We start from the raw sequence: 72089 nt of genomic DNA on the forward strand, positions 1-72089 counted from the left end.
CTTGATTTTCAAATTCTCCACCATGATCGATTCTAATTGAAATAATATTTGAAGATTGTTCATTTTGAATAAACTTGGCTAGTTTCTTGAATGATTTAAAAGCATCGCTTTTATATGTAAGAAATAAAGTCCAAGTATAGCGAGAATAATCATCCACAATGACCAAAGCATAATAATTGCCACCAAAGCTCATTATTCTAGTTGGTCCAAAAAGATCCATATACAAAAGTTGTAGAGGCTTTGTGGTAGAAACAATATTTTTTTGATTTAAAAGAAGCCTTTACTTGTTTTCCCATTTGACAAGCATCACAAACTTTATCTTTTTTAAATTTGAGCTTTGGTAACCCAATCACTAGGTCTAATGAAATCAATTTGCTTAATTGACTCATGCCAATGTGTGCTATTCTTCTATGCTATAACCAAGAGTCATCTTCCTTACTAATCAAACATTTATCGTCATTTGAAGGCATACCATATAAGTCTATCATATAAATGTTATCCACTCTATGACCAAGAAACTTAACTTGCCCATCAATTAGACTTTCAATTTTACAAGAGGTTGAATAAAAAATTACTCTATAATTTTCATCACATAATTGACTAATGCTGAGCAAGTTATGTCTAAGGCCCTAAAAAAAGTAAAACATTTTCTATAGAGATGGAGGAGGAGTTACCAACTTTTCCAATACTAAGTATCTTCCCTTTGTTGTTATCTCTATAGGAAACATGTCCATGCTCTTTCTTCGTGAATGATTGGAATTTTGTTATATCTCCCGTCATGTGACTTGAGCAACCACTATCCAAGTACCACTTGGAGCTTTTAGCCTTCAAACAAACCTACATCGCAAAGTCAAGACTTAATCTTTGGTACCCAAACCTTGTTGGGTCCTTGTGTGTTAGTCTTGGGCTTAGTTCCCTTAGGAACCCACATTTTCTTTTGCCCAATAATACCATTCTTTCTAATTTTACATGTGAAAGCACTATGACCTTTTCGACCACAATGAAAATATTTAATGAATGGGCTACTTTTCATGTAGGATGGAGAAATGAAAAAGTTTTTATATGAATTTTCTTGTGTACTAATGTCAAAGCCTAAGCCAGATTTGTTAAACATGCATCTTTGTTTACCAAGCAACACATTTAAATTATCTCTACCACATGTGAATTTGCTTAGAATTTCATTTAAGTCATCAATTTTATTGTTTAGATCTTTACATGATGATGAAGATGCCTGATCATTTGAAGATAGACATTTGATACAAATAGTGCTAGCATCAAGTAATTTGAGAGTTTCATTTTCATCTTTCAAATTTTTTACCTCCTTTTCTAAAGATGCAATTTGTTTTTCCAAAGAAGTAATAATTTTTCTTGAAGCTCTAAGAGTTTTAACATGTTCTAGTGTTTCATTATGCATTTCTTCAAACATTTTAGGCAACTCATCATATTAAGGGGAAACAGTAGAGCAAGATGAGTTTACCTCGTTTTCGGATTCATCCTCATTTGCCATTAGACATATATGTTGAGTTCCTTTGCTTGATTTCTCCGGTGGTCTCCCATCTTGCATGAAGCATAGGTTTGCTTCTTCCTTGGAGCCATCATCGAAAGAACTAGATTCATCATCCCAAGCAAGATAAGCCTTCTTGAAGTTCTTTCTATCCTTGCCTTGCTTATTTTCATATTTGTCTTTCTTTTGAATATTTGGACAATCCGATTTGTAGTGACCGGTTTTTCCACATTCATAGCAAGTGATGGTGAGTTGTGAGGATCCCTCATCTTTGGATCTTCTTCTAGGAGGAAATGCGAGTCTCTTCGAAAAAAATTTCTTAAATTTTTTTTCATACTTCTTCAGAAGAGACTCATCTCATCTTCATCAAGATCACTTTCGGAATCTCCATTTTCTTTTTCCTCATTCTTCTCTTTGCTTGGTGTTGAGGCTTTTTAGGCAATTCTCTTACTTTTCTTGATGGCTTGTTCCTTCAAGGTTATTTTACTTAGCTCCATTTCATACTCTTGAAGTTTGCTGAACAAGGTTGCAAGATCCATGATTTTCAAATCTTTTGATTCCGTTATAGCCGTCAACTTGGGTTGTCATTCCCTATTATGCACACTTCTCATCACCTTAGCAATTAAGTCAAGGTTAGTAAAAGATTTATCTAAAGCATTTAGATGAGTGACAAGGTGTGTGAATCTCTTTTGCATACTTTGAATGCTTTCATTTTCATGAATCTCAAACATTTCAAATTCTCTAGTAAGTGCATTTAATTTTGTAAATTTAACATCACTAGTTCCTTCGTGGGTTATTTGAAGAATGTCCCACTTTTCCTTAGCATTCTTACAATTTGAAACATGAAAATATTCATCACGACCTAAGGCATTTGTGATCAAGTTTTGAGCTTTAACATTCCAATTTCCTTTCTTAACTTCATCTTCGATGTAATCATCTATATCTTTACGAACATCTTCATTTTTCTCATTTTTTATAGTAGGTGGTGTATACCCTTTTTTAACTATGTTCCATACTCTTAAATCATTAGAGTGAAGAAATATTGTCATCTGACTCTTCCAATAAGAATAATCGACGCCATTGAAAAATGGAGGTCTAGTACTAGAAGATCCCTCAAGGGGCATACCATGGTTCAAAGAAGCCATCCCTTCTCTTGAAGCGGTTAAGCTCTTTACACAAGAGTTCAAGCTCTAATACCACTTGTTGGACAAGTGGCTTCAATACTCAAGAGGGGGAGGGTGGTGAATTGAGTTTTACAAAATCTTTTCGCAAAGTGCCTCCTTTGATATTTTAAAGACTATTTCTTCAATAAAGTGATTTAATAAGGAAAAATCTAAGTGTAAGAGCAAGTGTAGTGATCAACAAAGTAAGCAAGCGAATATATAAAGACAATCTAAAATACAATTTTAATACTTAAATAAAGAGATTAAGGTTAGAAAAATTGCAAACTAGATGTATCCTGATTCGGTCACCACCACTGTGACCTACGCCCAGACTGAAGCCGCTCGATCAATTCTTTTCACTAACTATCAAGCTTGAGGATGCTTGACAAATCACTACAACCTTTCAAGACTTAGGGCTCTTGATGCCTTACAATTTTTCACTCTAATTTTTCTTAGAAATTTGATGACCTCTCAAGTGTATAAGGTTCATTCCCCTAACAATTCAAACAATCAAAGGAAGGTGTTTAACAATGGCTAAGTACTCTCAAAGTACAAATAACACAAGTTGAGGAACAATGGTTGTTGACACTCTCACAAGAATAAAGCTCAAAGAGAATTTATGATCAAGAAGACAAGAATAATGCAAATAGAATGAGAATGAGTAATAATGATCAAGAAGTGTGTCCCATCAAGGGGAACGTTATTCTCTATTTATAGAGGGCCCCCATGGCTGTTTCCACACTCATTTTTGCAAACTAGCCGTTTTATAGCCGTTATTTTGTCTTCTGCACAGTAGGTAATCGATTACCACTGTGTGGGTAATCGATTACCATTGTTTGGTAATCGATTACCAACCTGTTGAAAGGTTGGATTTCACCCTAAAATGATTTTCTCTTGATTCAAATCAGTTTCAAATATTGTTTAAACATTTTATAAACATTGAAAACTATATTTTCATGCTAGGAATGTATTTGAATGTCAAACGATGATTTAATGCATGTATTTGAAAAATACTTTGAGCTTCGTTCACGTAAGGAATCAATTACCCTTTCAAATGATCCTAAGTCCTATAATATGTTACTTGGAGATTGCTTGGACTTAGAGACTTCTCTTGAAGCTTGAGTCTTGATCTTGTTTAGACTTCTTTTTGATGGTTGCACCTTGAAGCTTTCTTTCCATGCTTGTTTGTTATCATCAAAATCATTTAACCTTTATATTCTTTACGTAGAGTGCATTGGTTCCACAACTTATCCCTTTAAAAAAAGATAAAATATGAAGTCAAAGAAAGGCCCGTTTGGATGAGCTTTTTTCTCTCCAAAAGCTGTTTTTTCTTGAAAAAAAAACAATTCTCATTTTTAGTTCATTTCGATATTTGCTTTAAAAAAAAGCAGAAGTCACAAAAAAGCCAAAAATCTATTTTTTTTAGAAGGTAAAAATTTTAACTTATAAAAAAAGCAGAAGTCAAAAGTTAAATATTTTTTTCAAAAACTAAATATTTTTATAAAATATAAAGGGTTCGCTTTTTCTACAATTACTGTAGATAAGTTATCTGTAGTAAGCCCAATACGACGTCGTTTTGAGGGCGAAAATCATAATATTTTTGTAATTTTAATTTATTTCAGGGTTATCATAGTCTTTATAATTATAATTTTTTAATCTTTCAATCTCAAACGACGTCGTTTTGGAAGTAAATGCAGATGACTTATCTGCATTAACTGCAGACTTTTTTTTCCTGAAATATAAATAGCTTTAACTTTTGTAAAAAGTACTTCTAAAATAAGGAAGAGATAAAAGTTATTTTTTTTAGAAGGTGAAACAAATAAGCTCAAAATAAGGTACAAATGTACAATGCAATGAATAAATTTCGTTAGATACTTGTAATTTTTTTTATAAAAGCGAATTTTATTTTAAGAAATACAACGAAAGAAGAAATAAAAAATATTTCTTTAAATGTTTATGTTTTAATAGTCCAAGATTTTACATATATACTGCAAATTACCAATCTCTAATCTCATTAAAATTATGAATTTTAGATAATTATTGTTGCTGTATTTATATATAAATATAAAAATATTGACTTCTTCAACATACACTACTAAAAAAGCATGGATTAGAGACGGAATTTAGAGACGAAAAAAAATCCATCTCTAAAAGGGACGAATTCAGATAGGGAATAACAATCCCTCATAAATAAGGAGGGAATTAGAGACGATAATATTTCTGTCTCTGTTATTGACAGATTTAGAGACGAAAAATCAATCCTTCTCTAATAGGTATAGTTTCGTCTCTAAATCTGTCCCAAATAGAGACGACTAGTTTTTCATCTCTAATAGAGATAGATTTAGAGACGGAACTTAATATGTAGAAAATAATGATAGTCTTAAGTGGATACATTTGGATTTAGTGAGGGAATTTAGTGACATATTTTTTCATTTCTATCAGTGATAGATTTAGAGACGGAACATTTATTTTCATCTCTAATTCCGTCACTGATAGACACGAATATTTTTTGGTCACTATGAGTCAAGGATCGTGTTCCATGCCTAAGAGAAATAAATTATTTTTTGCTCCTATTTGAGACAAAAAGTAATGTGTCTCTGTTTGGGACAAATTTTGAGACGAAAGTAAATGACCTGTCTCAAAATCCGTCTCTAATAGAGACACGTTACTTTTCATCTCAAATAGGGACAAAAAATAATCTGACTCTCTTAGGGATGGAACAAGATCCCTCATTAATAGCGATGAAACTTTTTCCTTCTCTAGCAGTGACGGAATTAGATATGCAAATACATATTCTGTCTCCAATTCCATCATTGATAGAGATGGAATTATTTTATCTCTATCAGTGAGGGATTGTGTTCCATCTCTATTTGAGACAAAAAAATATTGTGTCTCTATTTGGTACAAATTTTGAGACTAAAGTAAATGACCCGTCTCAAAATTCATCTCTAACAGAGATAGATCACTTTCTATCTCAAATGCGGATGGAAAATAATCTGTCTCTATTAGGAATGGAACAAGATCCCTCACTAATAGAGATGGAATTTTTTATGTCTTTATTAGTGAGGAAATTAGAGACCAAAATGCACATTCCATCTCTAAATCTGTCACTGATCTATTTTAAAAAGTGTACAAGCTTGGACTCATTAAAAGGCTTCTTTAGAAATCAAATAACAAACCTATTAAAGGAGACAACCGCATCCGATTAGCCCATAAGATATAAAAAAAATAAGAGCTCGGAAGGCAGTTAATTGCATTTGAAGCAACAACTTGTGCAACCGTAGGGTAAAAAAATCCTAGTTTTGAAGCGATAACTTGTGCGAGCACGAAGCAAGAAAATTCAAGATTAGGAGTGATGACTTGTGTGGAACCATAACGAGAATATCCAAGTTTTCATGCGATAATTTGTGGAGGCACATAACATTAAAATCCAATAATATAATATAGAAGAAAGAATTGTATAATATAAAAGAATAGAATGTCCAAAGATTTCATCGTTTTTATAGAAGGGGAACGCCTCTTGGTCTTCTTCCCTAGGTTGTTCTTAATATATCTATTGGTCGTGTTCGTGTCGAATGTTTTACCCGATTTCAAAATTGTGTCGTGTTCATGTTGATTGTATTCATGTTTGTGTCGAATTCATGTCATGTTGTGTCATGTCGATTCAAATTGCCACCCTATGACAAGCCAATAGGATTCATTATCTCTGTAAGAGATAAGTTATCCACAAGAGACCAGGGGGACTCAAATGACTTTCGTAAGACTCAGGAATCCCTGCACAATAAAGAGACTACGAAGGAGATCATGGATCCACCTTTAGAGTTTATAGAAGAAGAATTCTAATTCTGTAAAAGCTAACTTCCTGTCAGTCAAGAGTTGATATGGTATCCCTGCTCTTGATTGGAAGATGGATAACGAGATGAAACAATGGATTGGCACGGTAACCCTACATGAATGGTTGATCACTTGATCGTTCATCTAGCTTTGAGGCCACAAAGTATTGCTAGTACTCTGTGTGATCATGTTAGGCCTACTAAAGGGGTTTAGTACGCCCAAGCTTATTTATGTCAGTGGCTAATTGGACCTAATAGGTCACACACATAAGAGTATAATGTAGCATATGGTTTTGGGCATATAAGAGTGTAATGTAGATTCTATGAGATATGATCATTCAAGTGCTATAGGTTAATAGCCGAAACAAATCAGAACTATGCTGTGAATAATATGAAACATATGGGCCTATATGACTTCAAATTGCTTTTATAAAGGTGTTTAGATTTTTCTTTCCCTTTCAAATGCTTTATATATATATATAATCTTTCGACATCGGTGTCAAATTTTGAAATTTGACATCAAATTTTAACCTTTAATTTATGCAAATCAATAGTTATCATTTATTAGAAATTAAACTTATTAATTAATATTAATTTCCAATAAATGATAACCATTGATTGATGAAAATCAATGGTTAAATTTTGGTATATATATATATATTGAGGAGAAATCTTTTGTCTTCGGTGTAAGACTTCTAAATCTTACTCTTCATCTTAACCGTTTATTTTCGTCCATATAACAATTATAGTTTATTGAACAATACTAATTAATTATTTATTAAGATTTAATATCTTTTTGTTTGGCACTCTTAACATTGAAGTGAATACTTTATCCCAAAAAAAAAGTGAATACCGGTGAAACCCCAATAAAGGATGAAGCTAACCACACCAAAAAAAGAAAAAAAGAAAAAAAAAAGGATGAAGCTAATACTGGTGATTAGATTCTTTATCGTGGTCACAAAATGGTTGCGTGTGATCTGCAGTACGTGATTTTTGCAGCTACCAGGTCATCGCTGAACACGAATATGTATGTTATTTTTATTATTTTTAATTTTTGGAAGATTTATTTTATAAGATTAATGTTCGGCTTTTTAAAAAATATTAAATTATATTATTTTAATTAAAATTACTGTATTTTATGATAAAAAAATTACATAATTAAAATCTTGATATAAAAAAACGAGAGTTTTTTATTTAAATATTAAATAAAAAATAATTATTTTAACTAAAATAATTGTTCAAGACAAATAATTTTTCCTTTTTGTATATATATTGCTCTAGAAATTATTTATTTATTAACAAGTTCATTATTATAAAAATTTCAACGAATCAAAATTACACAAGTGATTATTTTTTAATTTTAAGTTGTTTATTTTTTAGAAAAATTATTTTATTTCAAGGTTCTCCACTGTACTTGCTCGAGTAGGCTATACGTGTATCTCACAATGCCAAATATAAAAACTGATTTAGCCTATCATGAAGTTGAAAAATTCCCAAAAAAAAAGGGATATAGTAACAGTCCGTTCAAATATCATGTCATATGAGATATTATCTAAATTACTATTTTTTTTCATTCCCTCCAAAACTTGATTCCCACGATTTTTTTACTATTTCAGTTCATTCCCACCTCCCAACCTTGATTCCCGCGTTTTAGTTTTATTAGCCAAGAACGTGTATTTGAGCTTTGTAACCATCCTTCTCATAATTTGTTCTCTCACCATTCTCACAACCCACATCACTTTTGCATAAGCTTTGAAATTATCCCTATTCTGAAGAAATTAAAGCAAGGCTGGTAATTCGTCCTGACGACACTGAAGACAAAGTATGATAAATTATACTCTTGCTTTTTTCTTTTGTCTTTTTGCTGTATTTGTGGGTATATCACCTAGGCTGTATCATCTGAAAAATTTATGCTTTACGTGTGCTCGTTGCAACCAGGAACCGATGGACTCAACTTGAAATAATATCTTGAATACTTGTTTACATTAATGTCCTATTCATTTTGTTGCATGACAAGTTTGTTCACAATATTTATGAGAAATTAAAGATCTTAGTTGTCATATTTTAAGTTGGTATTTTAAACCGAAATGAGAAAGCATGTCGTATTGGCCTTCAATACTGCATTATAAGAATGTTGTCAATCATATGCATGAACTGTTTAATGCACGCTGCATATACTTTCAATTTTTTGAGACTCTGTTTCTTTTTCTCAATATAGCACCAAATTGGTGGGGGTAAACCATTTCCATTACCAATTTCCTTCTCTAGTAATATCTTTCATCAACTTATGTAGAAGTGTGCTCCAGATTCTCAATCTTGACATTGTATTTAATAAATCAATTTATTATTATATGTAGCTAACTACTTGCTTCTGTTATTCAGTTTTGTTATGATATAAGAGTTCACATCTTTTTCTGAATGAGATGCTGATTACATTGTAGGGTCTTTACATGGGGGTTAATATGCAATAAACTCGAATAATTCTTATTTTGTTAGTTCATTTACTAATTGCTTTTTATTCAGAAAATAGAAATCAAAGCACAATTTTTTCAACAAACTTATACAGGAAGATCACATTACCACCTTAGTGTAACTCTAGTAATAGGAAGGTATATGCATATCTATGTTAGGAAGGTATACCCATTGACGTGTTGGAGTATTTCAATTCCATTATTTTTAAAGATATTATAATATATGGTTGGATTGTAAAATTAACTTTTTTTATTAATTTTCATTACAACAAATTAATTTATTCTTACAATATATATAAAAAGATAGTTGTTTGTGTGGTTATCATTTATTGCAAATTTATAATTTTGTTGGGTTATGAGATATAATTGTGGAAGTCTTATGAATTTCTTAAGTCTTACTGTACTGTTATTGCATTTAATTAGCTAATATATTAATATTGTATGTATACAACTCTATTCTTTTTTGTATTACTAGAATCACAGGTTTTTACTATTTCATGTATGTAGATGTCGCCAAATGGACATACAGGTAGAGGTATTAATAGGCGTAAGGGCATAGCTCGAGGGGGAATGAGAGTTGAGTCCCCTTCACTGCAGTCGACTCCACACTCGCAGCCTAGTCCTTCATCATTTAGGCTTTCTACCCCGACTCCAGAGCATACTGCTGCCTCCACAGATGAGGCAAATCAGGTTTTTCCATGAACTTAAATGTTTTAAGTACTTGTCTTATGTAAATGACATATAAATTGTTTTTAAATTGAACACATAGGTAGCTAGCCCATCACCCCTCCCTACACCCGGTGTTGACTCTTTCACTGCGACAATGTCTAGTGGTGCATTGATGCTTCCCGTATGGGGGAGCAAAGATCCTGCTGATGAGTTGATATGGATACGCCCCATGGGAACGGCGTAAGCGTTGAATACTTTTTGTATTCGTGTAGTTAATTAAATTCTTCTTTGTAAATAAGTTTCTAATTGTTTGTGTCTGTGATCACAGGTTTGACCCTCCATATGTGGTGCGAGAAATAACTGACATCGTAAAAAGTAACTTTAATACAAGTTGGCTCTCATATGGAGAGGTTCGCAAGGCAGTGGGAGACAACTGGTATAAACAATTTAGGGTATGAGATAATTGTTTAATTTTGTATGTACATATTTTTTATATCAGCATACACTACTCATTAATCAATCACCTTGTTAATTGTTATATGATTTGTATATGCAGAAAATGTATAAATGTGTTCCACAGCATGAGGTTCTTATGCAAAAGACATTTCATCACAAAGCATCGTATTTATTGTCACATCATTTGCACAAGGTTCGGGTAGGTACGGAGAGAGGGACATGGATTAAATCAGATATTTTACCACAGCTGCAGGAGAAATGGGCCTTAGCAAGCTGGCAAAGAAGGTCTCAGAAAAACAAACAAAATAGATCAAAATACGAAGGACCTGCACATGTTGGAGGTTCTATCCCAGCAACGGAAATTAAGAAGAGATTGGTAAGTAATTTGAATTAAAAATTGTACAACTAAAAACTATTGTTTCTCATTTTCATTATGGATGTTTGGATAACCTTTTGTATTGTAGAGGATGGATCCTACTATAAATCCAGAGTCATTATCTTGGGAGGTATTTAAGAAGATGCACTTAGTTAAATCAGATGGCTTATGGGTTAATGAGAAGGCAAAGGGATATGCTGTAAGTTTGTGATATTTGAGAATTTTTGTTTATTTGACATTAAATCAGATTTAAGTGATAACTAATGTAATTTTTGTAATTTCAGGAGGACTTTTTGAAGCGAAGGACTGATCGTGACAATGCATTGGAGGCTGGGGCAGAGGCATCCACATGTCAATCTGATGAAGTGCTATTATTGCAGGCTGTTGGTGGTATGAACAAGAAAGGTCGAATATATGGTTTAGGTGCAGAGGCGTGGAATTATAAGTCCACAAAGATTTCTGCTAGCTTGTCAGGAGTCTCCACAGATGAGTATGATCACATGAGAGACTTGGTCACCAGCTTATCCAGCCAAAATGAGCAGCTGAAGCAGAAATATGAGAACACGCAACAACAAATGACTGTTATGAAAAAGAAAACAGACCAAGAGATGGCAATTATGAAAGAGAAAACAGACCGAGAGATGGCAATTATGAAAGAGCAACTGGCGATGTTGATGGCTCGTTTAGGAGGAGATGTGCGCACCTCCACTACTACTACTTCGGCACTAGATGCACAGAGTGATGATTATGATGATTATAGTGATGTTCAGTTGCATGATGATAATTGATAGTATGCATATTTCCTTTTCTTATCTTCATTTGTGAATATTGCTTGTTATCTCATACATTTTGTTATTTTTTATGAATTCACGTAAAAACTTATTGTATTGCAATGGTTGGATTTGATTTGATCTTTATTTTCATTTAGTATGGCTACTTTATATTTTGTGTCAGTTGAATTTCCTATAAGAATATTAGATTATAATTAATATTAGTTTTCGGTAAAAATTAAATTTTCAATGTAATTGATTTTGAAAAAAATTCAAATATTAGGGATAAAAATAACGACAGAAATATATGTCACCAATTGGGATGGAAAACATTGTCATTAATAGAGATAGAAACAATATATTACTAATAGAGAAAAAAATTTCCCTCACAAACAGAGAAAGAAACAATCCATCACTAACAGAGAGGGAAAAATATCCATCGCAAATAGAAAGGAAAAATATTCGTCACTAACAGAGATGAAAATTATCCATCACTAACAAAGACAGAAAATTGTTTGTCACTAACAGAGAGGGAAAAAATTCATTACTAATGGAGACGAACAACTTCCGTCCCTAACAACTTCCGTCTCTAATAGGAACGGATTACACATAGTTCACGTGCATAAATTAGTGACAGAAAATAATATCATAGAGACAGATTTATCCATCACTATCGGGGAGGGAAATATTTCTGTCTCTAATAGTGACATAATTTTTTCCGTCTCAGATAGAGACGGATTTGTTCCGTCCTAAAATCCGTCTCTATTAGAGACAAATTCATAATTCTGTCTCCATCTGTTAGTGACGAGCCATAATGTAACGGATTTTTGTCCGTTTCTAATTCCGTCACTAATTTACTTAGTGACGGAAATATTTCACTTAGTGAGGGAATTTTTCTGTCTCTAATCCATGCTTTTTTAGTAGTGTCTGTCCTACCGTAAAACACTGAACTTCCTTATACCCGAAACATTCCACTCACAGCAACATCTCAGTGATTCACATATGTTAGTGGGTTCATTTGAACAACAATTTTGGCGTCAAGCTTTGGATATCAAAGGAGTCTCTGGATAAATACTCTCTTCTCTAGTAGATTAGGAATTCAAATGGGAGTAACAAAAAATCTCACATAAGGAATGAACCAAAAAATCCAAGTCTTAAAGTTTTATATCGAGATATAAGTGTCGGAGCCCCTTATTATAGATTTGTTGCTTATAGTCATTAATACGTGAATAAGTGCATGCGTAAATAAGTTTTTGAAAACTTTTATGATTAAATTTTTTCAACATTTTTTCGGAAGTTATTATTTGTAGCTTTTAAGAAAAATATTAATTATTTTAAGTTTAAATTTTTTTTAAAAAAAAAGAACTTATTAAATTATTATAAAAATTTAATATATATTTTATTTAAAAAATACCTTTTCTTAATTTAAACAAAAAGCACAAACACACAGACAATTATTAATCTTTGAGCCTGTGGATTAATACCATCATAAGCATCAAAGCTTAACAGATAATTGCTGATGGGTGGAAAATGACAATAATTATTGAGAGAAAATTGCTAAATAAAAAAGTTATATTTCAAAAACAAGTATCATGGTTTTTTAGTGCCATCAGGGTGTATTCATTGTCAATCAATTTTAAATATATTTTTTTTATAAATTATTATCTAAGAAGAATTTTTCTCGTAAGTGCTTACCTAAAGTTTCAAGACTTAAATAATCAAGATGGTGAACACATCTTTATACTAACAAGCCAAGTCTCTTAGTTTAAAATTAGGGATAAATAAGAGTTATGTTGTAGGAAAATTAATTTAGTTATGTTAAGATAAGACAAAATAAAATCATTGAACAAAGTGTCTTATCATATTTTTTTATTATTATTTTTTTTTGTCTTTTAGTGTTGCATGACTTCATGTAACATGATAAGTTAAAGACCCTTAAAATTATTGTGTACATTTTATGTGCTGAATATAAAATAAAAATGGCGCGCGTGCGAGTACGGATTATCAACTTAATTGAAAGGGCTTGTTCACTAGAAAGCACAAGTGTTGACTCATTCTCAGATTTATTTATTGTAGGCGTCATTGTTGAATGTTGAGTGCAAAGTTATTCATGTATATATTAAAATACAGCTCCTTTACATGGAAAACACTGCTATATTTTTTACACAAACTTTTCCATACTCTCACTAAGATAAAAACAGCCAATTCTATTTGTTCAGGAAAGTTAATCCTTTAAGATAATGGCAGTCAAAAATGGTGTCTGAAAAGTGAACATTATTATGCAGCAGATTTGAATAATTTCATCAAGGAAAATTCTATTTGTTTAGGAAAATTTGCTTATTCTACTTTAGTAAAATTATAGTTGAATAGAATAAATATTATCCACATCTCACCCAAAGGTGAACTTGAGAGTCTTTGCGGTAACTTTAAGGGAGTGTTTGGTAGAAGAATTTTTTTTAAAATCACAGGAAGGTGATTGAGAATTCAATTTACGTACGTTTGGTACGAGGATTGCAAAAATTTTCTCAGGAAAGTCAAATTTCCAGAATTCATGCTTATGAAAAAAAATTATATCTTAAAATATCACCAAATTGATGGTATTTTTAGAATCCCATATGATGAGAATATTTGATACTTTTTTTGGGAATCCACAATCATAACAATATTTTACAATCAACCAAATATAACATCAAGAAAATTAATCCAATATTCCCATGAATATGTTGGCCTATCAAATAACTTTTTAGTAATATTCTCAGAAAATTTATTTTTTCATCGTATTCCAAAAAATCGTGATTATAAAAAAAAATTCTCCATGCCCCTAAATTCCACAACAACCCTCTATGACCCAATACAACATTTTCTATTGCAGTCATTTTGTTAACTAAGCTATTATTCAAGTGGGTAATTATGAGAAAGAAAGTTGTGCTAGAAAGAGGCACTATAGTGGCAAGTTGGTTGGTTGTCTATAATTTTAATAGAACAGATAAAGAAAGTTAGAGCATAAGTTTGTCTCATACTCTCATTCCACTCATTTTGATCGAGATAATGATATTTTTTTATGGTGATAAGGTTAAATTTTTTAAGTCCTTAATATAATGCTCGCAATGCTATGAGAAGACAGGGTCATTTGGTATTGGACGTATTAAATTTAGAAATTTTCAATACTACATAGCACCTAAACAAAGGCAAAAGGTAGGAACACTCCCACAACCATATCTAAAACATATCAACTTTCCATATCCCATTCTATGTTTGGCATCGTCAGAAGGATGATAGTACTGTTCCCTTATTCAGAGTAAGCATACGAGAATTTCAGATTTCGGTCACTGCTCATCATCCCACAGATCATCAAGAAGAGGCTTGGTTGGTCCTTTGATAAGTCTCTCTTGATAGATTTCACTTATTTTCTTGTAATCATCCTCAGTCAATGACCAATCAAAGATTTGCAAGTTTTGCTTCATCCTCTCCTTGTCGTAGCTCTTAACAGCAACAGTCACCCCTTGCTCATATATCCATCGAAGACAGATCTGTACAATTTTTATAAAAAAGTATTATTATAGATCTGCATCAAAATTAAAAAACTAAAACAAAAACAAAATGATAGATGGTATTAATTATACCTGAGCAACAGTTTTGCCATGAGCATCTGCTAATTCCTTGAGAACATCATTGTCCATCACTAGATTGGTTCCCCTACTGGCACCTTTCCTAAGAGGTGAGAAAGCAGTTAAGGTAATACCCTTTGCCTTGCAGAATTCTCTGAGCTTCTCTTGTTGCCACCCAATATTTATTTCAACCTATTTACAATTAAGGATTTGTACACACAATTAGTCATGTAAAATGGATTAATATGCAAGTAAATGGTTAGATTGAACTAATTTATGTGCTTGATTAATTAATACCTGATTCACTGCAGGAGGGATAGTAGCTAAAGGTAGCAATTTTTCAAGCTTCTTAATAGAGAAGTTGCTGACTCCAATGGCTTTGGTGAGGCCAAGTCTTTGGCATTCCTCCATTGATGCCCACACACCCTTCATGTCAAATTCCAATATCTCTGATACTTCAATTGGGTAGGTAACCTTTCCTGGTTTAGTAGTAATGGGCCAGTGGATAAGAAAGAGGTCTAAGTATTCTAGCTGAAGTGTCCTGCATGCAAAAAACACATAACCGCTTAAGTTAATACTTATCTATGGTCAAAACAAAAGAGGAAATACTCAACAACATTATTAGAACAGCTCAAAATTAAAAGGGTAAATTTAATCACCTTAGTGATTTTTGTAAAGCAGGAACAATAAGTTCAGGATGATTGTCAGTGACCCAAAGTTTGGAAGTAATGAAGAGTTCATCTCTGGAAGCAATAAGTCCAAGTTTAAGTGCTTCTGCTATGGCTTCCCCTACTGATGGCTCCACCCCATATGCAGCAGCAGCATCAAAATGCCTATAACCTTGTTTGATGGCTTCAATGACTGCATCTTTTGTGCTAACCTTACTTGCAGATTCAGGAGCTGTGCCAAGGCCAATGACTGGCATTCTCCTTTGGCCAGAGGAGGAGGAGAGAACTACTTCAGGGATTGTAGTGACTGCCATGTTGGGTAAGGTTGATGAAAATGGAGATGGGAAATGTTCTGCTAGCTGTTGATGGTGTGTGTATATGTTGGCCTTATCACCTTTTTATAGGATAGATTCCTCCAAATAAAAATTATAGTTTATTGTGGTTGGTGGGAGTGGGTAGCTACTACTAGTTTGGTATGTGACTATCCTAAGTAGTATGACTTAATTTCAGTAGTGGATTGATATTGGAAAATTATTATTATTGAACTTATTGTCCAGTAAGATTGGACTTTTCTTTTAAGATAAATTATGTGTAAAGCTACATATTATGCTTTTGGTGGACCGGACGGAAATTGAGATGGTTTTTAATAAATTTTATACTTTAATTTTTATAACATTCTTGAAAGAGGGTCTTTAGTTTTTTTTTTTTTTTAAAAAAACTTTAATTTATTTAGTATAATTTCTGTCTAGTTGAAAATGCATCCATGAGATGTTATTAAGACATTGATGGTGTGTGTATATGTTGGCCTTATCACCTTTTTATAGGATAGATTCCTCCAAATAAAAATTATAGTTTATTGTGGTTGGTGGGAGTGGGTAGCTACTACTAGTTTGGTATGTGACTATCCTAAGTAGTATGACTTAATTTCAGTAGTGGATTGATATTGGAAAATTATTATTATTGAACTTATTATCCAGTAAGATTGGACTTTTCTTTTAAGATAAATTATGTGTAAAGCTACATATTATGCTTTTGGTGGACCGGACGGAAATTGAGATGGTTTTTAATAAATTTTATACTTTAATTTTTATAACATTCTTGAAAGAGGGTCTTTAGTTTTTTTTTTTTTTTAAAAAAACTTTAATTTATTTAGTATAATTTCTGTCTAGTTGAAAATGCATCCATGAGATGTTATTAAGACATTTCTGGACTCTTTTAACACAATTCTTCCGTTCTAATTTTTTGGTACAATGTTGCGTTCTTAGCTCAGCTGGTTTAAAACTAGGGAAAGGTGAATGGCCCATTCCTCACTTGTTATTATTCTTAGTATCAAAATTTTCTACTACCAACTCACTACTCATCTAATTATCATTGGATCAACATTTTCTTTTTTTTCAAAAACTTTTTAACATTCTGTCTCTTTGATTCAATGATGATTAGATAAGTAGTAAGTTAGTAGTAAAAACCTCTATATTTACCTATTACCAAATTTATTTACTTTTTCTACGTTATTGTTTGATTTACCTTTATATATATATATGTTTGCTTTTTCTACAGTTAATGCAGATACTTATCTGCAGTAAGCCTAATATAACGTCGTTTTGAAATGGAAATCATGGTATTTTTGTAATTTTAATTTATTTCAGGATTATTATAGTCTTTATAATTATAATTTTCTAACCCCTAAAGATTTTTCAAGAATTTGCTTGAGACAGGGTTTGAACCCCTGACTCAAGCAAACCCTTAGGAGCTTAGTTGCCAACTGAGCTACTCTTAAGGGTTTTCTACTACTATTTTACAATCAACTAAACAATAACTCAGAAAACTTAATCAAATTATCTCGAAAAATTTTTGCTCAATCAAACACTTTTTTATAACTTCTCCGAAAAAAAACGTTTCCTAATTATTTTCCGGTAATAATTTTTCCCCAATAAATTTTTTTTTCTCCTGTACATGTATTTTAGTTGCAAGGCTCAAACTTTGTATCTAAGACATAATTTATGATTTGTAAGACAAATGAACAAACTCGCCATTCCTTTCAACAAAAGGGAAAGGCCCAAATTCCAAAATATCTTAGACTTTAATATTTGATTTTTTTCTCGGTGCCATTTATATACAAGGTTGAAGACATGAAGTTCAACAAATATCATGTCAGCTATGGTAAAAAATATACTTTTCTACTCTCCGTGTCAGCATATTCTTCATTTTCTTTACTTTTTATTTTCTCTCTCTTTTTTTAGTAGATTTTCTTTTATATTTAAGATAATTTTATTTCATACAATATGAAAAAAATATTTTCAATCATTTATATCTGCAATTTTATATTTTATCCGTTAATTTATTTTATTTTTTATTTAAAATAGTTAATTGAAAATCCCAGGTCGTTCTTTAAAAGTAGTACTTTTATAAAACTGCATATTCAAAGCTGGTAAGCCATAGTATCATATATAGCAGCATATGGCGTCCCACTTTTTATCTTTCCCTTGTACCGCCGGTGTTGTCAAGGCAACAGGAATTCATAACCATGCATAAGGTGGGCCAAGACCAGCCATGTTTGAATTCAAAATTCAGTTTTCTTTCCCTTGCACGTTGCTTGTATGTATGTTCTATAAAACCATAAAGCCGCCATTAGGTATATCAAATAAAAGAACATTTTATTACAAATGACGATCACACAAATCTTATCGACAATGCTGATGCATAATTTTAATTTTATTTATACAATAATGGCACTAAAGTTAAATTTATAATTTTATACATATTATTCGAATTTTTCGCCACTTACCCACTCTTGACATAATTCTGATTATATATATATATATATATATATATATATATATATATATATATATATAACAAACAAAATAAATAAAAATAAAAATTTGGCTTTAATGAAGAAGCCTGACTTTTGCACACCAAATAATTATTCTGATAATTTTATTCATTACAATTAACCAGTCAAATAAGGAATAACTTCTATCACTAATAATCTCATTACTAATAAAAAAACCAACTGATCTTATCTACTAATAACCAATCATGACTTGGTCAGCCACAACTCCTTACTAAAGTAACAAGAATAATAAATTCTTAAAAAATAACTACTCACTACTTAAATAACTTATAATTCAAAAAATAATAAAATAACTGTAACATTCCTTCTCCTTACTCTTGTCCTCGAGAGTAAGATCAACTTCAAGTAATTGAATCATCTTCGATATCTTTGTCTACCTCTCCATCACTTTCGTCCATAAAGTTGTTCTTATCATGAACTAATATCTTATCTATGTGCATGCCTTCGTGAAGTATATACTCCATCTAGGCAAGATAGGCATAAGAGAATTTTCTCTTGCCAAGAACATTGATCTACTTGCTAATATTTTGAAAAGTTGGAGACTTTTTACGTAGATGCAGCAATCTAAGTGAACAGCTGATATGACTAAACAAATCTGCAATGGTCCTGTATTTTTCTAATTGCCGAGTTTGTGTTTGCTTGGATTTGATAAGCAAGGGCTCAAAGTTCTTCTCTGTAGTTAGGCATGCAATTGGTGCATCAACTGCGTGGAAAATCTTCCTACACTTGAAACCTGAAGCATTTTTTACAAATTCTTCACACTTTTTTGATCCATTTCCATCACCTGAATGTCTTCTGAAAGGCCACTAATGAAAAATTATCTCCTCTTTATTGTGTTAGCGTAGCCACCAAGACATCCAGTTAGTTGGAGAATTAGATGAACATCTCCTTGAATTGCTCGGACGAAGACGGGATCGAGTCTTCTAATTTCGGAACGCGTTTGTCCATGCCTAAGCTTTGATCAATTGTTACAAACAAAATAAATAAAAATAGGAATTTGATTTTACTGAGGAAGCCTAACCTTTTGCACACAGTGCTTTCTGCCAAATAATTCTTTTGATAATTTTATTCATCTCAAAGTGTAATAGACAATTACAGACTCTAAAAATAAGAAATAACTTTTACCACTAACAACCCCATTACTAATTAAAAAAACCAACTGATCAGAAAATAATAAATTCCTATCCACTAACAACAAGCCATGACTTAGTCAGCCACAACTCCTAGTAAAGCAACTAAAATAATAAATTCCTTACAAATAACTACTCACTTAACCTAATAATTCAGAAAATAATAAAATAACAATAATATATATATATATATATATATATTGATTCGATTATTAAAAAAGTATATTTAAAAATTAACTAACCTCTTTATTGATCATATAATTTTTCTTAGAAATTAATAAAAATATAATGGTTAATAATACAATATAATCCATAGCAAAATTTCATTTTGATACTTAAAATATGTTGGGGTGTGTTTCTTCTTAATGTTTGGTGGTTAAACATGCACTGTATTTATTGATGCATGACTTAATATCTGAATAATCACATCAATAAATATTATCTACTTCATTATTATTAGTAAGAATTTAGAAGGAGGTGAAGAGCCTCATCTCACTTTTGTATAAAGATATGAAAATCCTTTGTAAAAGATTAGAAGAAGCTTGTTAGAAAAGAGAGTGATCGTTTTCATAAAGCAAAATTATAATTATTATTGTTGGTGAAGTTTGAGCGTGAACATCTAATAATATTAGGGAAACTTAATTATTGTAATTCTATTATTATTATAGTTAAAGAATTTTTAGACTAGGTTCGGTGGTTTAATTCCTATGCATTATGAGAGATTTTCCGCGTTAAAAATTTGGGGTTTAGTGTGTGTCATCTAAAAGGATACAAGTTGTGTCATTTTAGTGACTTACACAGAGTATGACTGTGTAATTCTGAAAAATTATTTTATTTTCACTTTACACGTCAGCGATGTGACTGAGGAGAGAGAAAAAAAAAACAACTTTTATGATTTATATAAAGTATGACCAGTCATACTTTGTGTAAACACAATTTGTGTCCTTTTAAATTATAGTTATTTTTTCCAAAAACTTGTTGTATGTTGTTTCTCTCTTCTTCATTTCTTGCATTCTTCTGTTTTTCTGCGTACATGTCGACCTTTCCGCATTATTTGAGGCACCGGTCCGAACAAAATGTTTGAGTAAAACCACGAGACGTTGACTAACTTACTGTATGCAGGTTACGAAAATTCCGGAAAGTGACAATATATAGGAAACTGCCGTATGTAAAAACAAGTAGTTCCATGTACCCAAAAAAAAAAAAAAAACAAGTAGTTGTTTCACAAAAAGACAAATGAGAATACAAGATAACAGAGCAAATAAGGCATCTGTTTTGCCTTGTTGATTGTATTTTATTTTATTTTAAATTATTTTATAAAATAGTTAATAAAATAGGTGGTTTTGTATTTGAGGAAAATTATATTTATAAATTTTTTATTTACAAACTCTTACAAATTACACTATATCTTAGACATAATATAATTTGTAAATTTGTAAAAAAAATTTATCAATATAACCATCGTCTTTGTATTTTTTATGTTTTGAAAATTAAAAGCCAAAATACAAAACAAAAATAACTTAGACATGTTCTCTAAAAACTAAAAAACAATTATAACACTACTAGAAAAAACCTGTATAGTAATAGAAATTTGGGCACTAATTTCATCCTCCATATTATTTTTCGTCGCAAATTCCCTCCCAAACGATTTTGTACTATTTCTATCAAACAAGCCTTATTAAACATGTTTTTTTTTTAAATCAATAAATTATTCTCGGAAACACAATTCAAACTATATCAAACTATTTTTGTTTTTCGTTTCTCAATTATTCGGATAGATGTGAGATTAGTCTTATTCAGTTAATGATGTTGTTCTTCCTAACAATATATTTTTCTTGGCCCAAATCGTTTAATTTAATGTTTGTTAGCACTTAAACCATAATTTATTAATAAGTCATCTAATGATCAAAGTTTGTGTTTGCATTAGTTTATTTTGAGGGAGAAAAAATTGACGAATATTTGAAAGAACTATAAAAGAATAACTTAAAAAAAAACCAAAAATAAACATATATATAGTACTAATTATTATTTATGTATATTTTTTTTTACTTTTTCAATTTTGAGATCAATAATATTCACAACCAAAATAAAAAAAAAAAGGGAAAATGCATATTAGGTACTACGAGCTGCAAAAAATATGATTCAATGTTAACGTAGAAGTTTTTATATATATTATGTTAATTTTGTATTACCTATTCATTAAGTTAGGTTACGAGTATATTTTTTTTACAATAGGAGTAGGTACTTTCTTGTCAAAAAGAGAAAAGAAATAAATAAAAAAGAGAATAACCACAAACATAGGGATATTATAAATGAGTTAATATCGAGTGCTTGGTACATTTGTAGCACCGAAAATATTTTTCTAGTATACACTCCGTTATATATGTGGTTGTTTTAATATTTTGACTAAACTGCTTAATATTTAAAAGACCCTAAAATGTTGTTACACAATTTGAATATAATGCTGGCACTGAGATTTAAATTTATGACTTCAAGCAAACCACCTAAACCACTCACCATTATACCAATTCTAGACTGGCTTCAATTTTGAAATGTCTTCACTACGAGTGAGCTTCACTAGAAGGCAACTCTATAAATTCATGACAATTGTAAATTTTCCATACAATTTTCCTCATTCAAAGAGCATGATTTTTATAGTAGACCGTAGACCAGAAGTTTTACTGAAGTCTGTTTGCATATGTCACGAATGTATAGATAAGAAAAAAAAATAGTATTTATTATAATTTATTTTAATTAAAAATATTAGCTTTTTTTATACAAAGTTTTTTATTTTTTAGTATATTAAGATAAAAATATTTATCATTTTAAATAATATAATTTATGTTATTTTAAGTAAAACGGACATATTTTGATATATATTTGATAGTTTTTTATATTTTTTCTCCATAAAATCAGAGAAAGAAAAAAAGTATTATAAAGAAAAACAAACAAAAAATCTACCAAAATGACAAATATTTTTTCCCTTTATTTTGAATTTAACAAAGAAATTTTCTAACAAATGGTCCTCGACCTTGTTCTTGTTCTGCATGGATTATTTTTTTAATTTTTGTTTATTAACCAAAACTGCTCGTATTTAGAGCTGTCAAAACGGGTCAGCCCGACCCATTTAGCCATAGCCCAAGTGGGTTAGGGCCAAAAAGCCCACAATGATATAGATCCACACGGGCCAAAGCCCTATGGGTTAGGGCCAGCCCACGGGCCTTCTAAAAAAATAATATGTATTTTTAAAAAAAAAACTTATAATAAAATGGTGCATAGAAATTATTAGAAAAAATAAAAATAAATAGTTTTTAGAAAATTGTCACTTTTTAAATAAATTATTGCATGGAAATTTTTTTGTAAAAAGTTTTGACAGAAAACGTTTCTGTAAAAAAATTAACGAAAAAAAATTCGTCAAAATTCTTTACAGAATCTAAATTCCGTAAAAGTTTTTGACGAAAAAATTTCCGTCGAAATTTTTGACGAAAAAATTTTCGTCGAAATTCTTCACGAAAAAATTTCGGTCGAAATTCTTGACGAAAAAATTTCCGTCGAAATTCTTAACGAAAAAAGTTTTTGTTGAAATTTTTGACGAAAAAAATTTTCGTCGAAATTTTTGATGAAAAAAATTTTTGTCGAAATTTTTTGACGAAAATAATTTCCGTCAAAATTTCTGACGAAACACATTTCCGTCAAAAAATTTTGACGAAAAATATTTTTGACAAAATTTTCGATAACAAATATTTCTATCAAAATTTTAAACGGAACACATTTTCGTTAAAAATTTTCCACGAAAATTATTATGTAAAAAACTTTGACGAAAATATTTCTGTAAAAAATTTCAACGAAAAAAATATTTTGTCAAAAATCTTTATGAAATCTAAATTCCGTCGAAAGTTTCACAGATACATTTTCCTCTAAAATTTTGAAAAAAAAATTTCCGTTGTAATTTTCATTGGGTCACATTTGCATCGAGGATTTTGGACGGAAAATATTCCGTCAAAATTTTTGAAGGAATTCTTTTTTCCATCAAAACTTTTGATGAAATTTTTTTTCTTGTAAATTGAATTGAATATTGTAGCCCGTGGGTCAGCCCAATCTAACCCTATAATGAGAGGACTTTAAAAGGATGGACTTAAAATAGTTCCATTACATAAAAGGCTAAAATTTTATAGAGCTAGTCCTAGGACTTGATGGGACTTGAGCCTTTTTGAGAGCTCTACTCGTATTCCTAGAAGTTTTCATGGTCTAAAGTTTGAAAAGATAAGGCGTACATACTCACAGCAGGACACTCGGGAGTCATATTTGTTGTTATATAAAATTGTGAAAGTAGATTGGGTGCACAAAGCACTGAAACAACCCCCTTTCTTTTTTTTATAATCACTGAAACAACCCTATATTTAGTAAGCCTGTTACATAATGAGAAAATCATAAAATTCCAAAAGCAGAGTAATTTTTTAATAAGTCAAAGTAATATATATCAGTCATTCATCGAAGAATTAATGAAATGGTAACTTATTAAAGCAAAAATTATGATAATAGTTTTTTGCTTATCTAATATTTTCCTTAGTAATAAAGTAATAGGTTTCAATTAAACATTGAAAGGGCAATAAATCTAAAGGCTCGAAAAATTATAATAATAAATAATAAATAATATGAACACGTTTCCATTTACATATAAAAAAATCTAAAGGCTTCAATTGACTAATGTTGAAGCCTGAGCAGCAAGACGTGCAAATTTGAACAAAAAAAACTAGTCAAAGAAGTATGCTGAATATATTTATTTCTTGCTCTGCTCCTCTTTGTAAACTTGAAGAGACTAGTCTACTATGAAGCGGGTAGAAGTAGAACTCAACACAACCCACCTAACCTCTATATTATTATGACCCTGCAACGTTTCAATATTATACTGCGCAGACAATATCAATGCATGTACCAATCTTGTTGTATATAAAAAGGTTTGCAACCTCATCTTACTCATTCAGCCTCACCTCAAGGACTAATATACTCTCTCAAGTCTTAACTTATTACTATCACTTTTGAATCTTTTGGCATCCAAACCCCAGCAAAGCAAAGCAAAGCAAACCATGGCTCCTATTGAAATCCCCACAGTGGTGCTTCCCAACACACCTAATCAACTGAGAGTGCCAGCGATTGGAATGGGGTCTGCCCCTGACTTCACATGCAAGAAAGACACTAAGGTTGCTATCATTGAGGCCATCAAGCAGGGTTACAGGCATTTTGATACTGCTGCTGCATATGGCTCAGAACAAGCTCTTGGAGAAGCTTTGAAGGAAGCAATTGACCTTGGTCTCGTGTCTCGTGAAGAGCTCTTTGTCACTTCCAAGCTTTGGGTCACCGACAATCATCCTCATCTCGTTGTTCCTGCTTTGCGCAAATCACTCCAGTGAGAACATATTATATAATATTGCTTTCATTTTCAATATGTGGTTTGCTTTTACATATATGGTTACTGAGATTAAGCTTCTGGTTTTGTTATTTTGTGTAGAACTCTTCAACTAGAGTACTTGGACCTGTATCTGATCCACTGGCCCCTCAGTTCTCAGCCTGGAAAGTTTTCATTTCCAATTCTTGTTGAGGATCTCTTGAAATTTGATGTGAAGGGTGTGTGGCAATCCATGGAAGAATGCCTCAAACTTGGACTCACCAGAGCTATTGGAGTCAGCAACTTCTCTGTCAAGAAGCTTCAAAATCTGCTTTCTGTTGCTACCATCCTTCCCGCAGTGAATCAAGTAATTAAACTAAGTCCATGAGTGTGTGTCTGTGTTGCTTTTTCCTTTTTCTCTTTCTGAATAAACTTGATATTGATCATGAAATTAATATATTAACTGTGATGACCTAATATATATATATATATATATATATATATATATATATATATAGGTGGAGATGAACCTTGCATGGCAACAGAAGAAACTGAGAGAGTTCTGCAGCGCAAATGGAATAGTAATAACAGCGTTCTCACCTCTGAGGAAAGGTGCAGGCAGGGGACCCAATGAAGTTATGGAGAATGATATGCTGAAAGAGATTGCAGATGCTCACGGCAAGTCAGTAGCACAGGTTAGTCTGAGATGGCTGTATGAACAAGGAGTCACTTTTGCGGCCAAGAGCTACGATAAGGAGAGGATGAATCAAAACCTTCAGATCTTTGATTGGGAATTGACGAAGGATGATCATCACAAAATAGATCAAATCAACCAAAACCGTTTAATCGGTGGACCAACCAAGCCCGCCCTCAATGATCTCTGGGATGATGAGATATAAGTGTTAAATCATAGATGTTTGCGTGAATCCCTTTTTATGATATCTTGTTCCTTATTAAGCTAATTGTGGGGTGGTTAAATTTTCATATATGAGTGATGTAATAGTGAATTTAATGAATGTGGGTGACATGTATGAGAAATATGTTCCCAAACTTGTGTACCACAAAATGAAAAGAGTTATTTGATTTACATTCCAAAGAAAGGATTTAGCTTTTAAAATGAGGGAATATTTTAAAAGATAAAATGCCGAATCATAATTGTTAAATTGAAAAATATTTAAAAGTAATTACCATTTTTAGTAGTTTTCCTTGTCATTTTTCAAAATTAAGATCAATAATATTTACAACCAAAATAAATAAGAAGGGAAAATGCATATTAGGGACTACGAGCGGCAAAAGTTATGATTCAATGTAGATTTAGAAGTTTTCATGTTATGTATAACTTTGTATTATCTATTGTGGGGAAAGATATTGTGACAACCAAGTTGTGTTACTACCAAGTGACTACCAATCAATCTCACCGTTAGATTGATTATATTGATCCAACGGTTATATTGATTTCCATCTTTGTATGATCATGATTCCCTATATTTAAAGTGAAAGCATTAAATATGAGAAATCATAACCATACAAAGGTGAAAATAAATATAAAGTCTTAAATTTGGGGAATCATGACCATACAAAGATGGAAATAAATATAACCGTTGGATCAACATAATCAATCTAACGGTGAGATTGATTGGTAGTCACTTGGTAGTAACATAGCTTGGTTGTCACAATATCCTTCCCCATCTATTAGGGTTTGTTTTTTCTGATGTTACTTTAGATAACTTTATCTAATGTTCATCAAAACGACGCCGTTTTGGGACGAAAATCATGGTATTTTTGTAATTTTAATTTATTTCAGGGTTCTAATAGTCTTTATCACTCTAATTTTTTAATTTTTCAACCCCAAAACGACGTCGTTTTGATGAACATTAGATAAAGTTATCTAAAGTAACATCGGAAACTTTTTTCCCTATATCTAATTATCGTTACTTAAAAAGTCAAAAATGCCGTGTCAAAATATTTTAAATAAGGGAAAATATATTCTCATGTTGGAAAGTATTTTTCTCTGTTACGCATAAATTGATTTTTGTGTTGCTTATATTTTTTTTTATAAGTGAGTCTCACACATAATTGTGTCTATAGCATAAAAGTATTTTTTTTTTCTATTAATTACATGAGATTAATAAAGCACTTTAAATAATAATGTTGAAAATTACACGCTTACTCATAAGACACAATTGTCATCTAGTATACACTCCATGTGCTTCTATAACAGTTTTTTTTCCTTCCAAGTTCATCATATACGTTGTGGGTTTTAATATTTTGACTAAACTGCTTAATATTTAATAGACCCTAAAATGCGGTTCCTCAATTTTGAAATGTTTTACTTTGAACTATGAGTGAGCTATAGTAGAAGTAAATCTATAATTTGACTTATACCCAAAAAAAAAATCTATAAATTGACGGCAACGAAAAATCTTCCATTTCAATTTTCCTCATTCAAAGAGCATATGTCACGAATGTATTTAATAAACAAAAATAGTACCATTATCCTAATAAAAAAAATTTTAAAAATTTCAATTTTTTAATATATTAAATACTTGTAATTTCCATTTAACAAAGAAATTTACCAAGCAACGGTCCCTTGACCTTGTTCTGCATAGATTCTTTTATGCTAACCTAAACTACACGTATTCCTGGAATTTTTCATTATTTAAAGTTTGAATAGCTAAGGCATACACACTCATAGCAGTACACTTTAGCATCCTCTTAACAAAATCCTATTTCCTTATACAAATTGTTACGTATGCACATTTTAAGTGTTTTGAAAATTAGATCTTTCATTAACTCATCGTGGCAATTGGTTCACGTGTATTGGTTTAGTCATAGTTGAACCGTAATTAAACTAGTTGAACCGCCGATTATGCCAGTTTTACATCAATTCAGTTGGTTTTTCAGCCATTTTCGGCCCCTCCAATTACATGGGCCAGACACAAGGCCACGTCTAACGGGCTTAACGGGCCAGAGACGTGTCAAAAGATACTATTAAGTATCCATGACTATTTTTCTAGTCATACTATTGCTTAACATAAGCTGTTTAAAAGGATTAGGCGTCTGTTCCCAGAATTACTTCACAATTTAATAGTCCCAAGTCTATTAAATCACAACGCTATTGACTTCATACAGGCAAACAAAAATAGAGAGAGAAGATTAGCATCATCATAAGCACAAATCCAGAAATGGTTAAATATATATATTTTGGATACAAGTCGGAATTAAACACATAACCTAATATAACCTACTCAAACTCCTTACCACTAGATCAATCCTAGTGGCTTAAATTTTTTTATATAATATATGCCAATCGTTGCTAAGATTATCCAAGACAAGCTATAAATCTTCCTAGTAACCAGATTGTCCGTAACACACACCAAATTCTTATGACCTGCCAGTCATTACTTAAATCATCTCTAGCACAATAACACAAATCAAGAATTAGCTAGAAACTAGAATATCCACAATACCATACATGTTTTATAATCTATTACCATAGTTAGGATAGTTAGCTGAGTCTTAGTTATATATGCATATATAATTAGTGGTCAGTAACTCTTTCTAGTCTATGTAAAAGCCATGCATTGGCTTTGTATTATACACTTTATTCATTCAGTAAATTTCAAATTACGATTTCTCATTTTCTCTCAATGGTCTCTTTAGCTCTTGCCACGTTTTTTCAACATAATCTGCCAATCTATACTTACTTTATCAGTGACGCCCCAAGTCTGGACTGTATTGCCATTTATTCTTTGAAGCTACCGAAAATTGGGCCATATCTTAATCCCCGGTGCATTTTTCTTTTATTGGAGTTATTCATCTAAGAACTATCATTGTCTAGAATATCTTTTAACATGATACAAGATATGAACAGAAAATTGTTTTGTCATGTATTAATAGATTACACAGAAAGATCCCAAACTTCTCTTAATGCTTATATATTACCATTTATAACTGCATAATATATATAATACAAGAACAGAACAGGCTTTCAGAGGCTATACAAGCAAGGAGAAGAACATTAAAGAAGCGAAAAATAAATAGCATAAGTTTTTTCCCAGAATGAGAATGATTCTTCGGGCCCTCATGAATTAGGCGATGTGCAGTCAGTTTCCATACAAGTGAAGCGATGCAATTGCTCAATAATGTTGAAAGCAAGATACAAGGCAAAGTAATTCAATAGCATGATCATTTATCAAGTTATCTACCAATGTTTCTCAAACGTTTCAGCACATCTTTTTCCCCAGTGAGTTGCCTGACCAAACCTTTAAATTGACAAGAAAAATTCAATACCTCATGGTAAAAATAATAATAATAATAATAATAATAATTAACCAAGAGACTAAAGGGTAGTGGAAGTCTTATTCTATATGATAGAACTTCTAAATCGACCATCTAAGTTTCCCCTATGTGATTAACACAATTTTCAGAGTGCAATGGCATTAGGGCAGATTGAATTATGATCCTAGACATCAGGAATCCATGATTTCCCAAGTATGTAATTGATATAGTGATAACATACACACACAAAAACAATGATGCTCGGAATTCTTTCCGTAAAAGGACATATGCAACATAATGTCCAAATATTAAATAAATTATTACCGTTGGTATAATCGCGACAATCATTAAGACCAATCCTCAAACTTGTTTCCCATTTTTCATTGAACTCACTTGCTATTTCCACAGCATCTGCTTTGGAATATCCAACAAGCCAGCATTTGCTTCTTGGCAACTTTTTTAACTTCCTCACAAGAATAGCTCCTAAGAATAAGAACAGAGGTCACGGTTTGATTAAAGAAAAAGTAAAAGCAGTTATGGCGAAAATATCCAACCAGAAAGTTCAAAAGTTATAATAAATCAGTTCAAATTTGCCAAATTTATTGTCACAAAAGGTGGACTATATAATTTCATCTCAGAAGAACTTAATGCACCAGGAATCAAATTTTCCTCTGCCAGATCATGAGAGCAAACTACATCATATACTTTCACTCATGGTAAGTGAGGGCATGAAGGAAACTATACAAATAACATAAAAGCTCATATGATGAAGCAAATATTGTTAACAACTACAGGGAACATCTTTCAGCATAAAGATAATTCACATTGTGATTTGTGATTTGTGATATAATTTATATCCAGCTGCTATCACAATCTTGTATAATAGCATTAACACGTGATGGTATAATTCTAAATTGTAACATATAAATTCATGTGTTTGTATTAGAATGAAAAGGATGACAAATAACATTAATATCACACGTCAGATGTGAAATGGAGCAAGTATGGGTCACCTATTTTGAAGAGCATCAACCAAGAAAAGCATAAATGCCTCTTGTGAGAGTGTGGCTATATGCATTTGTGGCATGTCAAAAACGTCAATGGCATTATTATACTGCTGCCTGCGGTAAATAAGTCTTCAGTAGCTTTTATTTCAAGTTTTTGTAAATTATACATAGCAGTTTACACTTTTGCACTGTCTAGCTAGGATCATGCATAATCTCGTTAATTAGTATTTAATACCATTCAGAAGTTAACTTTCTCAAAACGTCAGACTAGTATTCTCGAAATCTCACCAGGCACTGCTCTACCAGATAGAACTCCTAGTGCCACATATATATCTTCAGGATCTTTTGGTTGAAAATCAAAAACCAGAACCTGAAAAAGCATTGTTGAACTCAAGCTTGAAACATGCAAGGGCAACTGATGGACTAAATTGCAGTCATGGGTTACATGAAACTACTGAAACAAATTAAACAAATTTGAAAGACTCGTTTAAAAAATAAAAAATAAAAAGGTAAAAATTTATACACACTAATAATTATAAATTTATAATGAGCTTATCCATGAATTGACGAAATAATTACTAACTATAAATATAAGGTGAGGAAGGAAGCATAGAAACCTGAGAATGAAGAGAAGGTGAGCAGGGTTTGATGATGACCATGAAATGCTGCAAATCCCAGAAATTGAGGGAATAAGCAGCTGACATAAGCAACTGGGGTGGTCCCTTTGTGGCCCTTAGAGGCATAGCTGCTACATACACTTCATCTCTTCCCCTTACCATTGCTGAGTTCGACAAGAGGGATACCATTTTTCTGTGGGAATAACTCAAAAGGCACCAACAAAGCCAATTTCTATCTAGACAGTGAGCTAAACTGAACTGCTTAACTTTATCCGATCGACCTTTTGTCTGACAGACTACTGGTTGAAATTGCAAGTTATATATATATGAAGATGAGCATGTCAAATTTGTTTTATTTATTTATTTTTAAAGTTCATATTATTATTGATATGGGAAATGCTATTTTTATTGTTTAACTTTTTAATCTTTAATTTGAAATATCAATATGATGAATAGTTAATAGTCAATAATGGAATTGAAAATATATTTATATAAAAAAAATTGAATAACATGTATAAGTTATGTCTTGAATTATAGAAAGCTGAGTTATGCCTAGCAAATAAGATTTTTTTTTCAAATTGATGGGGCAAACTCTCATGGAACATGATATTTCAATTTTATGGTAAAACTCGTAAACCATTTAGCTGTGTAAGCCATGATTAAACTTGAGCTGTATTAGATGCGCGTCATCATATTGCTTTACTTATTTTTAAGTAGTGTTGCTTGTGACTAAGGGTGAAAGTGGACTGGACTGGACTCGACTGAGTTTTATCCTGAAAAATTTAAATTTATATTAAAAAATTTCAATTTGATCTGACCCGATAACATAATACGAGTCTAACTGTTAGCCTGACTTGTCCTATTTATAAAAAAAATAAATGGCCTAATATGATCTGTTAGACTGTTAATATTACAAAAAAAAAAAATTAAAGGTATTTTATTTTTTTCTTCAAGCCATGATTATTACGTAGACAATCTCCACTGTATGTTAAAGCTTGGATGGTATCTTCAGTCAAGTTAGAATGATAGGTATCAATAACTCTTCTTTCAGCATTAAATGTTGATTTTGATGATACTGTAAAGATTAGTACAGATCTTATGTCACTCCCAAAGATAATATTGGTGAGAGATCAAACCTAAGTCCTTCCACCATCTACTTAACTCATATTCACCAACTGAACTATCGTCATTTGTTATTATTATGAATAATATTATTTTATTTTATTTAAAATAAATAATATGATATAGACTGATCTGTGGGCTTATAGGTCCGGCATATAAAAAAAGCCTATCACCTACTTTTTAAACAGGCTTTTTTGAAAGTTCGGACATGTTCTATTTGACTATATGTAATAGGACAAGTTCGGTCTGATATAGATTAAGCCGTAGATCTCTGTAGACCGACCTGACCCACTTTGACCCTTCACTGTGAGTTAGTGACCAATATTCACTTGAATGTTTAGTGTTGGTTGGCTTCTCAAGAGAGAAAAATAAGGAACAAAATATCTCAAACAATCACATTTCTTCAATTTAAAGGAAGTGAGACCTAAGGAGCATGGAATAAAACTCCTCAACTGCCAAGGGCATGGTAGACAAAGTTGCTTAATAACGTGAATAAATGGTCTTAGGAAAACTCTCCCCCACTTTGAATTCGACAATATTCAAATCAGACTAGTTCTAATTCAAAGAATGAACTGATTGAGAAGAGTAAAAAAACATTGCATAAGATAATAATGTTCAATATATTTATTTGAGCAAACAGAGCTATCCTGCATTTCTGCAGAACATTACAAGGACCATAATAGACTTCATTCATACTACCTTGGAGACCCACATCCAAATTCCCACGTAGAGCTCACAGTACATAAACAGAAATAGTACCGCTCATGTATATGCCACGTGGTTGAAGTGGTCATCACTCATGTCTCTTACCCATTTAGCTACTAGCTATTTTATTAGACCACTAAACAAAGAAAACTGAAAAGTACCCTCTAAAACAGTGATATAAGCAGCACATTTTCCCTTAACATTCTTTATTCAGTCTTCTCAGTTGGAGCATCTGTGACCTCTTCAATCTTCTCAGCTGGTGCTTCTGCGATCACTTCCTCCTCTTTCTTTTCATCTGAAGCTTCTATTTCAACTTTCTCCTCACTTTGCTTTATTGGGGCTTCAGTGTCAACCTTGTCCTCAGGTTCAGGCTCAGCTACCTTCTCTTCTGTAACAACATCTTCTTTCTGAATCACTGTCTCAGATTCTGCAGCAGCTGGTGCCTGAACCTCAACAGCATCAACATTTTCTTTGGTTTCCTCAACAACTTCTGTCTCAGCTTCTTCCTTCTTAGTTTCCTCTTCTGTCTTCTCAACTGTCCCATCCACAGCTTCTACTACCACCTCTTTAGTCTCAACTTCAACCGAGGACTTGCCTTCTGGAGCTTCGGGTTCATGGACTTTAGTAACTGGGGCCTCTTCTTCCTTGGTTTGCTCAGAGCTAGGTTCTGATGCTGGTGTTGGAATCTCAACAACTTCTTCTTCAGTCTTCTCCTGATCAGCCTTCATTGATTCCATTGTGTCCTTGGGAAGGGCAGTGTTTGCTGATACAACCTACAAAATCCAATTAAAACAGGCACAGATATGATAAGATGAAAAATCAGTTGTTGTTTATTAGAGCCTTAACTTAGACTCTGGTGAGAAAAAGCATAAGCTGGTGGGGGTGCTAGTTTAAATAGTTCTTATTCTTCTTACTGGGGTAATTATTGGTTAACATGCCTCTTCTCATAATTGTTGCAATATATTTTAGTAGGAAAAGGTTTCCAATTTGTAAGATTATATATTTGATGTTTCTTTTAATACTCAAACAAATATGATAGATAGAGAAGTCATATGATTCATGTAGCATATTTATTGTGATGACCATTTAATTAAAATTTGCATTTCGAGAACTTTATATGGTTCTATTTAATTTTCTGAGTAAAATGAAGTATAAGAAGGGAGTTCAATTTCATTGACAGAGCTATATATTGATAAGCGGTTAATTGGCTATATATATAAAAGATAGATAGATAGATTGTGTTCGACTTTAGATCAAGCTGGAAACAAATATATGAAAATAAGGCTGAAACAACATAAGGAAATATATTTGCAGATTCTGACCAACCATGTGAACTAGAGTGCCAACTAATTGAAGTTAAAAAGTTACCTCAACAGTGGCCATTGGAATACCAAAGAATATGCAATTGATTCTAAAAGGACAATGTTAAGAGTGCTATAGGAAACTATGATAGCTTTTGATGAAAAGAAATGAGCATTGAGAGTGGTTTATATAGAGGTAGAGGGGTCAAGTTGATGAAAGAAAAAGAGAGGTGGGGGCACTTCAAGAATCTTGGGATTTGACGCCTCTTTCACTGAATGCTAATGGCATGTTTGGCAATAATGGTGGCAAAGGCTTAGAGATGAGGTTATGCTATTATTTTATAATGGTTGTTTCGGATCGGCTGAATAATGGAGGGTCATTTTTCATTGAAGCCATCATCTTCTTTTGGTTCTAAGCTTCTGTGCTTTGTGCAGTCGGATATCTAGGGGTGAATTACCATATTCACTGTTACTTCGTCATCATTGAGAGGTAAAATAAGGAAAATTACTTTGTGGTTGAAACAAATGGTTCATGTCAACTAATTAGATTGATAATAAATAGAAAAAAGTTCACTTTAACTTTGTGATTACATGATATATTGCTTACTTCTGTAATTCAAAGTTTATCACTTAAATCAATTGTAATTACATAAATATATCAATAATTTTTTTTAAAAAAAAACCATTCTCATTTTTATGTATTTTAATTTTATAATAGGAAAAATTTCAGTTTCACCCATCATGGTTATAATAATTATCACTTATCTCGATGTGGTTTCAAACTTATCATCAAGATCCATCGTGATTATAGAATGTATAGTTTAGCCCCTCAAATATTCAAAATGTCCTTATCATATAAAATATTTATAATACCCTTAATAAATAAATTATATTTAAAATGTCAAAAATATCACTAGTTAAAAAAAAATCTGATTAAAAATACAATTTTTTTTACAGTTACTTTTAATCGTAACCATTTTACTTAATTTGATCTGATGGTTGTAACTAAACACACTAAATATAGACTATTACATTACTTTTGTCACTCCACTTAGGAGATAACTTAATATGACTATCTAAAGTCTCTAAATCAAAGTTACCATCATTACTTTGCATTTTAAACCCTATTAATATATTGAAATTTCATCTTAATTTGAGGAGTAACGTTTTCGATGCTTATTTCTCGACAATAATTAAGGTATAATTCATGATTGTAATGTTTCCGTTGCTTATTTCTTGGCAATAATTAAGGTATGTTAATTATAGTTCGTGAAAGTAAAGTTTCTCGTGCTTATTTCTGCATCAACTAAAACAAAAATAGAAAAAGTATGTTAATCACATATTTTAGATACTGCGCTTTTTGGTGAATAAAGATGTCCATGTCAGATAACAAGAAGTAGATATAAAAAAATTTGAACAATAGTTAACATTATACATATAATTATAAAATTTGGATATCATAATAAATTAAACTTTAATCACTCCTCTTGAATACTTATTCTCTTACAAACTAAATTACCAGTATCTTCACAAATTAGGATTTATGGAGATTGATTTTTTAATTCCTAGGTATAAAAATTAGAAACAACTATGTTTTGTAGGTTGCTGAAAAGATAGATTAGGAGGATGAATGGTATACCTAAATGCAGTCAAGGTCGATGAGGCGATGACAACAACTTCTTTCTTATAGAGAATAGCCTAATCTAATTGGTAGCAAGGATATGGTTTCCTAGTTCTTGATTTAGGTATTATATTTAGATTTTTTAATTAGGGTTATTTTTTATATTTCACATATAATTTGTTATTTTTTTTAGTAAATCAATAGTTTATATAATAAGGATATTTTAAATATTTTAGGGGTTAAATAATACATTTTATGACCAAAATGGATTTGAGTGATAAGTTTGAAACCACGTGGGCTAAGTGATAATTGTTGTAACCACAATGGGTAAAATTGAAACTTTTCCTTTATAATAAGGTGTGAATAATTATTTTAAAAAAATAAAAATCAATTGTGTTAATATAATTATTTTCATTAAATTTTATTATAGAACAAAATCAACTTTATCTGTGTAAAAAGTGAGCTTATCATCTTTTAGTAATTTTTAAAAAGAAAAATATTCATTACGTATAATTTACATGTCATGTTAAAAAAGTACATGTTAAATTAAAATTTAAAGATAAGTAAAATTAGTTTTAATTAAATAATAAAAATTGTTTATATATATATATATATATATATATATATATATATATATATATACATGTCATTGTGTCAAAAATAAATAAAGTAATCGTGGAAAAGACATTTATCTATAAATTGAGATTTAAAAACTTGAAATTCAAAAGAAAAATGGTTGTGTGAAGTATATATAAATTGGCTTGCATCAATGAATGTCATTGTATCAACTTCACTATGAATATAGAAAATATTAAATCAACCCACACTATTAAGTAAAAAGTAATATTTTTAAAGTTTAAAAGTATAAAAATAAAAATTGATTTGAAACCATTCAAAACTGGTTCTAAAATCAGTTGAGGTTTGGTTGGGATTCAGTTCAAAACCGAATATGAGACAAACCAGTTTCGAATTTCAAAGCTTATTCCAAACCAACTGTAAATCAAAATCGATTTCTAAACTGGTTTAAAAAAGGAAAATATGCTTTGAAAAAATTAAAATCAATTAGATTTGAAGAACCAAACCATAAAAACCGATTTGATTCGGCATAAAAACCAAATCATACACTCGCTGCACCATTTTTTAGCACAATTTTTTTAATTGTTAAAAATTATCAAATCACTCCCACATGATCAATAAAAACAAAAAATAGTCACGATAGATTGACTATTGTTGACGTTGGTGGTCAAAGAAGAAAAGAGGTACCAGTAGGGGTGAAATTGGCTCCGGCCGGCCACAGAGATCTACGGTTTGGCCTACGTTAGGCCGGACCTGACCTAGTATATTTTGTAAAATAAGTCAAATTTGGGCTTTGAAAAAACTTGTTTATTAAAAAGGCCATAGGCCCACTTTCACAAGGCCTGACCTATAAGCCTACAGGCTGGCCTATATTGTACTATTTATTTTAAATAAAATAAAATAGAATAAGTATGGCTTGAAAAAAAATAAAAGATATAAATTTAATCAATTGTAATTATTTATAACCTAATTATATTCGATTATATTTTAATAGAAATCTAACTTTTTTTCTTATATAGGAGGAACCAACATATCAACATGTTAAATTGTGTATATGAATATATTAAAAGGTTTTTGAGAGAGATTATACTTACTACAAACATCATGATGTGTTGTTAGATTCATGTAATTATTTTAATTTACATAGTATGGATTTGTTTCTTGGATATGATGAAATATTTGTTATTTAGTTTGAGCATTTTGCGTTTGAAAATGACTTAAATGCAAATTGTATGAATTTTGTTGTGATTCATGATTCTGTTTGGACGTTGAAATTATGATTTTTGGTTTAGCAACAGAATTTGAGTATTTTGTAAAGTTGATTCATGGTTCTGTTTGGAAGTTAAGAATTAACCAACTAATGGGCTAGGCCAGGCTATTTATTTTTTTATAAACGGGCCAAATCAGGCTAACAGTTAGACTCATAATAGGCTTGGGCCAGGTCAAATTGAAACTTTTTTGACGTAGGCTTGGGCTTTTCGGGGTAAAGCTTGGCCTAGTCTAGCCCACTTTCACCCCTAAGTATCAGTACCACATCAAATTACCGCTAAACCTACAAGATCAATAAAGTTTTACACAAGTATATTATTTTCTATGATTTTGGTAAATAAATAATAAATAATGGGCATTTCTCATGTTGCTGTTGCATAAATATTTCATAACACTAATTTTAGTAGTTATTTAATCAATAATAAATAAAATTTTAATCCAAGAGGCACAATTGGTAAGAAAATTGTACCTAAAAGGAGCGAATTATTATAGTTAAAATGTCGATGGTTTGATTCCTAGGCAAAACACCTCAAGGTCAATGATAAAACATTCACCCTCAATGTCACGAAGGGAATTATTCTCATTTAAAGTGTGAGGATACTTTAAGAAGAAAATATAACAACATTCTACGATTGTATAAAATGATAAGTGATATAAAAAAAAAAGTATTTGTGATTTTAAATGATATAAATTTATGTCATTTTAAAAGAGAGATAGACACAAAATAATATTTTTATATTTAACATTTAAATTTAAAAAAAAATACTCACTTCCTCTCCCATGATTTTTATTCTTTGTGTCTATCTCTCTTCTAAAATAACATAACTTATGTTATTTTAAATGATAAACATCAAACCCATAAAAACATTAAACAAACGCAAACTATAACTGTAACCTATTATAATTTTAAATTTGTAAATATTTTATACCGTTCACTTTCATTAGTTGTATTTTTTTGGGGTTGTAGTAACATCTTTCTTGGATCCCAAACAAACTAATAAATTAGTAAAATAGCTGGCAGCTTCGGATTGTTATAGACCTGACGCAAATAAAACAACAAACCGTCGTTCAACTATACTTTATGGGCTCTGGACGGCTGGTGGGCCCATGGCCCACAAGGTGATTCACATCAGTTGCCGTATTTATTTCCAATGAAAAGGAGACACGTGGAAATCACATCACCGACCACGTAGTCGTTTTGTGGCTGGTTGCTCTTTCTTTCTTTTGATGTGATGAGACTATTATCGCAAAATGGAAAAAGGTGAATCATACTCCCATTGACATGTTGTGGCTGCTATTGCTTATGGGTAAAGATTTGTTAAACAGATGCATATCATTCCTTTGCCTACAAATAGAATGATGAAACCTAAGAATAAGAATTTATATCGCATCATCGTTCACGTCCTAATTATTTACCAAAATAACACATATAAAAGTAACACTGCTAGCTGTAAATGTAAATTTCTTAACAAAAAACAAAGAGGTTAGGGGGCGTTTGGTACGCGGAATTTTAAGGGATTCCCGGGAAACTGAATTTTTTTAAATTTTAAATTTTCAGATATTATCGTAAACTGAATGCAAAAATCATATTTTTGAAAATCGAGATTCTCGGACAAATAAAAATTTCTCCTGTACCAAACGCCCTGTTTGTCCAGGGCATGAAAATGTTCAATGAGTTAATCAAATATAAGATTGCAGCAGGTCCATCCTTCTTCTTTATATGTAGTTATGTTAAGAATTAATTCAACCCAAAATCTTAAGGTATTGGATGATAGTCTTTTTAATGCTTTTAATTATTCTCTAACACACCCTATCACGTAAGAGCCCTTTTGGTAGAGGTAGCAAAACCGGCCGACCCGTCCCGTCCCGCCGTCAACCCGTCAAAAAGGGTTGACCCGCGCAATTTAATATTGGTTGAAAATCTCAACCCACCCTGTTTTGTGGTGGATTGGCAGGTTGGCGGGTCAACCCACCTAAAAATTAAAAAATATATATATATATATTTTATTAATTTCATAATATTTCTAATTTTTATTTCACAATCTCTTTAGTATTTTTTCAATCTCAAACCTAAATAAATACTAATATTTAGTCAAATACTTTTTATGAACTTATTTTTGCCTTAATATATGGATAACCTTTGGAATAAATAAAGTTTTTCTTCTTTACTTTTTTAGAGGAGTACTAAGATAAAAAAAATCTCATATCACAAAAGCTTAGTGACAAATAAAATACTGTCTATTAGTAAATAAAATAAAAAAACTGACTCGCGGGCCAACCATCCCCGACCAACTGCCAACCCGTTTTAACCCACAACTAAGCGGGGTGGGTTGAGGTGAGTTGGTGGATTAAAAAGTATATCCCAACCCGCCCCGTTTGGTAGGTTGGCGGGTTGACCCGTCGGGTTCAATCCAAATTGTCATTTCTACCTTTTGGGCTTAAAGCGTGGATATGACACAAACACATTGTTAGTCTACCTTGTGCTACATAAGCCCATTTTTTTTTATCTACCTTGTGCTTTTCTTAATTTCACCTGAAAGTGAGGGCGATGAGAATTGAACTTGTGACCTCATGATCACTTAAGCTCTGATACCATGTTAAGAATCAATTCAACCCAAAATCTTAAGGTATTGAGTGATAGCCTTTTTTATGTTTTTATATTATTCTCTAACTAGTTAGCATCAAGATTGTAATCCATAACAGGCAATAGACAAATTATCAATGTTTGTTTTATTGGAAAATAATTTCTGCAGTAGCAGAAATTATTCTCTTTGCCATTCATAAAAAAACAAAACGGAGAGAAGAAAAAAATTTGTGTCAGATGGAATGTATGAAAAATATTGTTATACACTTAGGTCTCATTGCATCTAATGTATTTTTTAATTTTTTTAATTAATTCTTTGTCATAATTTAATTTCATATCCAATAAGTTTTATCCAAAAAAACGCTATTGATCGTAATTTCGTGTCATATCTAATAAAATTACAAATTTTTTAAAACCATGATAGATTCACCTGAATCTCAGTGTTAATAATTTTCAAGAAACTGAGATAAACAATAAATTTAAAATTAAATTTCTAGCTACAACTTTTGGGGCTTTTATAAACAGTAATCTAATTCAATATTCATATCGGGAAAATATTTTCTCCTTTTAAAGGAGAAAATTTTTCTCATGTTAGTGACTCAAAGCATATGTGGATCTCACCCTTAATTTTTTTCTCCTTTCACTATTTTGTGAGACCCACTTATACAATATGTCACTAACATGAGAAAAAATTTCTCCTTTTAAAAGGAGAAAATGTTTTCCCATTCATATTTATATAACTGACCACGTACGGGCCAGGCATTATTTATCTGGCTTGTAAACAAGTTTTTGGACAAATCATTTTGGGGCAACCGATTCCGAAATTGAGCCCAAATTCTACTAGTCGACAGAATGAGCCAGTCTTGGTGCCCTCATGAAAACACGTGGCAAAAACACCATGTTGAGAATGATATTTTAAACGTTGACAAAAAATGACAGTATCTTTGGATAGATAATAAGTGTTATAGTTAATTTTAACAATTAATTTGTATATATATGACTAGGGTTGGTAAAACGGGCTAACCCAGCCCGACCCAACTCACTTTCAACCCGAAAAAAACGAGTCAGGTTAGGGTTGGCTCGAAAAAAAAAACGAGCCAGAAAACTCAACCCAACCTGACCCGAGTCGGGTTAGGGTTGGCTCAAAAATCTGGCTCGTGGGTTGGCTTGAAAAAATAGCTCGCGAGTTGGTTCGAAAATAGGCTTGCGGTTTCGCTCGAAAATTGGCTCTCGGGTTGGCTCGTTTTTAGCTATTTAAATGATCCTGTAGTATTAATGCACCAGCTATGTGGCTTCCATTAGCTTAAAAAAGGGTTACAAAATGAGAAATAAAAGAAAAATATTTTAGTTTCGAATTTTCTTCATGACAAATTTGCATCAACATCCAGAAACAATCAGAACCACTTGCTACCAAGTGGATAAGATATTTGAACCAAACAGAGCCAGCACAGCCTAACAATATAAAAATGATAGGGATGTGAGAAGATTAGGGACTTAGGTTTAGATAAGGAAGAAAAATGATGACAACATGTGTGGGTTTTGTCTATTTTTCTATATTATATTTTGTATTTTTTATTAAAAAAAAAACTCAACTCGCGAGCTGGCTCGTTTGACCCGCGAGTTGGCTCGTTTTTTCACTGGTTAAAACGAGCCAAGTTGGCTCGGGTTGGCAGCTCATTTTTGCCAACCCAACCCAGCTCATTTTTTGCGGGTTACGAGCCAACCCGTTGGGTTAGCTCGTTTTTGCCAACCCTATATATGACTGTAGTAATTTATTAAGAATTAATAATTAATTAATAAAAGTAATCAAATCAATTATAGCTGTTTGATGCATGAAAGTCAATGGCTAAAATTGAGTGTAAGATACATTATTCTTACACCGGTATAAGCTGTTTGATGCATGAAAGTCAATGGCTAAAATTGAGTGTAAGATATATTATTTTTACACCGATATAAGTTAATCATATCTGATAAAAAAATTATATTTGAAACCATCAAAGTTAAGTAAATGCTTTAAATTTTCTACTAAATAGGTACAACATTAGGGAGTATGTACTTATTTATTAAAAATAGGAAAATATAAAACTTAGATGAGAATAATCATAAAAAATGGGTAAAATAGGAAAAGTCGGGTATAAACTTTTTTTCATATTTAGTAAAAGATGCATGGAAGTACCAAAGATATTTCTATAGAATAGACATTTTCATTTGTTAATTTTTTTTTTATGATCTATTTATATCTAATATACACAAACTTTCAAAATCTATAATCAATTATCTCTAAGTTTTTTTTATATATCTATCAGCACATCGATTATCCGATTAATCTAATTAAACCACGTTGAAATTATTATTTGATACTCCATATATATATGATACTTTTCACTTATAACACAAATCTTATAGAAATGCACTGAGATTTGTCTTCTAAACGGGATAAATACATTCGTTGAAGAGATTTTGTGATTTTTTGGTAAAACTTCAGAAAAGTGCTATGGAAGATATTATATATAAGTCATGTGTGTATAGGAGAAAATTGAGGAATTAGTTATTTTATTAATTTGAGTATTTTGACAAAAATAATTATAATGGATGTTAAAATTATAGGGATTTAGTGTCCATTTGGATGAGCTTTTATTCTTAAAAAAATTGTTTTTTTTTAAAAAAAAAAGTCTTTTTGAGAATTTTTAAATGTTTGGATAACAGCTTTTTAAAAAGTAAAATTTAAAATAAAAGTTAAAATACTGTTTTTTTATAGCCAGTAGTTAGTTGCTTTTGAAAAAAACAGAAATTAAAAGATAACATAAATTTTTTTTTGAAAAAAAAAAATATAAATTTTTAAAATACAATTTTAACCTTATCCTATCATACCTATTTTATCTCTCCTTATCTCATGATCATGCTATTTTATCTCGAAAGTGTTTTTTTTTATTTTAACATCCAAACAATTTTTTGATGTAAAAGTAATTTTCAGATCATACATCCAAATGTAAAATAACTTTACCTTTTTAAAAAGTTATTTAAAAAAAAACAATGCATAAAAAGTTATTTTTTTAAAAAAGCTCATCCAAAAAAGCTCTTAGGCATTGATAGAGAAAAGGAGAAAAGTCTAAATAATATTGAATATTAATTTTATATGGAGTGATTGATGTGGTTAATAAAAAAAATACTAATCCATGTACCAAAAAAAAATAAAAAAAATACTAATCCTGATTTATATTATACAAGAAAAAAAAATCTCTTTTGTTTTGCATCATCTTAGTTATTTGAAATGTGCTTTAGTTTTATTTTTTTATTTTTTTGGTATAAGCTTTAGTTTTATTTTATTTATTATTTTGGTATAACTTTAGTTTTATTTTTAATTTTATAATCACTATATCTTTCTTTAGTAATGCTGTCAATACTACAACAATGATATAAAACACATTTAATGAAAATAATAACAAAAATTGTTTTAAAATTTTAATATCGATGCCAAAATCTGAGCCAGGACAAAGAGATTCCAAAAAATACGAAAACTAAGAGGTGTATTAGATTGAAATTTCAAAGGATTTTAATGGTTTATTTTTGGACAAAAAATCTATTGGCCTTCAATTAGGATTTTAGAAGAATAAAAAAAGTCATGTGATATCCGATTAGGATTTTAAAAAATTATTTTAGAGTCCTTCCAAATCTGGTGGTATTCAATCAATATTTTAAACAAAGAAAAAGTAATATTGTGGTATTCAAAATCTAACGATTTTAATGAATTTTCTTTTGGTATGGATTTCGTGAGACTTTTTAGTGAGAAGTATAAATAGAATGCCTCTCTCACAATCTCATGTTAACCTCTATGATTTCTTGAGAATTCTCTATTGCAGTGCTTCTTTTTCCTTTGGTGGGTCGACTCGCTCAAAATCGGATTCCGCTACGGGAGCTTCGTCAAAGCTAAAAAAAATAGCAGATTTTTGAGCGATTTTCATCACAAAACAACTCAACAAGGTTCTAATCTAATCCATCTCAAAAATAGCATATTTTTAAGTGATTTTTTTAGAACTTGAAGTTTAAAAAATGGTTTTTAAAGTTATGGGTTGCAATTTTTTCTTGGCATAAAAAGGTGTGATTTTTGTATTAAAAGCAACATAAAACAGTGAAAAAATAACAGGGGAATAAAAATCCCCCAAACCAATTTTTGTTTTACATCAATGAAATGAGATCTATTGAAAGAAAGATTGAAAATTTTATAATATGAACCCTATGTTTTATAACAATACATTCGTAAACGAAATTTCTTCGATATAAAAAATAATTTCAAAAAAAATTTGTGTCAAAGATTACTATTTTTTTTTCAAAGACTCCAAAGATATTTAAGGTTTCAAAGTATCGTTTGAAAATAATTTGAGAAATTTTTTAAACTTTAATATAATAAAACCTGATCAATAGCAAAAAAAATTTATCATGAACTTAGATTGTATATGCAAATTTCGAATTATTTTAATAAATAAACTTTTTTCTGATAGCTAATGCATAGAAAATGAAAGTTCTTGGTAAAATTAGGGTGATAAAATTTCAAATTATTTTAATCATATATGCATAGCTCTGATACCAAATGAATAAGATAATTTTCAACTCATTGATAAATCAAAGATAGGAACGAGAAGATGCTAATATGTGGAGGGCTAGTATAGATATGTGGAGTTATATCAAATTACTGATTGAGAAAATTACATTATGTTTTACTTTTTTTTATTAATATCATTGTATTTCTTTGTTATCTTTTTATTAACTCTTGTAATTTTGAATATTTGTTAAAAATATATGATTTTTAAAATCTTATAAATTCGTATTGTCCTTTCAAATCTTATAAATTATATTAAATTCCTTTAAAATTCAATCTTATAAAATCTTAATTGTAAAAAAAAAAGTCTTTAAAGTCACTACAATTTTATATAATCTTTTAAAATCTATAAGATTTTTTATCTCAAAATAATCTTTTAAAATCATAATCAAATACACCGTTTAAGAGAAATTTTTCAAGTATTATTATTATAAGCTATTATGTATATATATAAAAGGGATAGATTATTCTACCTAATTTTTTTTTGTCTACAACTCTCCAACACCGTTAGATCAGAATATCAAGAGAAGAAAAAAAAATAAAAGTTAGTTGAAATTCTGATTTAACGATGTTAGAGAGGTAGTAGAAAAAGATAGGCAAAAAAAAAAGTATCCCATATGAAAATTAAAATGATTTTTTTGTAAGTATCTTAATGTTTCTTCAAAACTAAAATGAAAGTTAAAGAGATCGTTCCTTGTGACCTCACCTGAGTCAATATTAGTGTGTTGGTAACCTTAACATTCTTTCTAACCTGACAAACATTTCGGATCACCGCATGACTACTTCCCCAATTTATCCATATTTCTCTCTCTCCTCCTGAAATATTGAGCAACCCACACCACACAAAAACGTTAGGAGACACACAAATCATTTTTCCTTTGTCATCTTTTGCCTTTTTTTGCTTCTGGCTATTCATCATTATTGGGTTTTGTTTTGTGAGACACAAACTGCTATTGCTTTTTTGGGTTTCAACAATCCCTTCAAAAGATTTTAGTAATATAGTCAATTGCCTTACATAATTTTCATTGCATGCCATATATTTCTTGTGGTTTCTCTCTTTGGGTGCGTTTGGACACCATTGTTATTCCCTGTGACTGTTGATGAGTTAAACCACCTTTGTAGTTGGAGCTGTTTCAAGTTCCAAGAAGATGGGGTTTTATGAAAACAAAGAAACTGGAGAGAAAAGTGAGGCAGGGGAAGATTATAAAAGTGATGGCGAGCCTTTGAGCAGGCAAGTGAGTGAGTCTTCTATCTATGCAACTGATGTGGAGGAAGATGATGACGTTGGAGCCAAAATACAACTGGGTCCTCAGTGCACTCTTAAAGAGCACCTTGAGAAAGATAAGGTTTGTGGCCATATTCATCTATTAAAGATATTACTATAAAATTATTAAAGTAATTATTATTTATTAACTTAAGCTAAGATTTGTGCAAATACTATGTGTTAGAGATATTAATATATAACCCAATGGGTGCAGCTCAGTTGGTAATTTGGCGCTGAGTTAGTGGGGTTGGACATGTGTTCGATTCCTGCTGAATGCATTCTTGGGGAGGGGGCTGAACCTTTAGTCATCACTGCTCCCCCGCACTCCGGATTAGTCCCATAGCCGGCTCAAAGAGTCGAAGCTCGTGGGGATACCGGAGGGAGTCAACTCGCCTCAAAGAGGTAATTAGGGTTGGGTAACTCCAAAAAAAAAAAAATATTAATATAAAATAATTAATGTGATGATCATAGTTTAAACATTTGGATTGAAATTATTCTTCACTGCATGGAATTATTAATTAACCTTTTTTTGCTAACATGCTCTTACTTTCTTCCATATTAATTCTCTTTCTTTGTTTTTCTTTGTTGGATTCTGGGATCATAGGACGATGAGAGTTTAAGGAAATGGAAGGAACAACTTCTTGGGAATGTGGATGTGAACAACGTTGCAGGTGTATATCTCTTAATTGTATTGATCCCATACAAGCTACTTGTAATATTTGAATTTGCATTAACTTTTTTTTAATTTATAAAAAATATAAGGCTTCTATTGTCCTTCTGCTTCTATATTACAACGGTGTTCATGACTGGTGCAACTAGTGGAGGATAAATATGAGGAACCATGCAAATTGGCTTTTTCCTATTCTGTAATTAACATTGAGGAATCATAATAATTTCAATGTAATCAATCCATTAAACTTCAAAACCTTTTTAACAATAGTTGGGAAGATTTATTTTACGCGTGAATTATATTGACAAACTTTTTTTTTATAAACTTACAAATTATATTATGTCTTACCAATAAGACTTTACTTAAGAGTGTCTTATCAGTAAAATATAGTGTAGTTTGTAAATATAATTTTTCCATTATTTTATAGATGAAGTGGATACACGTAATATACTTATTGTATGTTCTCTTATTTTGTCCTTGTATATATCAATTAACTTATGTTAATGTTTCTTTCCAGAAATTCTGGATCCTGAAGTGAAAATTACCAGTCTGTCTATCGTCTCTCCTGGTAGGGATGAAATTGTTCTTCCTATTCCTGAAAGTGGAAATCCAAAGGGTTTATGGTTCACTCTTAAAGAAGGTAGTCATTACCGATTGAAATTCACATTCGAAGTGAGCAATAATATTGTGTCTGGCTTGAAGTACACCAATACTGTCTGGAAGACTGGTGTCAAGGGTAAGTTTGTTATGCCTAATTAATGTCCACATTCCTAATATGCACCATTCTCTCACAACAAGTCTCATTTTCAGTGGACAGCTCAAAAGAGATGCTTGGAACTTTCAGCCCTCAGACAGAGCCTTACACACATGAGATGCCAGAAGAAACCACACCCTCAGGGCTATTTGCAAGAGGACAATATTCTGCAAGATCAAAGGTAATATATATTACCACGTACATTAATAATTGATTGTACAAATGTAAATGGAGAAAGTGTGTCTCCTTTTATAACACACAAACTTAGGTCATTTTATAAAGTGAGAGATAGATACAAAGAGGTAAGACCCACACTTTTATTTTATTTTTTGTCTTTATTTTTTTGTGGGACTCACACTTTTTTGTGTCTATCTTTCTCTTATAAAAGGACCTAAGTTTGTGTCCTTTAAAAATACACACATTTTTCCGAATATGTGTGTGTGCATGTACTTCCATATTTGGATGAATTTTTCCTATTTAGATGGCTGCTAAAGCAATCACTGTTTGTCCTTTTCAATTTATTTTTCCAGTTTATCACTTAATTTTCCAGTTTATTACTTAATTTTCCAGTCACTGAGTTATAAAATCTGAAGTGGAGCTTTACTGTTTTACGTAAACTGGTAGCTGAGAGTAACATTCATGTTTCCTTTTATTGTTGCATAATAATGTCACTAATGATACAACCATATACTATATTGTTTTTCCTTTTTCAGTTTCTTGATGATGACAACAAATGCTACTTGGAGATCAACTATACTTTTGACATTAGGAAGGATTGGGCTTGAACATGGATGGCCATCTTCCCAATCTGCAATTGCAATAGTGACTCTCCTTTATTTAGTCCAATATATTTTAATTTCTATTTGATTGATTTAAGAAATTCAGATATCTTAGGTACTGAATTCCGGCTTGTACTAAATTTTGTTTGATATTGACTAAAAGAGACATAGACAAAGAGGATACTTTGGCAACTTTCCCAATAAAAGTGCCCCGCTTGTCTCTTTTTTGTGACTCTCCTTAGCTCACTATTTTTGCCAATCTAAATCTGGACACAGTAACCTTTTTGGTGGTCGGGTTGCTTTTGAGTCTTCACTGTAATTTGAAGCAATTAGGAGTGAAATGGAAGAGAATTTTCCATTTGCTTCAGCTACTGGCTGCTGTGGTCTCTTGCCTTTTTCGGTTATATAATTTCTTATTTTTTTGGTTCAATCCTCATAACCTTTAATATCTATATTGTGATTGGTGAAACTTGAGTCAGTGGTATTCACGATTCTGCCATTGGTATTTACTTTTCTTATAATTTTTGTTGCACTTGCTTATTTAAAACTGAGTACATCAATTTTTAACGTTATTTTAGTCCCTTTGTCCCAGTAATACACTTGGAAAGCCTAGCCCAATATCTTGGATGGTTACATGCACAAGCCTAATCAATTTAATGAAGCTTGACCGCTAAGCCCATTAAGAGTCTTGAACAACCCCTGACGACTTTCGTCTCGGTCTCCATCTTGGCTGCATTAATGTAACTATCACATGATTGCATCTATATCTGTAGTTTATATATTATGGACATCAACCTTTCAAGAGAATTTTTAAAATATGTTATGGGCTCAAGAAAGAATCAATTTAAATCCTCTAATTGTTTATGCTAGACCAACTATTTTTCTAGCGAACCTGTAAACACTTCTGCTACAAAAAACGGTTGTGATAAAAAATGCTCTATTTTTCGTGCTTCCGATTATAGAGGTTCATATTCTAGAAGATTCAAGAAAAACAATAGAAAGAGGAGATTGAAGGAAATGAAAGAAAGAAACCTCAAATGATATTAATCTTAGTACGACAAGTATAGACCAAACATTGGGTTCCTAAAAAGATCACTAAAGGTCTATAATTTCACTACCCACAACTCCACAAATAAACTCTATAAATAAGAAGAAAAATATAGGTATAAGTGTATAACATTTACTCTCTCTCAATACTTATTGTTACTGTGCACACACATCATCTCCTTAACTATGTCGTATCTCTTTTGTGAACAGTGATTTATTTACCCCTTAAAGATATCTCTTTCCTAAATATCTGAGACCGTTAAATCCAAAATCAATCCACTAATTCGTGATTAGACATTTCTCTCAATAGAATACAACAAAAGATTTTATTAATCTTATGTTACATGAGATAGTTATCTCATGTCATAGAGACAAATTAATGGGCTCTACCACTTGAAAAAAAAAAAAGATGACACAGTTATCGAAGGGTGTGTAGGAGAGAAAACTTATCTCATGTGACATGAGAATAGTTTTTCCCTACAACAAAATGGTTTTTCCCAAAAGCCAAATATTGAGATGGTCGATTGAAATGATGAGTAATCAAGTTACATCACTAGCAGTAATTTTTAATATAAAATTATCGAACCAAATTTATTGCCCTTGATTATCAAAAACTAAATATGGCTAAACTAATATTGTGACGTAATACAAGATGCTTCTCCTCTATGAAATGTAGCTTGCTTAAACTGCTGTATTTGGTATTATGTTTCTTCAAATTCATGAGAAATTATTATGAATTTTTCTAATGGCTTGAACAGCAACATCATTCATTACATCAATGTGTAGTCACCTTGTGCGAGAGGACGCGTAAAAGATTGAAAGACCCACCAAATCGAATGGAGTTATAGAATCAGCCTAATAGGGCTATCCTAGCTGCCAGTCACATTGACACCGATCTCTCATCTTCCTCATTTCTACAATTTCTCCTTTTGCTTCCTCTTCAACGAGTTGAATATTCTACTAGTTTCACCCCTTTCTTTAACATCTTCCATCCCTTTACTTTTGCTTTAATTTCAAGAAGGAAATTTACAATCAATGAACAGTGAACTTTGCCAAATTAGTGATGAGTTTGAATCGCTTAACCACTTGCTTTGTTTATAACATTTTGATGTTGTCATGTGACTTGGAATAATTAAAATGACTTGTTTAACGATATTCATGTGCACTAATTAGTCAGATTAGGGCATTGACATTGCCGCTGCACCTAGTCCTGCAATGAGACAAAAGCTATTGAACCGTTGGTTAACAATAATTAAAAACGTAATTAATGTGAAGAGATAATTTGATTTGGTCCCCGATCTATAATTAGTATAACCATTTATGCTTGATTTGACCGCGGGTCCCAATAAACTTCACATGTTTAGCAGTTTGCTAGCTAATGCTTAAATAACTGTCCCCCATTAACATGGTTTTTTTGGCCTTGTCTTCAATTTCGCTAAAATAACCAGATGATTAGTGAAACTTAATAAATGTTGATAGCGCCATATGTACTGCTACTTGTAGATTACAGACATGATACTAATTGCTAAGGCAAAACTTGCCTTGTTTTTTAAACATTCGGTAACAATAATAATTTGATTCCATTCTACCAACTGTTTAACTCGAAGGAAAAAGTTGGTATAAGTATTGTAAAATAAAAAAGGGAATGTAGTAATTTCTACGATGTGACAAAAAAAGTAATTTGAATATAATAATTTTCATATGTACAAGAAAAAAAAAATGATGATAATTCTAATGTTGCAGTCATCTTTTCACAGTCGAATAAATCATTTAAATTAAGGGTTTGATATTATACGAGATAAAATTATCTTCTACACATATATAAAATTATACAGGGTCCATGCAGTGGCGGAGCTAATATAGGAGGGGAAGGGGACGAAAATTAAATTTTTGTCATACATAATATCAATATTTTCTCTACCTATTGACCTCACACTTTTATGGAACTCATTTTGGTAATTTCTTACCAAAATATTAACATTTGTTGAGATATATAGTCTCACCCAACAGCTTAAGCTTTTTGGTTGAATTGGTTCTTTACAACATTTAATAACATTTCAAAGACTGAAAAATATACTATTGGTCGGATACAATAGACATAAAAAGTAGTTTAAAACAATAATTAAAAAAAATGCCTTCATTCACGTTAACATTAACTAAAACAATGCTTTTAATTATATTTTATTAAAAATAAAAAGACTGCAATCAAGTTGCCCCAAAAAATGAATTTTTTAAGTTAGAGCAAACTCATTTTCTCTGTACGAAATCACTACACAAAGAGAAACACAATCATACAAGTGAAAAGAGAGCAAAGCAAAAAAGCAAAGTTTTTATTAACCAAAACATAGCAAATGAAAATAAAAAGGAAAATGCAAAAAAGGGTACCGCAAAAAAGGTACACATAACACACACATTAGGTGAAGTGGAGGTAGATTTCAACTTGGGTCTCAAATCAGAACTTTCAGAAGAAGCACATTTAACAGTAACAACAGTACCACATCTAGCCTTCAACAACATTAAATTATTTTTTTTCTTTTTTTTTAGTGGGGAGGGGAGGCGGCCGCCCATGCTAGCCTCCCCCTAGCTCTGCCCCTGGGTCCATATAAGGTCATGTGAAGAAAAAAGAGAGAGAGAAAAATATGAGCTACATATACTTTTATGTGTGTCAGAGATAAATTTATCCCCTCTAACAAGAACATTAAACCATGAAATTAATGACGTGATTATGATTTTACACTTTCACGAATGGCATTGGGAATGATAAATAATGGATAACTTTTATATAAAATAAGAAATCAACTCATGTTAATGATTAGTATATGGGAAAAGTGTGTGTCATTTTAAATAATGTGAAGCTGTGTCATTTTAATAGAGAGAAAAAGATAGATAAAGGAGGAGAGAGAGTTGACAAAAAAAAATAAAAATGTGAGTCCCACAACTTTGTGAAAGTGAAAGGATATAAGTTGTGTCATTTAAAATGATAAACAATTTTCCTTTAGTATATATGTAGAGTTATTGAGTTAACTTAAATTTGTGAGAAAAATACGTAATGTTCATGTCTTGGAGTCTTATATCATGTGTCATTATCTTAATTTTTTCATTCCAAAAAAAGAATATGATAAGTTACTTCTCTCATATATATTTTTTAACATTTGGCCTTAAAAATTAATTTCATTAAATAGATTCAAATAATTACATAAATATTAATTTAAATATTTATACAACTTAAATTTCCTAAAATAATAATATCATATATTTTTTTTGGAAAAATATCATGAATGATTCTAAATGACTACTATTCAGACAAATTATGTCATGAAAGGTAAAATCCTAAAATTATTCATCTTCATTATGAATGATATTGAGTAATTTTGACAGCAATTCCCATGCCATGTGATATTATAACGAGTAAAGTTTCTTTTGGATCCTTAATAAAAAATACAGTCCCCACTTCAGTCTGTTGTGACCCAAGTGGGTGAGCCCAATCAAGGCAAGCCCAATCGCAATAGAAGAAAGCCTGTGTACCTAAAGGACTATTGTCTTTAAATACTTGTACCCATTGTCTTTAAATACTTGTAAGGATACTTGTAAGGCCCATAGTGTTTAAATACTTGTAAGGCCCATTGTCTAGAAATAGATATGAGTTGAGTAGTTAAACAGTGTAATAGAAAAGCATTGTAAGAAAAACTATATTAAATAGCCCTGGGGGCGTAACAGAATAGACAGAAAAGATTGGACAATTCTCTCTCTTCCTCCTTACTTCTCTCTAAACGGTTATTCACCTTTGAATCTCTCCTTCTCTATCTTTCAGATCTGAACTAAACCCCTTCATTGGTGTTTTCATTGCTCCTCAACCTACCTGCTATGGCTGAAAACACGCGTTTAAGGGATCTGTCACAGCGTTTTGAAACTTTGGATGAACAATTCCGAGCTGCAGAGACTGTTCGTGCACAACAGTATTTGGGTTTGCAAGAATCCAACTCTCAGTTACAGGAGTCCTATCTCCACTTACAGGAATCTCAGAACCGTTTACATGTAGATCTGGCTCGTCTTCTGGAGTTGCAACAAAATTCTCCGGGACGCGGAATTTTGGGTTCTGGTCCGCATGGTAATGATAATTCCAGAGCGCGCCAAGTCAAGCTTGATTTTCCTCGTTTTTCGTCAGGTGATCCAACTACTTGGATCGTGGCTGCGGAACGATATTTCACCTTCTACCAGGTTCCCTTACCAGATCGTTTAAATTTAGCTGCCTTCCATTTAGATGAACCTGCTGCTAGTTGGTTTTATGGTTCGGATCAAAATGGTTTAATGCCTGATAGGCGCACGTTTTGCACGGCTGTTCTTCGCAGTTTTGGGCCCTCTGAATTTGATGATCCTGCAGGAGCCTTGGTTAAAATTCATCAAACTGGATCTGTGTTGGATTACCAATCCACATTTGAAAAACTAGTGAGTAAGGTGCCTGGCCTTACAGCTCCTTTGCTACGGAGCATTTTTATTTCTGGTTTAAAGGCCCATATACGTCGCCTTGTTTTGACTCATAAACCTCAAGATTATCATGAGGCCTTTTCTCTGGCACGTGTGTATGAGGATCAATCTTCTGACTATAAACCTTCGCGCACCTGGTCTAATCCACCAAAACCTCCACCGAACCAGATAAGCTCTACTCTAAGCTTAACCAACAAACCGCATTCTTCTCTGCCCTCTTCGGGTCCATTGGCTGCCATTCCTATTCGTCGGCTTTCTCCGACAGAGATGTAGGTGAAACGTGAGAAGAATTTATGTTATACATGTGACGAACCATATTCTTTTGGTCATAAGTGTAAGGGTCGTGCTACTCTTCTGTATGTGGAAGGAACAGATGTTGATCCGAATGATAGTTTTCAGGAGGAGGTTGTTGAACTCCCTACGCATGATATTACTTCCGAAATCAGCCTCAATGCTCTTTTTGGCCACAACTGCTCGCGGTCTTTTCGTCTCACAGGGTCACTACAAGGGAAGCCTATTCAAATTTTGGTGGATGAGGGTAGTACCCACAATTTTATAACGGAGCGTATGGCTAATTTCCTTGATCTCACCTTGCAACAGGTGTCCCCTTTCCTTGTACAGGTGGGCAATGGAGATGCTCTGCGGTGTCATGCTTTTTGTCCTGCTGCCTCTTTAATGCTTCAGTCCCACGTTTTTGTTGTGGATCTTTATGTGTTGGATCTCAAAGGGGCGGATGTGGTATTAGGGGTCCAATGGCTTGCGACTCTTGGGCCGATTGTCACAGATTATTCTAAAATGACTATGACTTTTCAACATTTGGCCACTACGGTCATTTTACATGGCAACTCAAATATTGCACCCACACCGATTACTAATGCTCAGTTCCACAAATTAATGGTCCAGAAATCTGTCTCTTCATGTTTTATGTGTGTCACTAGTAATGTACCAAACCAGCTTTCTATACCCGCTCAAGCCCAAACACCTCCCTCTATTCAACAAATTTTACACAAGTTCCAAGATGTCTTCGCCACCCCTTCATCTTTACCCCCTGACAGAAACTGTAATCATTCCATCAACCTCTTCCCAAACTCGAAACCTGTTCAAGTAAGACCCTACTGATATCCACATTTTCAGAAGACGGAGATTGAGAAAATGGTTGCTGAAATGTTGGATACTGGTATTATTCAGCCCAGCCGTTCACCTTTCAGTTCACCGGTTATTTTGGTCAAAAAGAAAAATGGGACGTGGCGTTTTTGTGTTGATTATCGCGCCCTTAATACCATTACTATTCCGGATAAATTTCCTATTCCTACAGTTGATGAACTGATTGACGAGTTGCATAGTGCCCAGATCTTTTCAAAGCTTGATCTTCGGTCAGGCTATCACCAAATAAAAATGAATCCACTGGATGTTCACAAAATGGCATTTCGAACCCATAGCGGTCACTTTGAGTTTCTTGTGATGCCTTTTGGGCTGTCTAATGCCCCGTCTACCCTTCAGGCCGCTATGAATCACATATTCACTGGGTTTTTGCGTCGTTTTGTTGTCATTTTCTTTGATGATATTTTGGTGTATAGCCCTTCTCTACAAGCACATGAAGATCATTTAACTCAGGTGTTACAGATCCTGCGGCAACATAAATTCTTTGTTAAAATGAATAAATGTTTATTTGCAGTGCAGGAGATCCAATTTTTGGGCCACGTGATTTCGGCAGCTGGGGTTAGTCCGGATCCTTCCAAAGTCCAAGCGGTGTGTGATTGGCCGATTCCTAATTCTGTAACGCAGTTACGAGCTTTTTTGGGACTCTCTGGTTATTATCGCCTTTTTATTCGTGGATACGCTATGGTTGCTGCCCCACTTACTGATCTTCTGGCCAAGGATGCTTTTCATTGGACTTCAGCAGCTGAGCATGCTTTTGTTTCTCTTAAGCATCTCCTTACCACCGCTCCCATTTTAGCGTTGCCAAATTTTCAGCTACCCTTTGTTTTGGAAGCTGATGCTTCAGGGGTTGGCGTTGGGGCTGTATTGTTGCAGGATAGTCATCCTATTGCTTATTTTAGTCGCAAGCTTTCCAAGCTCATGCAACTGAAATCTACCTATCTACGTGAGATGTACGCCATCACTTCGGCTGTTGCCAAGTGGCGCCAATATTTGCTGGGATCCTCTTTCATCATCAAAACGGATCACCATAGTTTGCATCACTTAATGACACAAGTGATCCAAACTCCTGAGCAACAACAATTTCTCGCGAAATTGTTGGGCTACAACTATTCAATTCAATTCAAATCTGGCAAACATAATGTTGTGGCTGACGCTTTGTCGCGCCAACCGGAGGGGACTTCTCCTATCACAGTCCCCACCTTGTTGATTTTGTCTACACCTACATCTCATTATAGTTCCATCATACAGACTGATTTACAAGCAGATCCCTATGCTGCACAAATTTGTAATGAATTACAATCCAATGCATCTAAATGGCCTCACTGGCAGCTCCAAAGTGGATTGCTTTTTCATCATCACCGGTTGTACATTCCAGCAGCTTCATCACTGATACCACTCTTGCTACATGACTTCCACTCTTCCAAAATTGGGGGCCACGCAGGTGTTCGACGTACTTTCCTCCGTTTAGCAACCAAGTTCACCTGGAACAAAATGAAGAAAGATGTTCAGGAGTTTGTTTAACACTGTGAAGTGTGTAAGAAAGCTAAATCGCCCAATCATGGCCCCTACGGATTACTACATCCGTTACCCATGCCGGAACTCATATGGTCCGACTTAACAATGGATTTTGTCACACATCTTCCAACTTCATCTGGGTTTACGGCGATTATGGTGGTGGTGGACAGACTTACAAAGGGGGCCCATTTCGCGGCTTTACCGACGAAATACTCTGCATCTAAAGTAGCTACGGTGTTTTGGGACACGGTGGGGAAGTTGCATGGCCTTCCCCGTTCCATTGTTTCTGACAGAGACCCTATTTTTCTCAGTGAGTTTTGGCAAACTCTATTCAAACTTCAGGGCACACAGTTGCATTTTAGCTACGCTTACCACCCACAGACGGATGGTCAAACGGAGCGGGTTAATCGAACTTTGGAACAGTACCTCAGATGTTTTGTTCATGAGAATCCGACTGCGTGGCATAAGTTCTTGAGTTGGGCAGAGTTTCATTACAATACTGCTCATAACCGGTGTACTGGAACTTCTCCATTCCGGGCGACTTTTGGGCGTTTTCCTTCGGATTTGTTATCCTACACCTTAGGTTCCACTTCGGTTGAAGCAGTGGACTCAGATCTTCATCACAGGTCCATGATCCTGTCATCATTAAAACACAGTCTACAGAAAGCCCAAGCTGAGATGAAAGCACATGCAGACAAGAAACGGAAAGACATCACCTTTAATGAGGGAGATTTGGTTCTTCTTCGCTTACAACCTTTCCGGCAGCTCACCCTGCACCGTCGTTCTTGTAACAAGCTCAGCTTACGTTTTTATGGGCCGTTCTGAGTGCTTGAACGTATTGGGAAGGTTGCATACCGTCTTCAACTTCCTCTAACGTCTCGGGTTCATCCCGTGTTCCACGCCTCTCTATTGCGGCCGTTCTTTCCAGCTCATCGTTATCAGGTTCATGATCTCCCTACGGAATTACGCACTGTTCCGCCACAGCACACACCAGCAGCTCTGCTCTCTCAGCGCAACGTTTGGAGACACGGTCGTCCAGTGGCCCAAGTCCTTGTCCAGTGGGAAGGGTTGTCGCCGGAGGATTCGACGTGGGAGGACGCGGCGTTGTTAAAGGCTCCTCCACGAACCAAGGTCTCTTCTTTTGAGCACCCTCATCACTCAAAGGTCAGCTCCGTTTCTGATGAAGTAGTGCTGGCCATCAATGACTCACAAGTTTCTATGCCAAAGGACACACCTAATCCTCATCCAGAAACCTCAGAGTCCTCAGCCAATCAAGGTGCGTTGGGCCAGATTCTTATCCCTTTGACAACCGCTCAAGCACAGCCACCTGTCCCTATTGTCTCAGCCTCTCCTGTCATGGCTGCCAGCTGTGTTCCACCCAAACAAGACGCTTTGGACGTTTCTGGGCCATCCAACCTCGTGGGCGAGATTTGTTCTGATGAGGAAGGAGTTGTTGTGACCCAAGTGGGTGAGCCCAATCAAGGCAAACCCAATCGCAATAGAAGAAAGCCTGCGTACCTAAAGGACTATAGTCTTTAAATACTTGTACCCATTGTCTTTAAATACTTGTAAGGATACTTGTAAGGCCCATAGTGTTTAAATACTTGTAAGGCCCATTGTCTAGAAATAGATATGAGTTGAGTAGTTAAACAGTGTAATAGAAAAGCATTGTAAGAAAAACTATATTAAATAGCCCTGGGGGCGTAACAGAATAGACAGAAAAGATTGGACAATTCTCTCTCTTCCTCCTTACTTCTCTCTAAACGGTTATTCACCTTTGAATCTCTCCTTCTCTATCTTCCAGATCTGAACTAAACCCCTTCACAGTCCCTTATAAAAAAAATTAGTTTCGAGGTTTCTAAGAAATTAAAAGTGGGCCAATTTAGTTAAAATCGTGGTCCCTCACAAATTTAAAAAAGACCTATATTAATAACTCAAAATGACTAAATTAGGTTCACTTTGAATTTCATAGAAACCAGACGACTAATTTGTTTTTGTAAGGGACTATAATGAGGACCGTATTTTTTTGTTAAGAACCCAAAAGGGACTTTACTCTATTATAATATTCATTTTTCCTTTAAAAATAGCTTCTATTATAAGCTTCTATTTTTTAAAATTAGTATTTATGATAATGTTAATTAATACAATTAGTACGAATACCAAATAGTTAATATAATTATCACAAAATCAAGTGATTATGATATTACAAATTCAAGTGTTGAAGTAATTTCACATATTTAAAAAATTATTTAATTTATTAAAGGAATTGGTTCAAGTGGTACATGTTTGATTTCACTTAAGAAAAGTCTTGGATTCAAGTTTTTGTGAATGCAAAATATCCTCTTTGGAAGAGTTAGCCCTACCATGATGTGATGTTCTCGCCTCAAACATAATTCTCCCTTGTGGGGAATACCCTTGGTTTATCCAAAAAAAAATCATTTAATTTAAACTTTTTGTTATTATATTTATTATGCGCCAATTGTTGACTTTGTAACAAATTAACTTTTGGCCGGATGACATAATTGCATTAGATACATATAATAATTAATTATTTAATTGTATTGATATATAATAATTGAGTATTTCTCTAATTTAAATAGCATATAAGATATTCACTAACACATTTAATTAAAGTATGAACTTTGAAAAAAAAAAAAAAAAAAAAAAAAGTATGAACTTTGAGTGTTCTGAAAGGGCTTGAATTGGCGTGGAATGGGGGCTGGAGACGGTGTTTGTTAGAAAGTGATGCTAACTCAGTGATCACTTTGCTCATCAAGAGTGGAGGAACAGCTCAAGAGTCTCGTTTGGTAACTCACATTCGGGCATGGTTACAAAAGGATTGGGAAGTGCAGTTGGTTCATGTTTTTAGGGAGAGTAATGATGGATGTGTGGACTGGTTGTCCAAATTTCCACTGAATCAACCATTGGTGAATATTGTAAGTGTCTTTGATTCCCCCTGAGATTTTGCCTCTATATTTGGCTGATTTTTCTTTAGTCTGTAATTCTCATAGGATGTTCATAAACTGAGTTGTGTTTGGGGCTTTAGCTCCTCCTTATTTACCAAAAAAAAAAGAGAGTAAACATCAACTGATCTACCAAAAAATATATAATAATAATAAATTAACATCAACTGCTTTAACTGTTTTCGAACTTATCCCAGTATTAGTTTTCTTTTCTCCTTGGGCCTGTTGGCACTTGGCACCCTCATAAATTAAAAAAATAAAAATAAAAAATAATCATCATCAGCCCTCAATCATCAACAATACGATTATAGTGTGGTAAAATTAAAATAAAAAAGTAATATTGAATGTGAATTCAATTGAAGAACTAATTCTCTTGTAAAGTAATTCGTTCAAATTTAAATTGTATAAATTAATTTACCAAAACAAGTTGTATAAATCAATATCAATTCATTCTTCTTCTTTTTTGAATACAATAATAGCACTAAGGTTTGAATCTACAATCTCATATAAATTACCTAAATCTCTCGTATTCCTAGTGGCTTATCAATCAATCTATTATTCTTACTAAGTTGTAGTGCTTTTATTGTTTTCTTTAAAGTTATATCCGTTCTTATTAAAGAAGATATTTTCTCCTCTCGTTAAAACTTTGCAAATAGAAATGGTTGTATGTTTTATGGGTTTAGTGTTTATTTTTTAAAGGGCATAGAGTTATATTATTTTAAGTTTGAGAAAGACGTAATAAAAATCATAAAAGAGAAAGTTGGTATTTTTTAAATTTAAATTTTAAATAAAAAATACTAAGTTATGTCTTTCTCTCACTTAAAATGACACAATTTTATATCTTTTAAGAGTTAAAATATTCTTACTACTAAATATTCCTACTATCAATCTACTACCACTTTTCCACCGTTGGATCCCATTTTTCAGTAGACAATCTCTAAAAGTTTCTGAATAGAGAAAAAAAACAGCTTTTGATGTATTACTGATAGTTAGGGGTGCTAAAAAAACCAAGGGTCTTTGACTCGGCTCGTGAAGGCCTGAACTTACATGTCTGAAATTGGTTATTGGAACCAGGCTTGGACTTGTATAAAAGCTCGTTTAATAAAAAGGTCTCAGGCTCCAATTCAAGAGCTTGGCCTTGGAGCCTCTCAGGTTGACCTAGTATATTAATTTTTATTTTTATTTTATATTTATTATACTACTTATAATAGCCTCCTCTCTCTCCTCAATTCATTTCACCCTATTTTTTTGGTTAAATAGATTTTTTGAATAATTTTGTTCTATATTATGTTGTTTGGATATACATTGAATTTATGAATATTTATGGAATTACTAGTGTTGTTGATTGTATATTCTGTTTGGATAAACTTTTGTTGTATTTTTTTTTTGTTAAACATGTTAAACCAGACTTTTATTTTTTGTAAATAAGACATGTCATAGGCCTATAGTTATATTCATAACAGGTAACAGGCTAGATCAGGCTGACACATTTAAACACAGGCTTAGTCTTTTAAGACCAAAGCTCGGCTTGGCTCGGCCCCTTAACACCCCTAGTGATAGTACATATAAAAGAACAAACATTTTTCGAATGTTTTATTCTTACAATTTTCAAACGCGGTTCTTCTTTCCTAAATCTCTTTCATTCTTATTCATTTAATATATTTAACTTCATCGAATCAATTTTTACCCCTCTAGATATATTTCAAAACTTTATTGTGTGATTTTGTATTTACATTCACTCTATTCAATGTGAGATGATTGATCACCTTTAGTATGGACGAATAATCATGATTATTTTCATATCAACACTATTGAAATTTATGTATCTTACGAGTACGATGAAAGCCATTCTTATAATAAAATGTGTGAATCTAACTTCAATGTCGTATTTCAATAAAGAACTCAATACTATCACACATAGGGCTTGAGGAATTAATCTGTATTATATTACAATGTTAAACTAACAAATATTGTTAAACTTATGTAGTTTTATATTATTTTAAATTTTTTTTTAAAACTTTTGTTATATATGCACTCTATTTAGTTTTTATTTTCATATTAATCTTGCTATCTAATTTTCTTGTTATTATTATTTTTAGATTCCTGCCAAGGTTTATTTTAATTTTTTTTTATATATTTGATTATTGAATTATAATGTTGTACCATGTAAATCAATATTATAAGGTTTAATTAGATTATATGTAATAATTTTTTAAAAAATAGTACATTTTCATTCCAAATAATTTCTTTAAAGTTTATATAGTCAATTTAATGATAATAAAGGAATAAAGAAGAAAGATAAAAAAAAGAAACTGACCATTTAAACTAGCTAGTTAACTAAATGATATATTTCGCATCATTTTGAATTTAGTGAGATTTTTTTTATAAACATGTTATAATAAATAAATAAATAACGAAATATTCACCAAAAAATAAAATAAAGAATGAAATTATATCAATTCTTAAAAAAGATATTTTTTTAGTATATAAAATATATTAATTATATTTTATGTCACTCGTATATTGTACTTTGTAATAATCTTATTTTATCATTCATTAATTGGTATATGTAACATTACTTTATAATTAATGAATGATAAAATTATTTTATGTAGGAAATAATTGTTTTCTTAGATAACTTCTCGAGAGAACTTATATATATATATATATATATATATATATATATATATATATATATATATGGGTTTGTTTTTTCTGCAGTTACTGCAGATAAATTATCTGCAGTAAGCCCAATACGACGTCGTTTTGGAGCAGAAATCATGGTATTTTTGTAATTTTAATTTATTTCAGAGTTATAATAGTCTTTATATTTATAATTTTTTAAAATTTCAATACCAAAACGACGTCGTTTTGAGAATAAATGCAGATAACTTATCTGCGTTAACTGCAAAAACATTTTTTCATACACATATATATATATATATACACACATATATATATATATATATATATATATATATATATATATATATATATTCAAATGGACCTCTCAAAACGGACGCTTAATCAGGATTCAGGAGTCATGTGTTTCTATGAAGTACCGACACTTCAAAATTCCTGATGTGTCGTGTCCAACACTTTTCGATGCTCGCCGACACTCCAATACTCGTTGCAAAGACTCAAAAAAGGTTCAAAGGTTACGTTGCGTTGCATTTTGAGTTCCAAGTATTAGATTCCTTGGATTACGATTACTATTTTATTGAGTTTAATATAAACATTTGGGATATCTTATGTTTCTTTGCAAAATTGATGGGTATTATAAGTTTATCTTTATTTTTAATAAATTATTGAATATTAAATATAATATACACTACATAAATTAAAAAAATATATAATATCAAAATGTGTCATAACGTGTCAAAATTTAATATTTTTAGAATTAACGTGTCGGAGTATTGTGTCGTATCTCGTGTCCCGTATCGGTGTCGGTGCAACTAGATGTACTTACAATCTCGTCTAGAGTTAAACTAATTGATTGGGCTAAAGTTTTATGCTTTGTATAAAAAAAATATAAAAAAAAAACACATGACTCTAAAAATTAAACTAGTTTTGTTTCTGAATTTTTCAACTATATCACTTCCAATTCCAACTGCTCCATTCAAGTCAAACTTGCTTATCTCCTACGTAGACGAAAAGGTGTTCTTTCACAATCGTTTCCCCCCTTTTCCCCCTCCTACTGTTCAATTTTATTTATTTCTATTTTTTAAATCGTCTCGCTTATATGTAACATACTTTTGATGTGATCTTCTTCTTTTTTTTTTTTTTTTTTTTGTATATCATCTTCTTCTTTTTTCTTGAGATAATTAATTTGGAAAACTCTTTAAATGATTTTAGCGGCTGTTGTTACATGTTTATTCTTCTTATATTAAATCATAATAATATTAATTGATTACGCCAGAAGAAAGAAAGTAATCCAATATTTTTTATGATAAATATATACAAGTTTGTACCAATATATATATATATATATATATATATATATATATATATATATATATAAAAGTTGTTCATATGTCATCTGTTGTGAATTTAATATTCATGATATTAGAGAAAATTAACTAAAATGAGAAGTAAACATATACAAGCATAATTATCATCTCAATAATCGCATTAGTTGCATTATTGAGAATAGGGGAAAAAAATAAAGAGAAAGGAAAATACCAACCAAACCAGTGTCGGCGGCGGTTGATGTCGTTTGAATTACGAATCGTAGCGATCTATGTTGATGTCATTCTGTTAGGGTCGTGTGTTATGTATAGAGAAGTAGTGGAGACTCAGGAAACGAAACGACGGTGAATAAGGTGATCGTCCAGGGCATGTTTGGCAAATAAATGATTTCTCCACAGTTGGCATGGGGTTATTGTGGGACAACCGAGGAGCAACCAATGTGGCGGTGGTTCTTTCTGGGTGCCACCTGTTGTAACCATCCGTAGAATAAATTTTTGGTGCTATTGCTGCACCAAGATTCAATGCATCTCATTAATGAAAGTATTACACATCATAAGAAAGAGAAAAAATTTGGCAGAATTTTTTTTTTTTTAACTCACATATAATAATTTTATTGGTAGGATTTACTAAATTTTTAGTGCAACAGTAGCACCAAAGATTTATTTGTGTACATAGTCTCAATGTATTGTATTTGTTCCAAATACAAATACATCATATGATGTTCGAACTTGTTCTCATGATATTTTGATGGTCATGGTACATCTCGTTACCATGACATGAGTCACCGACATACCATGGTCCACCACACTGTTTTGCACAAATTATCATGTTCAGGAGTGTTTATGTTAGCCTTCGGCCTTAAGACATTGGGATCTATTTACACAAGACATGAAGAAAAAATCTTCAATGGCAATTGACGTCAGGATTTACAAAAAGGAAATATGTTTTTCATAGTCTATGCAGAAGTGGGTAACACTAGTTAAGAATAAGAGAAAAAAAGAAAAAATTAAGGCTATGTCACTATAAAAAAAGAAGAAACGAAGTTTTTTTGGATTTTTTTCTGAACAAACATGTTCATCCTCAGCTAGAGAAAATATATTGTAGTCAACTAGGTTATCCACGGGAAGCTACATCTTCGACAATCATGTCGGCACTAGGAGACTTAAGTCCTGGGTCAACGGAAGCTATCTCGATTTCTACCTCAGTAGAAGATGATTTTATAAAAGTCTAGAACAATGAAAGCTAAGATTAGAAAATGACTATATACCTGAAGGAAAAAATCATTACTAGACAAGCTAGAAGTCTCATCCGAGAACTCTATAGGTTGGGACACATCCCCAAGAATAGATTTTGGTTCTATTGGATTCCGGCTGTGAGTGCAATCCGACAAGGTTGAATCGGCTAAAGACTTACGGCCACAACCAGTTTAGAACTTAATACAGCATAAGCAAGGCAGGATTCAGAATCAGGATTTTGGATCCAGGTTGTTAGTGGTGAAGAGGTAGTTACAAAAGGAGAATCTTAAATCAAAGGATCAATGGTTAGATGCTTAACATTATGATCCTTCATGTTTTTGGAAGAAGTGCAAGAGGATACTACTATCTTGTATCAGGGTCTCGGGAAAAATGAGCCTAACAACATAAGAATACATAAACCCTACCCACAAAACTACTGAAGAATAACCATTGAAGAATTTAAATTAACGCAAAACACAGAACCACAAACAATGAAAAATCGAATGATATGAGAATTCAAAAGGGTACCTATTTGGAGGAGAACAAGGTGAGGGGAATTCCTTGGATGCCAAGAAGATGAAGCATAACAATCAAGAAAATGTGAAGTTTAAAGAGACCTTTCAACCCAGAAAAACTAGAAAAGGGAGAAGAAACCTTAAGAAAGAAGGAGAAAATTTGACAATGTGCTGAAATGAAAAGAGCAGAAGTAAAAGCAATTAGAAGAAAAGAAAGGTTCAAATGATGAGACACGCGAAACGAAAGGACAAGGGTAAATGCATCATATCACTGACAAACAAGACAATTGAAAAAACATTGTGACAGCCAGCGTTGAATGTGTGAAGTGTGACAACACGACAAATAGCCCTCAAAACGTGTCAGACCAATGAAAAAATGCCACCTAAAGGTGCAATCATTATTCAGAAGATGTCACACAAATATGGGATGAACCCAGATTTACAATCTGGGATGTGCATGAAACTTATACAAAGTAAAGCTCAGCCATAACGCATAAGGGGTTATATCTGAGAATATGTCTGAGTTCAATTAAAATCCAAAATCCTATATTCAATAATCTAGATTTAATTTTCTTATACATAGATGACCGAGCTCTCCAACCAAATCCAGATTATCAGCTCAACATTCGAAGATCTACTTGAACCTGGCTCGTCATATTCAATATCAAGATTATAACTCTATAATTCGAGTCTGCGTATAAAATTCAGTCAAAGCACATCATCCATCCTGATACCTCGGATACTTGACCTACCGAACTTGGGGGAATTGTTATGGACTCATGAGAGACCCATATTCCAGAAGGCCTAATAAGAATCAACACAAAAGGAAGAGAATTCTTTTGTTAATAATGATCTTATCTTAACAGTCAGGCAATCAGACTTGGGCCCCCAAAGAAGCTATTAAAGGTTCAGAACTTTATGACTCATAAGTAAACTTTATAAAACAAGAGGTAAAGCCTACAGATACAAATCTAATCTCTCTCTTATTGTTATGTTGTCACTGTACATACACACCACCCTATTGGCAAACGTCATTTCTATCACGTGCAATGATCAGTAATCTCAAAAATATCTCACCTTTAAATATCTAAGAGAGAACACCAGATATAATATAAATTTACTAGTCTTTGACTAGATATCTCTATTATTCAGAAAGAACAGACTCGCTCACTTTTTATGTATATATGAGATAAAATTATCTCATATAATATAAAAAAAATATTTCCCTTTGCAACACAAAAATCTTATAACATGTACTTTTGGAGACCGAGACAACTCACTAAAGAAAAACTAATATTCCGTTCAATTAGCATAATATATTCATATACTAACTAGATTAATCATCACATACAGTGCATGTGATTTTGGCTAGTTACTATAAACTTTCTTATCTCATTAATGTTTTCTTTTTTAAAATTCAAGCAAGCAATGCGGGCTCAAAAGTATCATAGAACTTAAATAACAAACCAAGAAAAGGTATGATGAAGTAGTTCCCATCATCAGTGAACTGATAAAGATAAGAAAATGATTTTTTTTTTTTTATAGCCAATAAGAAAAGGATTTAAGTTACGCAATGAGTATAGCTTAATAGACAATATAAATCGAGTAAAATGAAAAGAAAATTTGTGTTAAATTCCTATTAAATACATTTTTAAAGATGAACAATTTTTTTTTTTACTGTGAATAAACGTTCACTCGGGATTAATTATATCATCAATGATTGTAGTCATCAACTGAATAGTTTATTTTTGAATTTGCATTAATTATATCATTTTGCTAATATTAATCATTATTTATTTCCTCTTTCCGAGATGATAAAATGGAAAGAAACAAAGAGATGAGAGAGGAAAGGAAAATGGTGGGGTAGAGTGCAAGGTTGGTCTATGATGAATTAAAGAAGTATTAGTTGAAGTGGATATGGAAAGGCCACCATACAACCAGAGGAAGGGGTTTTCCAGAGAAGCATTTTCCATTAAAGTATTATATGTATCCACGGAAGAACCACACTCAAGTTAGAAGCATCTTTGTGCTGTAGGCATCTATCTATTTTCCACTTTATATCTCTCTCTTCAACTCCAGCTGGTAAGTACCCCCCCTCCATTCTATCTTTATATACCCTCCTCACTCCATTCTCATTCTTCGTCCTTCACTTTCTACTTTTTCTTTCTCTGAATTCCTCTTGTTCAGGTCCGTGCTCTTCATTTTCAATCTCATGCCTTTGCTTTCTCCTTTGCTACTTTTATAGTGAATGTCACCCCATTGATGGTTTAGTGCCAAGTTTTAGTTTTTCTTGTTTTTTCACATCTGAATGTCCTTTTTGTTTGCATGGTGCTTGTGATTTTGGATCAGCTTGTCTAGATCTATCTCATTTTATTATGGGGTTGATGTGATTATGTGTACTGTGGCATTGTGTACTTGACTGTCTAACTCGTGTGCTTTTTGACTTGGTTTTTCTAGAACTTGGGAAACTTTCCGGGTAAAACGAACTACTAGTAACGGAATCGATTGGCATTGGGATGATGATATTTTATTTTATTTTATTTTAAATAAAAGGAAAAACTTTTTACATTTATTTCATCAAGGGTCTGATCTCGAATATAGCATTTGGAAATTTGGTCTTCTGCGGCTCTGCGAGTTGTTCTAAATTTATCATTTTTCACTTTTCTTCTTGCTTTTGTACTACCCGGGCTTCAGGGTTGTGAAGCAAAAGAAGCACATTTGAAGTGTTATTCGCTTCCATAAAATTGTGAGAGTATTCATATAATGCTCCGATCTGCAATTGCTTCTACTTACTTTGGTTCAATTGGCATTCGTAGATCTTCACTTATGCATTCCATATTCTGTTGAATATTTTTATTTTCTTGGTTTATGTTAACTTTTGTAGATCTGGTTTCAGCCATTTTGTTAGTCTCTGTAGATGCAAGTACATTGTAGCCAAATTTCTAGTGTTATGTAAAGAAGGGTGGGTGGAAAAATTAAAAGGATTTGCTATTATGTATTGTTGGAGATTGAGTTTGAACTTGGAGTTCATTTCTTCTTCTTTTTTAGGATTATTTAACTTTTGTCACAACTGGGTGTGTTATGTTGAGATCTAACATTCTGGAGCTCTTTTCTTATAGGAATTTGGAGAGGAAAATATGGAATTTTCCATGATTTTCATTGTTAGCAACACTCTGCTGCTTCTCAGTTCATCAGCATTTGCAAAACATGCTAGTCCTCCTCCTCTGAGCCCAACACCAGCACCAGCTCCAGCACCGGACTTTGTGAACCTCACTGAATTGCTCACTGTTGCTGGTCCATTTCACACCTTCCTTGGTTACCTTCAGTCCACCAAAGTGATTGACACTTTCCAAAACCAAGCCAACAACACCGAAGAAGGAATTACCATCTTTGTACCAAAAGATAATTCCTTCTCTTCTTTGAAGAAACCTTCTCTATCCAAACTCACTGATGACCAGATAAAGCAAGTGATCCTTTTCCATGCCTTGCCACATTTCTATTCTCTATCTGACTTCAAAAACCTTAGCCAAACCAGCTCCACTCCCACATTTGCTGGTGGGGATTACACTTTGAATTTCACTGATGATTCGGGGAGTGTCCATCTTACTTCAGGATGGTCAAAGACCAAGGTTACCAGTGCTGTTCATGCCACAGATCCTGTTGCAATATATGAAATTGACAGGGTCCTACTTCCTGAGGCCATTTTTGGCACTGATATACCTCCAACTCCTGCTCCTGCACCGGCACCTGAAGTTGCCCCTGCTGCAGATTCTCCAAGTGCACAAAGTGCAGAGAGCAAATCATCTTCTCCATCAGCTACCCCTGATGGTTCCTCTTCTTACAGGATCATCAGCTATGGCATCTGGGGCTACCTTGTCTTGGCAACTTTCGGTGTGCTGGCCCTCTTGTAATTGGAAATCTATTGAATATTTAATTTAGATTATGTTTATGTATCTACATTTGGTGCATTTGCTTTGATTTGAATCCATTTTTTTGAACATAAGTGTTATTCAATATATGAATGAGAATGCGATTTCTATTATAATACTATTTTTTTTTTTAATATGATAGCATGTAATTGTCATGTTATGTTATGTGGCAACAGCTGTATCTACCTTTCTTGAGAGTTTTAAAGCCGTCACTAAAAGGATGTTTCCCCGAAATTAAATGATGTGTTGGCTGATTTAGAGGCTTCTTTTACGGATACTGAAATAAAAAAATAAAAATAAAAATTGCAGTTTTGAATATGGAACCTTTTGAAGCTCCAGCTCCTATTTAGTTACCCCCTGTATTTTTCTAATCCTAGTGGCATGTGATAGGAGATTCTAAAATGATCAGGGGGATTTTTAAACAATCTAGATCTTGTAAGTATTATGGACCATACTCGAATTGTTCTTGTTGAGATGCAAAAGCAATTTTGGCCTATAAATCTTTGTAATGTCATTTTCAAATGATAGGAAGTTTTTTTTAACTTTTGTTCTCGACTTGAAGTTTTGAGCAGTTTTATTCCAAGTGGATGCAACTCAGATAATATTGTCATAGTGCAGAAGGTGATTCACTCTATGCATGAAAAAAAAAAGGAAGAAGGGTTTGATGACAATGAAGGTCCATTGAGAAAGCTTATGACCATATAAATTGAGCTTTTCTCAAGAATACACATCTGGAGGTGGTATTTAATCAAGGTTTTTGTGAGTTAATTTTGAAGTGTATATCTTATGCTCTATGAAAATTTTGTGGAATGGGCAACCAACGTCTGTTTTTGCTTGTGCTGCGTGTGAAATACTTTGGAAAGAATAATATTAAGAGATATAATAAAATTATTTATGTATTTTCATCAGAGAGCTTAATTTTTTGAAAGAGTTAACATTGGAGTTTATGGTCAAGTGATTTAGAATTCTATACTTACTTCCCCGTTCTTCGAATAAAAAATTTGAATTTAAATGCAAAGTAAAAATAAAATAAAATTATGTGCATTGCCTTAGATAACGGAGTGACAAAGTTATACATGGAAGGTGATTCTCAAGTTACCATTCAATTTCTTTCACATGGATGTGTACCTACTCACCCATGATTTCGAATCTCATGGGTCGGAGCTTCGCTTCACACACTCATATGGGCAAGGTAATAAAGTGTTTCCTCTGCTGGATGATAGAGTACAGGTATTCATACCCTTGTTGGTGGATTGCTTTGTCTTACGCGCTTAGCCCTTCATCTTATTTAAAAAACAAAAAGAAAGTTGATTATTGATTCAAAAGAAAAAAAGAATGAATTGAATTAAATGTTTTACCAACATGATAAAGGCCCACGTCATAGAAGGCTCGAGAAGAGCTAACAATTAAGAGAAAAATTAAGAAAATATTCTTTAATTATATTAATCCTACTACGATAACAATGAATCAATAACTGGACCTGTAATATTTCTAAGAAGCTCAAAAATTCACTACTGCCAGGTAACTCATCTATAAATAAGGGGTTAAGTCAATAAGGTATACAAATTCTAAACTCTCTCTCTTAGTTGTCAGTGTGCACACACCTCATGCTTTGACTATGTCATTTATATTATAATGTACGTGATCCGCTGATCTCTAGAGTACTTTTCCCATAAGTATCTGAAAGAGGGCATATAGATTCAATATTAATATACCAATCTCTGACATCTCTGTGATTCAGACATAACAAAATGCATGACATTCACGTGATATTTTAAAAATATGTGTTTTATGGATTTGATGTTTGTCCTTTTAAAGAACATAGAATTATGTTATCATTTAAGTGAGAGAATGATACAAACAATAAAAATTATGTGGAAGAAAGTAAGTGTTTTTTTTAATTTAAATTTTAAATAAAAATTATTAATATATATATATATATATATATATATATATATATATATATTTTACACTTAAAATAATACAACTCTCTATCGTCTAGAAGAACAAATATTTTTCTGTATTTTATATGTCGATGTTAGAGGTTTGAGCAAATCTTAAAGCGCAGTTGCATGTGAACACTTCAGGGATGGACCACCACTGCAGCTCTCTTGTATTCATTTGGGCTCATGTTCACGCAACACAGAACCACTCATAAAATTGGGCTCATGTGAGTCACGAGGTCGGTTACACCTCCACCACCAAGTTTGATGTAACCAATTTTATTGCCTGCCCCTCTACACGTCTTTGCACTATTCCATTTACGCCCAATTTTAAGATTTCAGCTATTTTCAATGCCAACATGACATTTAAAAAAAAAAAAAATCTCAAATTAATGTTCCATGTTTATATTTAATTAACAGTTCATACTTCGTTTGATTGTAATGAAAATCTATTTTCGGAAATATATGTCACTATACCAGTTTTTTTCTTCTTCTTTTTCCATAAACAGATATTTGAATATCTTTATCTTAAAGGTAAAATCACAAGTGGTAGGTATGGATTTATATCGAGGAAAGTGGAAATAAATGTTGTTACTGAGTTTAGAAATTTCTCGTAATGGCGTACACATTGAATTCATTGGATTGCCCTTGAACGTTACTTTTAAGGTGAAAATAAAATGAGATTAATAATACTGTATATATAACTTTCGATTTTATAAGAGTTATGTTGTAGGAAAAATAATAGTGTAATGTTATAGAGATTTATTTTGGGTGCCTTAATTTTTATTTTTATTTGCTTTAAAAAGTGCAAATCTCACAAAATATTATGTGTGTAAGAAATTTTTTTGTGTCATGTTAAATGACAAACGAAAACCCCTATAACTTTTTACTTCAGAGAAAAAAAAACATATCATTTTTACGCAATTACATTCACCTTTTACATCAGCACTTTGTTTCATATAATTTATCATTCCAATAAACAATACTAGTTTAAAAACTCACTCCTTCAAGTGGTAATGATAATTTCCATTAATGTGATGAGATTTTACTTTTTTGCCAAATAGCAACAAAAAAGAAAAGACACGAATTTGATAGATAAAAAAACAAGAAGAAGGAAGAAAGCGAAAAGGAAAGAAAATGAAAAAGGAAAGAGAGGAGTGAAGTGATTCTGATTTGATGCCAAATGTCATTTAGTGTTTAATATTAGGGATAATAATAAGAAAAAGAGTAAAAGGAAAAGCATCGGTATATGATATTCCCGTTCTTATTATACTCAATTCCCTTGGTCTTCG

The 72089-nt window shown here is 32.2% G+C and overlaps 7 protein-coding genes across 8 annotated transcripts; 4 read left to right on the forward strand and 3 right to left on the reverse strand.

The window, feature by feature from the left end:
• Window positions 1-9478: 9478 nt before the first annotated feature.
• On the forward strand, window positions 9479-11260 carry LOC133290048 (uncharacterized). The gene is made up of 6 exons (XM_061488102.1): window positions 9479-9661; window positions 9741-9880; window positions 9969-10092; window positions 10197-10472; window positions 10561-10671; window positions 10757-11260. Exons 1-6 carry the CDS (start codon window positions 9479-9481, stop codon window positions 11258-11260), a joined length of 1338 nt encoding a protein of 445 aa, XP_061344086.1.
• Window positions 11261-14386: 3126 nt separating this feature from the next.
• LOC133290041 (NAD(P)H-dependent 6'-deoxychalcone synthase-like) lies at window positions 14387-15866 on the reverse strand. The gene is made up of 4 exons (XM_061488087.1): window positions 15510-15866; window positions 15148-15391; window positions 14866-15042; window positions 14387-14772 (listed from the first exon to the last, which is right to left on the reverse strand). The coding sequence occupies exons 1-4, from the start codon at window positions 15830-15832 to the stop codon at window positions 14569-14571; spliced, it is 948 nt and encodes a 315-aa protein (XP_061344071.1). The 5' UTR covers window positions 15833-15866; the 3' UTR covers window positions 14387-14568.
• An 8620-nt stretch (window positions 15867-24486) lies between these two features.
• On the forward strand, window positions 24487-25859 carry LOC133290065 (NAD(P)H-dependent 6'-deoxychalcone synthase-like). The gene is made up of 3 exons (XM_061488119.1): window positions 24487-24909; window positions 25012-25255; window positions 25407-25859. The coding sequence occupies exons 1-3, from the start codon at window positions 24590-24592 to the stop codon at window positions 25785-25787; spliced, it is 945 nt and encodes a 314-aa protein (XP_061344103.1). The 5' UTR covers window positions 24487-24589; the 3' UTR covers window positions 25788-25859.
• Window positions 25860-28781: 2922 nt separating this feature from the next.
• LOC133290096 (uncharacterized) lies at window positions 28782-31069 on the reverse strand. 2 transcript variants are annotated; one of them, XM_061488156.1, is made up of 4 exons: window positions 30794-31069; window positions 30465-30546; window positions 29494-29652; window positions 28782-29153 (listed from the first exon to the last, which is right to left on the reverse strand). In XM_061488156.1, the coding sequence occupies exons 1-4, from the start codon at window positions 30980-30982 to the stop codon at window positions 29089-29091; spliced, it is 495 nt and encodes a 164-aa protein (XP_061344140.1). In that variant the 5' UTR covers window positions 30983-31069; the 3' UTR covers window positions 28782-29088. The 2 variants fall into 2 exon arrangements, with proteins under 2 accessions (XP_061344140.1, XP_061344139.1); XM_061488155.1 differs by lacking the exon at window positions 28782-29153 and having other exon boundaries at window positions 29217-29652.
• Window positions 31070-32528: 1459 nt separating this feature from the next.
• Window positions 32529-34093, reverse strand: LOC133290103 (major latex allergen Hev b 5-like). Its single transcript, XM_061488166.1, has 2 exons — window positions 33989-34093; window positions 32529-33393 (listed from the first exon to the last, which is right to left on the reverse strand). The coding sequence occupies exons 1-2, from the start codon at window positions 34001-34003 to the stop codon at window positions 32827-32829; spliced, it is 582 nt and encodes a 193-aa protein (XP_061344150.1). The 5' UTR covers window positions 34004-34093; the 3' UTR covers window positions 32529-32826.
• An 11237-nt stretch (window positions 34094-45330) lies between these two features.
• On the forward strand, window positions 45331-48361 carry LOC133290091 (rho GDP-dissociation inhibitor 1). Its single transcript, XM_061488149.1, has 5 exons — window positions 45331-45914; window positions 46437-46503; window positions 47020-47238; window positions 47313-47437; window positions 47970-48361. Exons 1-5 carry the CDS (start codon window positions 45717-45719, stop codon window positions 48039-48041), a joined length of 681 nt encoding a protein of 226 aa, XP_061344133.1. The 5' UTR covers window positions 45331-45716; the 3' UTR covers window positions 48042-48361.
• Window positions 48362-68062: 19701 nt separating this feature from the next.
• Window positions 68063-68949, forward strand: LOC133290112 (fasciclin-like arabinogalactan protein 7). Its single transcript, XM_061488177.1, has one exon. It carries the CDS (start codon window positions 68063-68065, stop codon window positions 68834-68836), a length of 774 nt encoding a protein of 257 aa, XP_061344161.1. The 3' UTR covers window positions 68837-68949.
• The last annotated feature ends 3140 nt before the right edge of the window (window positions 68950-72089 follow it).

This window comes from Gastrolobium bilobum, unplaced genomic scaffold, assembly GCF_033153095.1.
Source record: "Gastrolobium bilobum isolate Gb01-03AN ecotype WA unplaced genomic scaffold, APGP_CSIRO_Gbil_v1 utg7782, whole genome shotgun sequence".
Taxonomy (NCBI): Eukaryota; Viridiplantae; Streptophyta; class Magnoliopsida; order Fabales; family Fabaceae; genus Gastrolobium; species Gastrolobium bilobum.

Coding starts and splice junctions, on each gene's coding strand:
- LOC133290048 (XM_061488102.1), top strand. CDS start 9,479: ATGTCGCCAAATGGACATACAGGTAGAGGTATTAATAGGCGTAAGGGC. Junction 10,093..10,196: donor ACTGGTATAAACAATTTAGG/GTATGAGATAAT, acceptor TTGTATATGCAG/AAAATGTATAAATGTGTTCC. Junction 10,672..10,756: donor AGAAGGCAAAGGGATATGCT/GTAAGTTTGTGA, acceptor TTGTAATTTCAG/GAGGACTTTTTGAAGCGAAG.
- LOC133290041 (XM_061488087.1), bottom strand. CDS start 15,832: ATGGCAGTCACTACAATCCCTGAAGTAGTTCTCTCCTCCTCCTCTGGC. Junction 15,392..15,509: donor GCTTTACAAAAATCACTAAG/GTGATTAAATTT, acceptor TTTTGCATGCAG/GACACTTCAGCTAGAATACT. Junction 15,043..15,147: donor TCCCTCCTGCAGTGAATCAG/GTATTAATTAAT, acceptor AATTGTAAATAG/GTTGAAATAAATATTGGGTG.
- LOC133290065 (XM_061488119.1), top strand. CDS start 24,590: ATGGCTCCTATTGAAATCCCCACAGTGGTGCTTCCCAACACACCTAAT. Junction 24,910..25,011: donor GCTTTGCGCAAATCACTCCA/GTGAGAACATAT, acceptor TATTTTGTGTAG/AACTCTTCAACTAGAGTACT. Junction 25,256..25,406: donor TCCTTCCCGCAGTGAATCAA/GTAATTAAACTA, acceptor ATATATATATAG/GTGGAGATGAACCTTGCATG.
- LOC133290096 (XM_061488155.1), bottom strand. CDS start 30,982: ATGGTATCCCTCTTGTCGAACTCAGCAATGGTAAGGGGAAGAGATGAA. Junction 30,547..30,793: donor CACCTTCTCTTCATTCTCAG/GTTTCTATGCTT, acceptor ATGCTTTTTCAG/GTTCTGGTTTTTGATTTTCA. Junction 29,653..30,464: donor ATCTGGTAGAGCAGTGCCTG/GTGAGATTTCGA, acceptor TCTTATTCTTAG/GAGCTATTCTTGTGAGGAAG.
- LOC133290091 (XM_061488149.1), top strand. CDS start 45,717: ATGGGGTTTTATGAAAACAAAGAAACTGGAGAGAAAAGTGAGGCAGGG. Junction 46,504..47,019: donor GGATGTGAACAACGTTGCAG/GTGTATATCTCT, acceptor GTTTCTTTCCAG/AAATTCTGGATCCTGAAGTG. Junction 47,239..47,312: donor CTGGAAGACTGGTGTCAAGG/GTAAGTTTGTTA, acceptor TCTCATTTTCAG/TGGACAGCTCAAAAGAGATG.
- LOC133290112 (XM_061488177.1), top strand. CDS start 68,063: ATGGAATTTTCCATGATTTTCATTGTTAGCAACACTCTGCTGCTTCTC.